This window comes from Poecilia mexicana, unplaced genomic scaffold (genome assembly GCF_051168715.1).
Source record: "Poecilia mexicana isolate PSO_F unplaced genomic scaffold, ASM5116871v1 scaffold_14, whole genome shotgun sequence".
In the NCBI taxonomy this organism is placed as follows: domain Eukaryota; kingdom Metazoa; phylum Chordata; class Actinopteri; order Cyprinodontiformes; family Poeciliidae; genus Poecilia; species Poecilia mexicana.
Window position 1 is genome coordinate 3,682,934 of NW_028263383.1, and position 72,089 is coordinate 3,755,022.

The 72,089-nt window shown below is 38.7% G+C and overlaps 1 protein-coding gene across 1 annotated transcript; it reads right to left on the minus strand.

Annotated features, from left to right (window-relative positions):
• Window positions 1–7,130: 7,130 nt before the first annotated feature.
• Window positions 7,131–44,278, minus strand: LOC106923478 (disks large homolog 4). Its single transcript, XM_088012593.1, has 19 exons — window positions 44,153–44,278; window positions 42,682–42,843; window positions 20,598–20,651; window positions 19,926–19,976; window positions 19,686–19,810; window positions 17,506–17,675; window positions 17,225–17,361; window positions 15,399–15,543; window positions 13,458–13,593; window positions 13,222–13,378; window positions 13,029–13,131; window positions 11,938–12,052; window positions 11,378–11,554; window positions 11,231–11,273; window positions 11,126–11,156; window positions 10,509–10,610; window positions 10,140–10,312; window positions 8,984–9,278; window positions 7,131–8,326 (listed from the first exon to the last, which is right to left on the minus strand). Exons 1-19 carry the CDS (start codon window positions 44,276–44,278, stop codon window positions 8,220–8,222), a joined length of 2,409 nt encoding a protein of 802 aa, XP_087868719.1. The 3' UTR covers window positions 7,131–8,219.
• Window positions 44,279–72,089: the final 27,811 nt, after the last annotated feature.

The window sequence follows — 72,089 nt, forward strand, 5'->3', positions numbered from 1 at the left end:
GCCACTGTTCTGCGATATAAACATGGGCAAGGGTTGAATGTCATTTTGATTAAGTAAAAAGTCCTATTAACTATCAATGATGTGTGATTAACCAGATGTGTCCTTGAACATAGTGACAGGTTCCACTGTAATAGTGACACTTTATAGTATATTCAATTGGCCATCTTGCTTGAATTAAACTCAGTCAAAAATATTCAAAGTGTTAAATGGATAAATAACCAATTACCATTGAATTTTTTTTTTTATAAATACGCATTATAAAAACTGTCATTGCCATCCCCCAAAACATCGGCACCAGTTGTGACAGCTCTGAAACATCCTGGACACCTAACGGTAGCTCTAGTGGAAGCCAGACTCAGCTGTTACAAAGGTGCCGAAACCAATGGCATCCCTACCTGCTGTGTATTTGATTAATACAAAGACGAAAGGAGTCGTCTGGATTATTCAGATGAACTTTAGTGAATAAATAGGATGAACGAATCATACATGATATACAAAACGTGTAGGAATTCAGCTAACATAAGTATTTCTGCGAAAAAAAACTCTTATTAAATTCTGTCTTCTTCGTCTGTCTTTAAGTTCTTCTTCTACTAGTAATAAAGCATCATGGGATATGTAGTCCATTTGCCTAAGTCAGCGGCAACTCTGGCAGCTAGACCCGAAAACAGTGGCACTTGTGGCAGGTGTCAGCGGAAGTGCCAGTACGAGGTGCCGAGGTCAGCCGAAGTCAGCCGAACGCAGTGGCAACTCTGGCAGCTAGTCCCGAAAGCAGTGGCACTTGTGGCAGGTGTCAGCGGAAGTGCCAGTACGAGGTCAGCCGAAGTCAGCCGAACGCAGTGGCAACTCTGGCAGCTAGTCCCGAAAGCAGTGGCACTTGTGGCAGGTGTCAGCGGAAGTGCCAGTAAGAGGTGCCGAGGTCAGCCGAAGTCAGCCGAACGCAGCGGCAGCACTGGCAGCTAGTCCCGAACGCAGTGGCACTTGTGGCAGGTGTCAGCGGAAGTGCCAGTAAGAGGTGCCGAGGTCAGCCGAAGTCAGCCGAACGCAGCGGCAGCACTGGCAGCTAGTCCCGAACGCAGTGGCACTTGTGGCAGGTGTCACACCTGCCACCGGAAGTGCCAGTAGTAGGTGCGGTGTCACGATTTGCGCTCGGCCCTGCTGACGGTCACTGGGACTAACTAGTATATATTCCATTGAGGGAATGTAACTTTAACATATTAATTTCTCATATGTTAACATAAAGGCTCGTTTTGAAGTATAAGTTGCTACTTACAGGCATCGCTTCGAAGAACTCGACCTGGAATGCGGCGTTCATAACAGACACCTGTGTTCATCTGCTCTACCGCTAGCAAACAACGTACTGATTAAATAACATAAAAGTCAAGCAGTTCCCTAAAAATCCAACAGATGGCAGCAATGCGCCCCACAGTTTACAGGACACACTTCCTGCTAAAGAGCCCCCTGGTGGTTGAAGAAAAATCCACATATAAACCGGAAAATACAATAAATCTGAATGCTCTCTGGTATTGTTCAGGGGGCCGGACCAAATGTGGAGGCGGGCCGCATCCGGCCCGCGGGGCGTAGTTTGGGGACCCCTGCTCTACAGGCTCAACATGCGCCTCTTTTGACCTTTTCAAAAACATCCTTTAGGATCAGCCCCTGTGCTTCTTGAAGCATTTTGTTAACTTGTCTGTTCAGAAATTGTAACGTTTTAATTGAGAAAATCAGAGAAACAACATAAAGTTAAAAGCAACACGCTTCCACCACCGTGCTTCAAAGTTGCTCCGCTTCTTTTCTTACCTCGACTCATCCAGACGTTCTGCTGATTGTTGTCAGAAGTTGTGAAATCTTCCAGCGCATAAACACACTGACGTCAAAACTGGGCTTGGGAAGGAAAAAGCTGGAGAAAATTAAGATTCCTGAATGGCTCTGGCCTAAACCTAATTAAAAAATTTAGGGAGTTTGCTCAGGAGCATCTGTGCCAGCAAACCAACCAATTTAAATCAGCTCTGCCAATTCTGCAAAGGAAGAGCAGCCAGGACTTCACCAGAAGCTTGTTAACGGCTCCAGAAATAAGATGATTATTCTTCAACAAGCTAAAGGATTTTTATCAAGACATCAGGGAACATATTAAATTCTGAATTGTGCAACCGATTCTCATCTTAAAAATCTCTGCAAGAGATTCACTTCCCGGTGAAAAAAACCCAAACATTCGTCTAAATGCCTCGTTAAAAACCCCGAATGACTGTTTACCTTTGAGTGAAACTGACTGACTGTGGAAGCAACGTGAACTATTTTAAACTAAATAAGTTTTATCTGCCAAGTTCTTCAAAGTCTTTAGAAACCAAGAAAAGTTCATTGGCATTATGAGTCGGTAACAAAGAGTTGGTTCTTCTCCTCTCTTCTTTCTCAGCTGAATGATTGATTTTGGCTGCAGGATCATGCATGCACAATCTTGAGTGTCTGAACATTCTCAAATATCCAGACATTGATGCCTTTCAGCAGAACATGTGATCAGATTGAGGGATGTTCATGAATATATGCTTCCCAGAGAGAAGTTTTTTTTTTTTTTTTTTTTTTTTTCCCAATGAGGGGAATGAGGTTGGGGTGGTAGCGAAGCCGTCATCCAAGAAAAACAGAAAAAACACACAAAGCAAGTCTGTGCAGATGCAGCGAGTGGCGCTTGTATAAGAGGCTAAACGTAGAGGACGAGCGCCCCCCTCTGGTTGTCCTGCTAATCTCCACCTGTGGAACTGCAAGGGACCATTTACACAAACCAGAAAGAACAAGAAGGCATCCGAGTCCGAGTGTTCAGAAAGCATTTTTAAATCCATTTTTATTATTTTATAGCTAATTTACAACAAGCGCTTCACTGAACTGGAACATTTTATTTTGCTTCATAATGTCATTATTGAATATATTCTTCTGCATCAGTTGTAACTTTGTAATCAGTCTTTTCTGTAAAAATTCATATACTTTATAAGGAATATCACACTATGATACGGATGGCTGAGAGAGAGAGAGAGAGAGAGAGTGAGAGAGAGAGAGAGAGAGAGAGAGTGAGAGAGAGAGAGAGAGAGAGAGATATTAAGAAATACATTGAAACCCTCAAAGAAAGAAACTGAAAACATATTATTCAATCAATGAGTGAGTGTTCTGTGAATGTAGTAAATGTAAATGCATGTGTGGACATGCTGAGATTGTGTGTGTGTGTGTGTGTGTGTGTGTGTGTGTGTGTGTGTGTGTGTGTGTGTGTGTGTGTGTGTGTGTGTGTATATAAATATGTGTGTTTTTTCCCACCCAGAGTGTGTAAATGCAGTTAAACTGGGCCCGTGGCTCCCATGGAGGGTTCTCGTACTTGGTCTCGTTTAGGATAGTGATCGCCGAGAGCCACGCGGAAAAACCAAACATTATTTGTATTTACAGCGTTTTGCATCCAAGACCCAAGAGCTTTCTCAATGTGGGGCTGGGGGAGACCAAAAAAAAAAATAAAAATAAGAAAGAAAAATACAAAAATATACAGACTCGATATGGAGCTTTAGTGACGGTTCTTAATAAATAAATCAGATGCATCTCAATAAACCAGAATATCATCGAAAAGTTGTTGTTTTTTTCTTTTCAGAAATTCAATTTAAAAACTTGAACCTCATTAAATAGTTGGCTTCTGAACACATTGATTTATTTCTATTTTTTTCTTCATTAATTCTGATGACTATGGCTTACAGCTAACAAATATGCAGAATTCAATTTCCCAGAGTTATAGTTAAGCTATTACATAAAACTAATAAAAGAACATTTTACATCCAGGAATGATAACATACTGAAAAGTAACTCCATGTAGGCCTGTCACAATAATCAATAAATCTATTAATCGCATGATAAATTAAAATAAAATAAACTCAATCATTTCCATTCACGTGATTTATCGTTTATTTCTTTTTTCTCTCTCTCTTTCTCAAAAACTGGATGATAAAAGTCTTCAGTTTGGTGCTTTGGTCTCAACCAGGACAATTTTGTTTACAAAGACTTCAAAATTAATTATATTTGTTGCTTTGTTTATTTATTTTGGATATTTAACATGTCTTCTAGTTCCAGTGTTAATGTGCTCTTGCATTATTATTTTGCCATTATATTGCTTAGAAATGGTCTCAAAACAATAATATTATCGTTTATCGCAATAACTTCTGGAACAATTTATTATCCAGCAAAATGTGTCGTTGTGACAGGCCTATTGTATAGTATATGTGCACTGAATACTTGATTTGGGCTTCTTTTGCATGAAGCTGCATCGTATCGATACGCTGCTGCATGGAAGCTCACAGATTATCTACTGGATTCAAATTTATAAACCTGTTTTTTTATACTGGTACTTTTAACAAACTGGGCAAAAAAAAAAAAAAAGAAAAAAAATCTGCACACCAAGGAAATATTCTGATACTGATATTGTTTCCATTGCAGGACAGGCTTGGCACGAGGAATGTGACATCTGCAGCTCGTCTCCTGGACTGGTCACTGTGAATACTGACTCCCTTCACTGTCACCGTGTGTTTCTTCCACCAAACTTTCCATTATTTTGCCTGTACTCTGTGAACACGCTTCTTCTTCCTCTTCTTCTTCTTCTTCTTCTTCTTCTTCATTAGTTAATGAATTCACTGGTTTGTAACAGTCAAATCTTTTGCAAGCCATAACCATAAGATTAATAGAAATAAAAGTTTGAAATATATCAGTGTGTGCAGCGAACCATGTTGATTACAGAAGTAAAGTGACTTTTGATTATAATTTTTTTTGTTTTTTCCAGATTTATTTACATGCACCTGTAAACCAAAACCCCCAAAACTGCCATTCATAATAATAAAAAAAAAAAACAACTCAGCAGATCCACTTTGTGCTGAGAGAAGCAGGTAAACAAACAAAAAAAAAAAACAATAAATATGAATGGTTATTTCCATCAATACTTCCATATTACCTCTTATAATTCAGAACATATAATACAAACACATGCTCTTAAAACTCTCCGTCTCGTTTCGTTTCTCCTCCAGTCACTGCTTCTGTCCTGCTGACATGTCCAGCGTTTAACAGCCATCAGTGCAAACTTCATAGACACTCTTGTTAATCTTACACACAGAACCGTCTTCATTGCATAACATCGTAGCAGTATTGCACTACATCTTCACGTGTGTGTCTCACCCTCTCACGCACGCACCCACAAGCTCACGCCACTCATTTATGTTTTATACATCACAACCACCATAGGCTGGATTCCTTTTATAGCATTATCTATATTGTATACATATAGATATGTATGTTCCTGCAACAAACACACACATTCAGTCACACAGAGACACACAGCTGCATTGCACATGTTTTTCAATTAGTTCTTTTTTGACATTTTCCGCCCCCTCCCCCAAATATTACCGTTTCATATTTATGTCAGGTTTGCTTTACATCAGCTTGAAATGGTTCATTTTTTATATATCAGTGTAGCTTTTTGCTTAACAACAATAAAATGAGAATATGGGGGCAAACCCAACAACCAAAATACTATTTTACCCAAAGAAATCGATGAAATACTATTTGGAAATGTTGATTATTCTTTACAGACTTAGTCCTGTTAGAAATTGTCATAAAAAAGATATATATTTATATATATATTTATATATAGAGGCCATTTCTTTTTTATAGTCTTTAAACATGACTTATAGTTAATTTGTATGGACTCGAGAAGGAGAAAGAAGCAGAGAAAAGTGGAAGAGAGAGAATAAAAGAAGACCTATTCCTCCTCACACACACACAGAGGAGTTTCCACACATGCACAGCTGTGCAGAGACGCTCACGGATACAGACTCACGCGCAATGGCTTACGCTGCGGCCACTGGAAACAGTGTGCGTGTCTGCGCGTTGAAAGGGGATCTCCTGGAAGAGTGACCGGCAAGGTGAAGCCGAGAGCTCTGCTGTTTGTGCCTGGAGAGATAACATTCATCCTGGATTCTGACTAGCAGGTCAGAACAGCTGCAGAGGGGTGTTGCCAGGTTCACAGCTGAGGGTCCAACTCCACGTGTGTGTGAGGGTCGCCGGATGGGGGTGCGAGGTTTGTACGTGTGTGTGTGTGTGTGTTTTGCGTGCGGGTGCGTGAGAAGCCAAACCGTGTCGGATTATCAGTTTCCGCTCAGGGCCAGCCTCTCGTCTCCTTACTCCTCTTCTTTTATAAGACATGCTAAAACCCTCCTTCGCAATAAAGAGGCAGAGAAGAAGAACATACAGTGCCTTGCAAAAGGATCCATTTATCTCAAGCTTTGCCAACGTTTTGTCATGCCGCAACCGCAAAACTTCAAACGCTGGAGTGTTACGAGCCAGACCAGCGGAAAGTGGGGCATATTTATTTCAAAAATATTTAATGACTAAAAATCTGAAAAAAGCGGTGCATCTTTATATTTAGACCCCTATTAAGAAGTGATAAGAATTCTTAGATAAAAAAGCTGAAATAACTTTGTGAAACTACACATCAGACTGAGAAGAGCGTCCACACACAGTCACAGAGTGGTGGCAGCATCATATTGTGGGGATGTTTTTCTTCAGCAGGGACACAAAAGCTGGTCAAATCTGATGGATAAATGGAGATAAGCGCAGGATTATCCTGGGAACAATCCACCAGGGGCGGGGGAGAGATTCGTCTCCGAGAAAAGACTTTAAACATATAGCCGGAGCTGCGGAGGAACAGCAGCGATCAAAGAATAATAATGTGCCTGAATGTCCCAGTCAAAGGCCAGAACTAAACCCAATAAGACACAGTATCCATCCAGAGTAAGATATAGTCGCTTACCCCCATCAGTGTGTGAATAGATGGGTAAAGCGCCTTGGACTCTCCCAGACTAGATAAAGCCCTTTTAGCTTTTGTATTTTTAAAGAGTTTCTACCAAGAACTGACTCCAGGGAGTTGAATGCAAAAGCAAAACAACATTTTTGTTGTCAAATTTGTAAAATTTGTTATTTTACAAATTATATTTGTAAAATAACTTTGGAAAGCATAAATCCTCATCCGTTCACTTAACAATTACGGACAATATTCTGTTCACTTATCACAGATCCTACAAGGCTGTGGCTTGAACATGACAAAACGTGAGAAAGCTCAAATATTTTCGCAAGATACTGTACCTTTTAGCCGTTCTTTTGTTTTTCCCTATTTTTTCTGAGATTTTTTTTTTCTTTCCTCTGTTTTTCTCTGATAACTCCATCAGTGAAGATGCATGCTTCAGCTTATAATGAGTTTTTAATCGAAATTAACTGCAACGCCTCGAAAATCTGCCTCACAATATTTAAAATGGGCAACAGAAGAAATGTTTGTCTTGGTTACAGAGATGTTGTTTCAAGTGTGCACCAAGAACCAAGAAGAGGTTGACAAAAAGTGCTGAGAAAAGACTCCTGGTCAAGGGAGCGGGCCTCGCTAGAATCTGAAGTATTCTCCAAAGACGCTAGGAGGTCGTTTAAAAAAAAAAAAAAGAGAGATGCTAAAAGGCTCTTTTGTCAGCATCTCCATCCCGGGGATCACCGTCACGTAGAAGTGCCTAGTGTGGGGCAGGAGACTTGAGATAGGCAGAGAAGTTGAGGTCTACCCTCTGCTTTACTCCAAAGTCTACTCAGACACATCTACACTCTTTTGAGATCCACAGAACATGGACCGCAGCTCACACACAGGATCAAAATGCAGTTAAAATCTGCCTGAAGTGGCCGTCTGCATGTGGATTTTCAATGGCCGAAACATTAAACTGGATTTTTTTGTTGAATGCGAGTTCATTTTTGGCCAATTTCGTCTGGTGAAGCCACTGTTTAAATCCAGCGCTCATTTTAATGCTAAATACCAACTGATCCTAAATGGTAAAGTAAAATTACACTAAAATCTTTTCTCCCGATCTCGTTCAGTTGAACTCACAACATAAGCTTGTTCGCCTTGTTTTTTTGTTTTGTTTTTTTTTTCTTAAAAAAAGTCTCCTTTTTGGTATCCTTACTTGCCTCGCGGTGTCGTTTTCCCGTGCTTTCCCGCTCGTTGCAGGCATTTAGTCTCTCTGTGTCGTTAAGCGGCGGTCGCCTAAGCACGGACTTCGCTGGAGGACGGGAGGACGGACGGGAAGGCAGGCGAGGCTGGCTCGGCTGTGACGGGTGAATGGCGGCGGCGGTCTGTGGCTGTGAGGGTCGGGAGGCGAGGGCGGGTCGGGTCGGTCGCAGCATCACAGCCTCTCCCGAGTGGGGATCCAGATGTAAGGCCCCGATTGCTCTTCGATCACTGTCTTTACTTTGTGATAAACCTCTTCAAAGCTCTCCCCTTCCACGACGGCTGCCACCGGAAAGCAGAGAGGAGGCGAGAAAATGTTGAAAACGAGACTTAATGCACAGGACGCTGTAAGAACTGCGTCGTATTTTAACCTAAAAAAACACACACATCCGGAAAATGACTCTCACTCTTTGTGATTGGTTGTAAATCACGGGTGGCACCAGATTTGAGAAGAAACCTGGCATCCGCGCTCCGACTACTGGGGAGATTTGCCCTAAATGTGTCTGTGAAATGTTAAAACGCTCTGAGCCCTCCCAAAAGGCACCAGGAGGGCTCAAAGCATTTAACTCACTCGGTTAAACAGAAGCAGCTTATCACTGTGAAGGCAGAGTACGTGGCCATTGCAATGTGTTGGCCTTTAAATGGTGAGGAAAAAATGTAGAAAAATCGATTAAAAACGGATAAGAGAATGTTTTACTAGCACATCCATCCATTTATTAGGCGAGGATAGATCACCATTTCATCCTAGGACAAACAACCGTGGACACAGTCACACCTGAGGGCAATTTAGAGAACCAATTAAAATAAAAACTGCATCTTTGGATTGTGGCAAAAAGCTGGAGCACTTGGCAGGAGCACGGGGAGAACATGGAGGAACTCAGGCTAATAATAAACTGAGACAAAAGGTATTTTTACCCAGCATATGTCTGCTGCGTTTACCTGAGAAGCACTCGATGAAGTCCTGTTCTAGTTTGAGGGCTCGGTCCATTGCTTTCCTGGCCTGCTCCTCCGTCAGCCGAGTGTTGATTTCTCTGGTGATGCCATATGCAGAAGCTTTCATCACACACCGTTTTCTGTTTGCGACGATAACTGCTAAAGGAATCTCTTTTAAAGATACGTACAAAACATTCTCCAGTGACTTGGGCCGGACAAAGATTGCGATGGGGTGAAGTTGAGCAGCTTGTAGTCTACGCACAGCGTTAGCCGAAACATCCAGGATGCAGTGCTTTCCCTGCTGCTCGGGGAAAAAATAAAACAATAAAAATAAAACAAACATTGACATGAACTGTTTTGGGCCATGAAAAGAAGGAATCTGCTAACTGGTTGGACGATAAGATGCTGGAGGCTGATTGTAGTTAGTGACGTATTTTTCTCGTGCAGTAAGGACGCCACGTCCCACAAAACAGCGCATTGCATATATAGAACAACTTAACTCAATTCACTGATGTACAGAGGAGAGAAATACGTGGTTTTCAAAAGGAGAATTTGGGGTTTTTGCATATTTTATAGAATCATTTAGTTGAAGTTTTAGTTCTGCCAGCTTCCAGAACTACAGGCTGAAGATTTTGACTGTTCCTTGCTAAACAGCTGCAGTGCCTGCAAAAGGTAATTTTCAAGTGCATTTGCGGATAGATAATTGGATCTATGTGTATGAATTACAGTATTATATTATATTGTATTGTTGTTGTATTATTTTCTCTGCACTCAATTATAGATTATTTTTAGATTAACATATTTGCATGTGCATGTTTATTTATTATTTATTTATATTCAGTCATATTGAATGACTTGCATCATTCTTACACACACACACACACACACACACACACACACACACACACACACACACACACACACACACACACACACACACACACACATATATAAATATTATAAACTTTATCTCTAATGGTTATATTTGTATTATTGATATTTAACACTTTAGATGGAGTAGCTTGTCAACAAATAAGCAATTGGGGATCAATAAAGTATATTCTAAGATTTTAGATCACTAAATCTGTCTAATTTAAAACATTTGCATAATAAGATGGTTATGAATTTTTTTTTTTGTAGAGAGGAAAAGATGGCTGCTCACTTGCTCGGCCACCTCGCGGACGCTCTGCACGCTGGTGCCGTACAGATGACTGTTGTACTGCCCGGCTTCGATGAACCGGTGGCTCTGGATGTCCTTTTCCATCTGTTCCCTGGAGGACACAAAATGATAGTCTCGCCCGTCCACCTCGTATTCCCTCTTAGGCCGCGTCGTGTCTGTCAAACGAAGGACAAGCAGAGACAAACGGATGCACACGAATATCCCGTTATGAATCAAGAAACAAGAAAACCAAGAAACAATCGCTTTTATCCGCACGTCATCCCAAAACCGCTGCTGGTGGCAGCGGCGGCGGCGTCCGAACAAAAAGCACGGAGCAGATTGGTCTCCGAGAGCGACGGCAAAATTACTCACGAGGGACACAGGAGCCGAACTTATCAGGGAACTCAGACAACAGGTCGTCATTTATCCTGTCCTTCACCGGACCCAGAATGATGATCGGCCTTGCGTAATGTACTTACAAGGAGACGGAGAGAGAGAGAGAGAGAGCAAACAGAGCGGCTTCAATCACAAAAGAGAAATAAAAACAAAAATGAAATGTCACATTAAAGACTTGGACAGCAGGCTCAAAACATGCCTTTGTGAGGTCTTACCTTCCACTTGAGTAACTGTCTCATAACTGTGTGGGGTTTTATCTCTCCCTAGTGACAGAACACAGCAGCAATCAGCCGCAGCTCTTTTCATTATTTCAAAATGAGATCTGGCTTTGTTTCTCCACGTGCGTCTCTAAATCTGAACACGTATTTATCTGTGACGAGCGCTCCTGCTTTAATTTAGAAGACATTCAGATATTTTCCCTAAATCCTGCTCATTGGAGGCTGAAGGAGACCTGTACTTTTCTGAATGATGAAACGCAGTAATTTTTCATCTATAAACAAAGACATTGAGTTCATATCAACAAACCCGTGTAGAGGGATTCAAGGCTAACTGATCTGAGCAATCACGCGAAAGCACATCTATATGTTAATCACCTTGGGTGCCCACGCTGTCCCGACCGTGGTCCTGCAACACAGAGGAGAACAAAGATCACAACATGTATGAAAAACTCAGATTTAAAGTGCAGCGAGTGAACTTACCCTCTCTTTGGTGTTAACACGAGACCACTCTTTTCTTTCCACCCTGTTGAAACGACAGATTCTACTGACGGCCTTTTGCCAAGCACAACACTGCTCACACATAGTTCCTACCAGCTGCTGGATCCCAAGGTGGGATCGTTCCCTGACCTGTGTTTGCTGGGGATGAAGCCGACCTCCTCGGCCTCGTTCTGCGGGCTGACCTTCCGGGCCTGCCACCACTCTTCATCGCCGCAGTCCAACACATGCAGGACGTCCCCAAACTTGAAGCCCAGGGCTTGACTGAGGAAACCGCAGTCCGCCGTCTTGTCGTAGTCAAAAAGAGCCCTGGGCGATGTAAGAGTCCAAAGCAAGCGTTTAATAAGGAGCTTCTCAACTTCGATTTGACCACAGCTTTTACCAAAATGTCCACTTTAAGGAGGATTGTAACTAAAGTCGCAGCTGTGACTCTTCTGAAGGAAAGAACATCGTTATACAGCATTATTAGCTCATAAAAAAACGCTATGTAGCATCATTTCACTTAAGATGATTTTATTTTCCATTTCCATACAGACAATTTAAAGATTCACTTAACTGCGACCACTTCAAGTGAGTCTTTAATCCTGAGTTACTTTGAGTAATAAATAATAATTTAGTTGAAGCTAGAATGCTGGCAACCTCATTTCTAAACCTTTTATTTTCTCGGCAGTTTGTGAGATCTCCTTCGGTACCTGATGTAGAAGCCTCTCTTTGGGTTACTCCTTAGTGTTGTGGTCCCAGAGCCCATACTGCTGTTCATCAGCTGTTCCCGCAAGTCATGGATTTTAGCTTCAAAACGGCTGTACTCTACAAGAGGAAAGAAATACACTTATTTAATGTTCAGCTGTTTAAAATTGTTACTTTAATGAGTCAAAGTCACCTGATTTTAGAGCCAAGAAACCTTAAATATTAGAATAAAGTAACAGCTGATGCCACTTTCTGGAGTTGTTGTGAGAAAATTGATCAAAGATTGAAATAAAGTTTGAGCTGCAGGACAGATTAGTCCCTGAGGCTAATCGATCTAAAGGATCGTGTAGAAAAGTGAGACTTTCTGCTGTTTCCATTTACTGTTGTTTTTGCTTTTGTTGTAAACATTTGAGTAAAAATGCTGGTCAGAACCAGAGCAAAAATGATCTGGATGCTGCACAAATTTAAATATTTATCTTCCTAATTGACATTTTTCCCCACAGAGAAACAGAAGAGCAGCAAACTGCAGGAAGACTCAGATTGTCATTGTGGGTTAGGAAGCAGCTTGCTAGTGCTGTTTCACTTTTCAAAAAGACAAACAAAAGAAAATATATTTCTTAACCTCAGACATGGAAATGAATGTCATTACAATAAAATGGAAAAGGAAAAGTTGTAAAAACTACAATATGTACCTTATAAAAGTGGCACAGAGATAATTGCATCAGGATTTTTTTTTTATCTTATAATGTGCTATAATTCTGATTCTCCCTGTGATTTGATCAGTGAGTTTTAGTCCTATAAAATGTTTTGGTGTCGCTGCTATCACTTTAGGATATATTGTGGCTGCCACAGTAAACAAATGAACACACTTCGCCAGCGGTAGCAAAGCAAAATCAAACTCATCTCTCCAATGGATGACACTAATCTAATGAAACCTCATAAAAAATTTAATCATCCCCCCCAAACACATCCTCAGATGTCCTCCATGTAGCCACTTTTATGCTAAAAGCTGCAAGTGTTACTGCTTGAGTAATCAGTCAGGCGATCTATGCAAATTATATGGAAAGCGGAGCGAAAACGTGTGCTGCGGTTTTACCTTCGGGCCTGTACTGAGCGATGATGGTTACGGTCTGGCCAGCGTTCTTCAGAGCCGCGGCAGCCTGCTCATGCGTGGCCATGCGCAAATCCACGCCGTTCACCTAAGAAATGTACACACAGCGAGAATGTTTACAGCCCCATCTGGCCGGCATATGCGCTTCAAATTTTCTGGTGACAGAAGATGTCATTACACTAAGGATCTGATCGCCCTTGTGAAGCTCCCCGCTGAGGTCGGCCGGCCCCCCTGCCAGGATGAAGGAGATAAATATGCCCTCTCCATCCTCTCCCCCTACAATGTTGAAGCCCAGACCCGTAGAGCCTCGGTGAATCAAGACTCTGCGAGGCTCTCTGCAACCAGAGTTCATCTAATTGGTTATACTGGTAAACGTTGTGGCTTAGCGATGCGACGCGGTGCTTCGAAAATCACCTGGGTATGTCGTCATCTCCCATCAGGCCGTGCAGGACAGGAGAAAAGCGACTCGGTGAGGTGGGGGTGAGGGCTTGTGGGTAATCTGATCCAAGATAGTTGGGGTGGCTAAGTTCAGTATCCATATGGGAATATGCTGGAAAAACACACGAGAAACCAAAAGAGGGATTATGCAGCAGAGCAGGCCTGGACATAAAGTATGACAGGTTTTTTTCTTTTTCTGTCACGCTGGACGTACCTGAATACGTCTGAATTGTAAACCACAAACTGTTTAATGCAACTTAGAAATGAAGCGTACTCAGGATTTCAGTATGCAACTTTTTTCCTCTACAGTTTGCTCCGGTAGAAGGAAAGTTACAGCAAATAGCTTTAGCATTATGCTAACACTCCTGATACCGGATACCCCCGCAAAAATGGAAATAAAAATAAAATTTATAAATGTAAACTTTCAGCCTCACAAATGACTCTTGAAAATGCGAAGCTGCATGCTGTGACATAAGTATTTGTCCATTAAATATTTCTTGTGTTTTTGCTTTTTTTTTTTTTTCCTTCACCTACATTTTCCAGAACATCAAACAAATTGTAACATCAGACGACCTGGGGTTTGTGGAAAAGTAACTGCCTCCCTTGTTAAACCACATTTTCAGTTTAGCTTCAAAAACCACAACCAGACCTGAAGAGTTGAGGAATCAGTGACCCTGTCTAACAACATAAAGTAGACTGAAAGATCTGGAAAGTCAAAACATGGTGAGATGATGATAAACAGAGTCGTGGAAATCCATCAGTCAGGGAAGGTTTACAAAACCATTACTGGAGCTTTGGGAGTCCAGCAAAGTGGAGGCCTTTATTCACAGAGGAGACTTCGAACTTTAGCTAAGCTTCTCGGGGCAGCCGGCCTGTCAAAATTACTTCAAGATGCCACAAAAGAGCGAAGAACAACATCTAAAGATCTGCATTTCTCACTTGAGTCAGGGTCAGTGTTCACGAACCAAATGTAAGAAAGACACCGAGCAAAAATAGCATCAATGGGAGAGTTTAAAGCGCAAAAACAGCTGTTGAGATAATAAAGCACAAAGGCTTGTCTCACATTTTCCAAAAAGCAAAACAACCTTCTAGGGGATTCAGGCAGGAAAAATATTCTGTGGATTGATGAGATAAAAGTATTAACTTTTAGAAAGTATGTGTGACATCTGGCCTCACACTGACAGCATTTCAGGAAAAGGAACATTATACAACAGTTAAACGTGGTGGTAGTGTGATAAGTTACAGCTGAAGGAACCATTAATTTACTTTCTAACGGAAAATCTTGAAGAACGTGCAGCCATAAGTTAATGAAGTACATGAGGTCAGTGATTCAAAGCACATCAGCAGAATAGCTCAACAAAAGCTGAAAAGCAGGCTCTGGAATGGCCTAGTTAAAGCCCAAATAGACTTAAATCCAACTTAAATCTCGTGTCACAGTCTTCAAATTAAAACTATTCTTTGAAGAGGAGGGGGCCAACATTTCTCCACAGTGATGGAAGAGATCATTTGTAAGTAAAAGTTAGAATGTTTAGGAAGCACAAACTTTTCCACATATTGCCAACTATTCAAATTTGAATAGATGTCCGCTAAATGAATACTGCTTGTATAAACTGATACAAATGCAGCATTAACATATTTTTCAATGTCAAAATATGTGTCCAAAGAAATCACCTTTATGTATCAAACTTAAACTCAGAAATAAAGATTTGCATCTTTTTTCTAAAACATAACAGTGCATATTCATCAAAAGGGGGAATGAGCTTCCACCTAAACTGATTCCTTGCTGTGTTTGCATTTCAGGTGGAAGAACTCGAACAGATTACTACGCTGTTGGTAGAAATACAAGATGACATTTAGTGTTTTCTCTCATAGATCCAGTTTCCCGGTGGACAAACAACAACATGAAGACGTGCTTACTGCTGGTGAGGTCTGGTGGGTTGTAGGAGTTTGTCAGAAAGAGGTTGTTTGGCTTGGCCACCCTGAGGTACACCACCTCAGCTGTGTTCTTCAAAGCTCCCACCGCGTCCTCATGCATCACATCCTCCAGACACACGTTGTTCACCTGGATTTTAAGAAAACACAGGTAAACATGAGCAGGATTACATTAAGATAAAAAAAATTATCCCATCTGCAGAAGACAACTGGTTTGATGTATTAATATGGCAAAAAATAAAAATAAAAAATCCATATTTGTTGGTCCTATAACTCTTGTTATGCAACAACTCTGATCTACAGTGGAGACAATTTGGAACATAGTTGCAAAATTAAATTCCAAAAAGTCCTTGATGTTAAAATCTGGGCCTCAAATGTGCATTTATTTCATACAGCTACATACTGTCCAGCGTAAATGTTTTTCTTTTTTTTTTTCTTTGCAGGATCACATGTTTCATTGTGGCTGCAGTTGTACAACATAATTCTGTTTACGCTGAGTGATATGGGAAAAATGTTGATTATTTTCATGGAAAACTGTAGCAGGAAGTAGAGACTTTCCTGGCATGACAAACAGTGACAACAGAATATATAAAGTATTCCTGGTAAAAGTAACTTCCTGATAGAGAAGTAAAGAGATGCAAAAAAAACAAACAAAAAAAAAAAAACCCTTTCTAGTTGTTTAAGTTAATGTCACAGTGGATAAGTGCTTATGCACAAGATAGATGGCTATGTTTGTCTCCGTAGGGAAATTTTTTCACAACATTGTCAGCATGCATTTACATGAAAAGACACCAACATACAAACACATACAGTGACGTTAACAGCAAAAGGAGACAAACAAAACGTCCAGAAATCATAATCAAAACATGTCTTATGTAAATAACCCCCTAATCAAAACAAGATGGCATTTTAAAGGTTAAATTTAAAATAATTTTAATTGTCTGAAGCAGTCTTAAGACAGTAGAATATGCAATTGCTTCAGTCTCAGACTCAAAATCAACCCACCAGGACAGCTACTATCTGCTGCAGTTAAGATAATTAGCTGCTCATAACTTTTAACAGAACCATCAAATCATTAAAAAAAATTCTCAACTATTCATTTAAGGTAATCATAAAGCTGTATATTTCTCACTCGTTCAAAACACAACACGAAACAAAGCGAAATGTATTTTTTAGAACTACAGTGCATTAGTTAAACATGGAATCTGCCATTCTATTGCTTATATCGACTTTTGTTGAACGAAAAACACATTTATCTCATTTTCTTCTTCCATCAGTCACCTATGACATTGTGTCTGTGCATCAGTATCTCTGTCACTATGATTTAAACAAAACATGTAGGCAGAAACACAGTTTGGTTTAAGGTAACTGCTTCTTGAGCATTACTTTAATCTGGACATGCACATTAGTGATGAAAATCTCTCAGAACAAAAAAAAAAATGCTGTGTTTAAAATTAAAGCCTTTGAACTGAGAATCATTTTGGAGTTTCTGGTGTGACTTTCTGTCTTGTCCAGCAGATGGCAGTAATGCTGCTTGAGAATCACTTTAGCTGCAATAGGAATAAATATTTACAGCTCTCAATCCTACACACATATTAAGATGGTAATGAAAGTATTGTCTGGCAGTAAAAATCACAGCTGTAATTATCTTGGCTCTGGGTCGTTACTGCTTCAGCACACAATATGTGAGTGTGTAAATGTGTGAATATGCATCCATGTGTTCAGAAGATGTGGGTCTCAGACAGTCTGTGACATGTGTTGTTTGTGTGTGGGCACGCTGGCACATTTTAATTCTTTTTTGAGTGACCGACCGCTAAGATTTTGTCCCCGATCTGCAGGCGGCCGTCTTTGTGAGCCGCCCCGCCTTCGATGATCTTGGTGACGTAGATGCTGTTATCTCCCGGTATGTGCTGGTTTCCCACCCCTCCGGCAATGCTGAAGCCTAATCCTGAGAAAAAGGAGAGGGGAGCAGAAAGTGTGGGTTAACACGCAGCAGATTTTGTAAAATCCTGAGGGCAGAGCTTACGCTGGGTGCACGGCATCTGAGTGCTCGCTCAAGAGGGTTGACGGTTTACACGCTGTAGTCGCTCACCTTTAGGCCCTTTGATTAGTTTGATTTCGGTGACTTTTTCTGCTGCTGGTTTTCTGCGGAGAACATAGAGGCGGACAATAGCACCTGCTTCCTTCAGGGCCTCTACAGCTTGGCTGTGTGTCACCTCCCTCACATCAACATCATTCACAAAGAGGATGCAGTCGTTCACGCTAAAAAAAACGGAGAGAGAGAGAGGCAGAGAGATGCAGAGATAGACTGTGGGTGGGAAATGTGAAATCACAGGATGAGTTGTTCAATAGTTGTTCAGAGGCTACGTTGGAGCAGATAGCATTTTCAACCCTTTAATTTAAAATAAAATAAATAATAATAAAATAAAAGTATGGTTGACTGCACAGCTCAACTGAAAATACATCATCAATGGGTCTGAAATAAAACAATTAGCTAAACTATCCAAATTAAATGATAGCTTGCAGAATTTTGAATAGGTGTAGATGAAGTTTTGACCATAGAAAACCATTGATCTCTTAGGCTGCGTTCACACTGCATCCTGAAGTGACCCAATTCCGATTTTTGTCAGATCGGATTTTCTTGCTGGGACCGTTCATACTCATGTCAATAAATGCTACCTGGATGTGGTCTGCAGTCTGAAAGGGAAAACGACCTGAAAGTGTCCCGCATGCGCAGTAGAGGGCGCAATAGCGTCAGCGTTCTCAGTGTTCTGCCAACCACCATAAAAAGAAGAAGGACTCAGTGTTTGCGGAAGTAAACATGGAGGCTAACGGTGGAGCTTAGCTTACACATTTGAAGTTGTCCGACCGGAGCAGCATTTAAAAACAACTTAATCCTCATTATAGTCCGTCATGGTTGTTGCTATTCTTCCTGCTTGCACGTATCAGGACAGTGAATAGTGAGATTTGTCCAGTATCAGTGACGTTCAGTTTGGATGAATGCGACCTGAACGTTAGGTCGCATTTGAATCGGATATGGGTCGAATATGGGTTGCATTCGAAAAGAACCCGACCTGTGTTGCTCAGACTGTCATGAAAAGATCAGATACAGGTCACGTTACGTCCAAAAAAAAAAAAAAAAATCGGAATTGGGTCACTTCAGGCTGCAGTGTGAACGCAGCCTTTGAAATCATCCTGCTGTCATTGACTTATTATGGTTTTACTCTGGAATGTAACACTGGAAGCACCTAGCTCTTAAACATTCATCCAACAGTGACCTAGCCGGCTGGATAAAATGTTCTCAAACGGCTCCAGAAAGCGCCACATGTCCCCTGTTTGCCACAATGTTAGATCAGTGATGCTGCAGGTCTTTTTCCCTTCCTAAGGCTCTGGAAACCATGCACATCACAAACTCTTTGGAAATACCACATTTTAAATGCAAAGTTAATTGACGACAGTGATCCATTGGGTATTTCGACATGATAACAAACATAAACGATGGTTTGTGGGAGTTTGCAACACTCCAAATATGTTATTGGAAGTGGGAGTTTCAGCCAGAGAAAGCTGTCCCTATTTCAGAAATAAACCAATCCCTGTTGACGCTGTGTGATTGTTTTTATAAAAGCTGTCAATTTTTATTTTTTTATTTTTTGCTCTTCGCTCAGAGTTTATGCATAAGTAATTTGGTATTGGTAAATAAAGCTGCATTTTCCTGCTTTACATAACAAGAACTGTAGTAATGTTTGAGAAATGTTTTCACTTTTATTATTGTGCATCTACTTGTGTTTGCTGTTGTCGAACTGCAAAGACTAATAAAAGACTTTCCTGCTTCAGTCACTTCAGACAGACATTTTTAGGTCAGTTGGAAATAGGAAGATGCATGTGCATATTTTGTCTATTGCAGCATAATCAGCAAAACAATCTATAACCACACGTACATAGTCTGAGAGGGAAACTCTGTTCCATTGTCTTTAAGAGGAAGACAACGCTTTTATTGTCTATAACGGGAAAATAAAACCTTTACTGTATTTGACTGTAATGACCTCCTGCTACCCTTTAATGCCTTAATTTTAATTAGACATTTAATTTTCCACAGCCCATTTGGTAAAAGCACAATATTTACATCTAAGATTTGCTGCCAGTAGTTTTTCCTCATCTTTTGTTATAAAAATCTAATTGTATTAAAATTATTTTATGGCTTCCAGCTTCAGGAACATCCATGCATCCCGGTTTCATTTCTGCGTCCTGGTGTCGTTTGAAGGAATATTCTACCTGAGTCGTCCGTCCTGAGCTGCGGCTCCTCCCGGTATAATTTTGGTGATGAAGATACTGGGGTCGTCCCCGACGTGAGGGTTGTCAGTACCCCCTGCTATGCTGAAGCCCAGGCCCGAGTTGCCCTGCAGAGGAAAAACACAAACTTCTATCTCGAAAATCTGATTTTAGATTTTTGTGAGGAATTACAAAGCAAAAATCTGAGGACAAAGATTTGAGATATGGAATTCCCAAACTCACTCTTTCCAATGTGATTTCCTCATACTCAATTTCTCCTTCTGTCCCATTTACCTGTCAGGAGAAACCGTCATCTTTAAGCGTTTTTTTTTTTTTTATCTTCTTCTATGGTTCCAGACACACAATATGTTTCAATAACACACAATCCATGATGACAAATCGGATCATTATGAAGGAATGAGATCAAGTGTTTGTGACTGATAAGGCAGCGCTTCTCTGTCAGGCTGATCTCACCTCTGAATGAACAACTTAACTAAAAATACCAACCTTCCTGCTGTAATTAAAAAAATCCCAGAGGTAACAGGAAACTTTCATAACAGCTGTTTTTAGGTTCTGACCCAGAAAAAGTTTTGAGTGCCGCCACTTTGTAAAAACCAACATTATTGTGGAAAGTCTCATCCTCTTTCCCGACAGCTGATAATAAAGTCGACTCTTAACTCCTGTCCATCCATCTATCCACAAAAAGTTCGCTAAAAGAACTGAAAATGTTTCTTTTTTTACCTGAAATTTCTGTGTTTCTACCAAAAACTGTCACACAGAGTGAAATACTCAGCGTCACCTTTGTTGCATTAAGGGTTAAGACATTGTACAACACATATAACACCAGTTATGAGGACAGCTATATAGCATGTCAAAGAAAGAAATAATTAAGAGAGTATTAAACTTTATCCTTACATATGGCGAGCCATCAAGTGTGTCAGTGTTCACCACCACTGGAGGAGTGTTTCCCTGGAGGCGGAGGGGAAGAAAAAAAGCTTTAATGACACAAAGGAATCACAGAAGCTCCAATATGACGCTGAAAGCTGCAAAAGCAGCCAAGAGTGGCGGCCATTCCAGCTCTTAGTCATCATAATACAGTTCTCACTCTGCTAAAAGACAAAAAGTACCACTCCACAACCATTTGTTGTTACACCGTCCATTACAGACACAAAAATAAACCTGGCTATCTGAAATGTTTGTTCAGACTCAGCTTCTCGGCGTTGGCTTTGTGCTGCAGCAGCTACTGGCCTAATTAGATTACAGCTTGTACGTACTGCTGTTGTAAATGGTGATTTCATGAATACGGAGGACAAAGATGTCCGCCCGCTGTCCAGCGGATCTTTTAAAAGCACAGAGTTAAATTATAATACGCAGCCGCAGTGACAGAACATGGGCGATGATCCAACATGCTCCAAGGATGAAGAGGACACAGCAGAGTTGGTAAAACGATGGTGTCAAGTCACACCGTTAGCCCAATTATCCTCTGTGAGGACAATGGCTGTCCCTCCCGGTTGCCTTTCATTTTCATGAGCTGCAATGTAACAGTCAATATCATTAGTGCAAAATTAATGGATGGACCAATTATCAAGGTTTATAATAGTTATTCATCAAGAACAAAGAGTGGAACAATACGTAGAGAGTCGGTGAGAGGACAGGGATTCGGGGCATTGTTTGGCTTCAGCCTTACAGGCGAAGCTTCTCTCTTCAGCTTGTTTGAGGTGTGAGTGTGCTTGTCTTTACAATAATATGTCTTCTTAGCTTCTTCCAATGAGAACTCGAGAGCAAAGTGTGAGAAAGGATAAAGAGTGTGAAGTTGGAGGGAAATGATATATGGTTTTCACAATGTTTCACCACTAAAAAAAAAAAAAAAAAACCGGAGTTAATGTGAGTTCAGCCTCCCTATATATCCTCAGTTACATCTAGAAACTGAACATTTTGCCCTTTTTTTTTTTTTTTTGCAAAATATCTACAAGGCAGTCGAACTGGTATCTGAATTATACCTAATGAATACGCTTCCTGTTGTTGATTTTAAGCTGTTGTCCTGGCAAAAGGGTGATAATCTTCTCAAACTTCAACCCTGTCTCAAGACTTCAGTAGCCTCGCTCTTCAAGGTTTTCTGAAGAAACCAACAGTATGATGCTGCCACCGCCATGTTTCACTGTTCTTGTCTCCTACATAGTAGTTCTCATGACTTTCTTTCAAAACCGACTTTCTTCTTCATCCCTCCCTAACAATTTGGTGACGATGTATCATATTCCTCCAAACACACAGCTCTACTCTTTGTTGGTTTATAACACAGGTGAGCAATCTTTACACTTCTATCCTTCTAAACATGATCTCTTTTTCTTTTTCTGAAAACCAACACAACCTTGAAAAAGAAAGAGAGCTCATGAATTTTTATTCAGGTCTAATACAAATTTAACTTTCTCAAAGGGATAACTACTTTCACTAAAATCCACACCTATTGAAGATGAGGACACAGAGCAGGTGGTGTCTGACCTAATAATTAAAGTAGATAAAACAATCCACAGTTAGAGTCATTATTTTGTGGACATTTTCAGCTGATATCGCCTAAGAACATTTACAATGCTATAATGTGGCTTTCGTATTAATTTATGTTTAAAAACTTTGCTCAGTTTTGAAGAACTACTGGACAGCCACCAGCCGAAAAAGCTCTACTAATCGCTGATTCCTGCACTATTCCACCAGGTCTTGGGGGCTTTAATGTAACAACGTCTAAACAACCTCAATACTTTTGTAAGACAGACACTATTCATAAAAGTCACTGCAGCATCCCTGATCTTAGCTCCTCCAGAAGCTTTTCTGGAAGGTGCAACAAAATCGAACTACAATATGCCAAGTCATATAAGAAAGCATAGGCTTGCATATTAAAAAGCAGAAACCTCTGACTCTGCTTAGCTACATTATTGTTCATTCATGTTTTTGTCCAGGACGCGTTCCGTCGTCAAGGTAATCCTGAAAGATGGAAACACACAGTGAGGCATTTGTTGGTTGGAAAGCACATCCTGTGCTTTACCAAACTGATTAACATGGAGAAGACAGTGTATCTAAAGTGCTTACAACAGCAAAGAGCAGTATGAAACCAGCCTGCTGACCTTCACAGACCTGACAGCTGCGACACACACAAACAACAAAACAGCCACACTCGATTCATTTCCCAGCTCTTAAGATAAACTGCCTGCCAGCAACGATCCCTACGCACAGAGAGACTGTATATCTATAACATGTTTTAATCAAAATGTTTTTTGTGCCAATTTTTTTGTGATGAGATGAGAGTGGCTATAGAGTTTAATTTAGCAGGAGTGACAAATGTTGGTATGAAGTCAAAGCAGCAGGAAACCAATAAAATATATCCAATATTTGTAAAAAAAAAAAAAGAAATGCATTTTTCAAACAGAAAGTGCATTAAAGTTGGAACAACACAGATCTGGCTTTTCAACAAGGCTGTGTACATTTTGTACTGCTAATGTAGACATACAAAATCAAATTATCTGCAAGCTTTTACATTATTTAAAGCACTGACTAAGGAAAGAAATAACTATTAGTTTTATATTTTTCATGATGCATGTGTTCGTTTATATATATATATATAAAAAAAGCATATAATAATGCTCTGTATCAATAACTATTCTGAGGTCCCTAATAACTAAAATAGCCATTTTGTTTGAAAAACCCAGTAGGAAAAAATTTGCTTCAGATATTCAAACTGATGATTTGTAAATTTATAGGTCAAGTCATCCAGGTTTTCTTTGACTATGAATCATGACTAATAAATACAAGGAAGATTGATCTGTTCTTGAACTGCTTCAAAACAAGCAAACATGAACTTCTTTAGACGTCTAAGTGCATCTTACTGTTGGAGCTCAGACCTTAACAAGGGATCAGCAACCTAAAACAAGATAAATTCTTCTTCAACGTGTCACACAGACCACCAGACGTCGTCTCTCTAGTCCTGCCAGAGTTTAGCGTCACTTTGTGATGTTTTAAATTGCCCCTGCAATCAGCGGCGGCTGACGCCATCAAAGCCTGCTCACCGTAACCTGATCGTCAGAAGGCAGAGCATCTCGTGGAAAGAGACGCAACCTGCCACATTAATGTGTCTGCTGGTGTGGGTAATGGTTCTCACCTGGTGCTCAAGTGCCTGCTATGAATGTTATTACATGGGTGAAGCTTTGAATCATCTTTTTGTGGGACTACGTCTTCTAAAGGACACTTTTTAATTTAGTCAGCCAAGTCTGTTTGTGAAAATGACTCAGAAAATATGCAACTTTCAACCATCAATGTGTGTTGTTAAGACAGACTGGTAGAGCGTAGAGCTGAGGAGGTCGATTATGTTATTTATATCGTTACATATTGCACTGCCTATCAATGTTGCAGCAGAGAAGATTAAGTCACAGCGCACTAACATTTACGCAGCACTAATAGAAATTTGCTTTACTTTGTGATTTCTCTGCAACAATCCATAGACGTGGTGACTTTTACACAATAAAAGGTTAAAGTGTAACTCGGTGAACATGTTACATCTAAGAGAGAACATAAAACTCCCCCCCCATGCTTTCCACAAATAGCTTTGGGTGTTTTATTGCTCTCTGTTCGATTGTAATGGTGCCTGTGTAAGGGCTTCATTGCGTTGCCTGGGTCTACTGCTGAACACTACGTCAAACACATCTTTATCTGGTGGGAGAGATAATAAGTATAGCCGGCAGAAACTAAGCCTACAGTGCAGACAATTTCCCTGCAGGGAATTTGACAGTGTCCTCTCTCCCACTCTGTCAAGTCTTTCAGCATCAGGGGCTGTGAGGATTTACAGGGCTTGGCTGCTCTTTCCCACCTATATTTCAGCACAAGCTATTCAGCCAAGCTCTCCTCTGGCATCTCTCTGCAGACGGCGTTGCTTTTCATCCTCCACAGAGGAAGCCTCTATATGCAGCAAGATTATTTCCTCAAATGAAATCTGGACAATGAACTCACACACTTGAAGCTGTGGACTTCACAGCAATGTTGTTCTTATAAAGCTTGTGCGCTTACAGGCTCCTCATTCAAGAGCAATTTAACATTAATAAAGCAGAACAAGGATGATCAGAACAAGGGATTTTTAATTATTCACATCTGAGACTCTGTTTAAACTCAAGTCTTTGTTCCATTTGTGATTATAAGATCATGAACAGTTTTCAGGGCAATATGCATTATTTGTATTGATTCAACCATTTTTTTTTTATCACTTGGAAATATCTTGACGGTGAAAGAGAGACTGTACTGGTTGGTGCAGAGCACTGCCTGTCTCTGCCTCCACACCTTGTAATCCTCAGACAGCCACACCATCCGCTTTGTTGCTATATTTAGAAAGTGTTCAGACTTCTCTATTGTTTGTTTCTAAAAAGGGATTAGCAACAAATCTTGCGAGTTTTGCTGGTGTACTGGAGACTTTTGCCGAAACACAAGTGAAAACATGTATTTTTCTCCTCAAAGCAAATCCACTGCCATTTGGCTCCACCCTGACTTACTGTCAGTAAAATGCTATTTTTCTTTAAAGTTTTTTTTCTTTTTGGTGTCTGGCCACCTTTACTGGCAGCAATCATACAGAAAATTGGCAAAGGGAAGAGGGTACGACATGTAGCGAAGGCCTCAAAGGGGCAAAGCCTCTGCAGATGAGACACCCGTTTTACCACTACGTCCCTTTCCATGCCAATAAAAATGTTCTTTGAAATAAATCACTGCACTACATAAATCCCTGAATGTGACTCACACATCTACTTATTCACCTCAACCACTATGCACCACTTTGTGATTTAACCGAGTGCAAAAAAAAAAAAAACATTAAATAAACGGTACGAGAATCTTTTCTTAATGTTACACTGTGACATTTTGGAGGCTTCGAACCCAAACCTAAGATGAATTAAACTGAATACCTCCCCTTGTAGGTTTTGTCTTTCAAATGAACTGGAACAACATTCACATTTGTTGCAACCTAAACTGCTAACAAGTCATATCAAAAAACAAAGAGGAAGAATGCTAGTATTAGCCCACAATTTGGCGTCAAGTTTAAACTACCCTGCATGAAAACATTGTGAGCAGACGCACGATGAGAGTTTATTAAATCCTGTAGCTGTGTGCATTGAGGCTTTTTGTGTGTTTGGGAATATAGAATTGTCCTGTGGAGACTCCTGTTAGAATATCAGCTGCTAAATTACTGTGCAGGAAACAGTATCCAGTTTCCTGCACATTTATCTTGGACATGCAGGACTGAGGATTTTCCTTCCAAAGATCTGCCAGTTTGGATCTTGAAATGAAAACCTGATTTGAACCAGTATATCCACTCTGTTTGTAGGTTAGCTTGCTAATAAGCTGCTGCAGCAAGATTTGGTTTAAACATCTACAGCTGTAACTATAGCTGTAGATGTTAGTAAATATTAATACATCAATGTTTATTAAAATACAGGGTTTTATAAGCCTGGCGGGCCTCCAGGCTTTACTTGTGCCCCCACCAGGCTTGGCATTGTTAATTTATCTTAGGGTTTTTTTTTAATTATTGCCTTTTTTTAAGACTTTATTGTTGGTGTTTAGGCATTACTCTTAGTATTCCAATAACGCTTAATTATCAAGTGATGTTTCCAAATTTCTAACAACTTTAAACATTTTTTAACTCAAAAACACGGCGGGCGGCTGGATGAATGACTGCCCGAGTGCCAGGCTGAGCAAATTTTCTGGTGGAAACCCTGAAATGTTTTTCACCATCGGTTTTAACTTGACTCAGTCTTGGTTGGTCCAGTTAAATACAATGCCAGTATGTGATTTTAATGCATACTGGACTGATTTTAATGAAGCATTAAACACTCATTACAATATTTGCTATGATAACATATGAATTCTCCGATTGAATGAAACAGTTATGATGACAGCTTTGCATTAAGCACCAAGTAAGTAACCTAGGTGTCTTTAAAACTTGCCTACCATCTTATGATGTCGATACTTCTTGGCTTTCCGTACATTACTGAGGAATCTGCTGCCCATCTTCTTTGCGTACCACACAGACATGAACATCACGCTGCTGTTTCAAAAAAGCAAACTGCTGGTAATCCACATCAAACTCTGCTGGGGGCCAAATAAGACCAATAGAGGTGGAATAAAGAAAGCTCTAGAATCTTTGGAGCCCTCTCAAAGTGCAACCAAAAAAATGAGAGCAAACTGATCCAGTGGGTTTTGGCCCTGCCATAATGAAGAAACCATGGAAAACCAGACTGCTTCAAATAAAAAATAAATAAATAAATAAAAATCTTTTCCAATCAACACAACCCCTTTGAGCTTACACTCGGTCTAAATAAAACATGATGCCAAAGTTAGGCTGCCTCAAGACACGGGATGCTGCTTTAAAACCATTTCAGATCCAGGATCACAGAGCAGAGCCCAATTAGTGGTTCCTTCTTCCTGAGTGTGCACTGGAGACTTCGGCAGAGAAGGCTCAGCTCCATCCACCAACTTCTGAGTTGTAAAAATCGCTTCTAGCCAGTGTGGTTCTTCGTTATCTCAGAGCGGCTCATCCGTCATCAGAAAACATAAAAACGAGACAAGAAAAAGTGGATCTCGCCGTCCTCCGGTCTCCTTGGCCGTGCACTGCGATGACGGCGGCTCTCTGCTGCTGCTGGTCTGTGCTCAGAAAGAGAGCAGTTCATTTTTATTGCTGCCACAGTTCGGCACCCCCCTCCCCTCCTCGCTGCTGAGGGAGAGCGCGGGGAAGTTTGATGCCAATTAATTAGCTGTCTCTCTGCGTAATGTCTGCTCTGGTGATGTGAGAGGGGGAGGATTTATTCTTTGACTGAACCTCGAAGGACAGGCAGCTCAAGCTGACCGGACTCCTCCACAGAACCACAAACTGAAGGAGACTGGACTGCGAACTTCATCCTATCAGCGCAAAAATATTTTAAACACAATGACACTGGTGTGAAGACACTCATCATTCACAGTCAATCACTTATGATCCGGTTTTTTTGGACTCAAGTCTCCAAGAAACCTGTTCCATTTTTAGTCTCCAAGTGTGCTGATATCATCAAATCAAAATTTAAGTATTTGTCACGTACTGTGTGACAACATAGACCGAATTTGAGGTGTTTGTGTAATCAATAAAAGCATAAATAAATTGATATCCATTACTGAGAAGAAAAGTTGGTTACTATGACCAATTATGCCTAAAGTCAATAATATGTTTTATATCTAAATTGCTAAGGTGTTGACATATTCGCAGAAGATCTCCAACAAATTTCCATCTGCACTGTAGTAAAAACACAATTTTTTAAATATGTAATAGTAAATTAATTTCGACTGTAAGGGGTCGAGATTATAAACTTTTCAAAATGTTTAACCAGTTTGAACTAAACAGAGCCCTCAGACTCTAACAAAGTCAAAAACTCAATCATTTTTAAAATAAAAACTGATTCTGAAAATTTTTCATAATGTTAAGAAAAACCTGCAATAAACTCTATACAGGACCTGAATACCTTCTCTTAATGCAACAATACATATGTATGAAAAATAAAACCATTATTTAAGCAGTGAACGTCACTTGGTAACTGATGCTGTGTCACAGAAAAGGGGAATCTTCAACCCCATGCTTGTCGTTATCGCCAACCGTTTTTACATTGCTTTGGTGTGGTGTGCGTTGGCTTAATCGTCTCATCTACATTTGTAAGTCACAAAAAAAATATGACAACTCCAGAAATGTTATTCCTAAATAATGACCAGCTGAAAACATCCAAAATAAAACGTATGCATATATCAGGTACCGTGTCACGACTTTGCTGAATTTATTTCCTAATTCCTAAAGATACTCTTTCTCTGCTTTTCCACTAATACTCCTCATGCTGCACAACATGCTGTCATGGTCAAGTACAAGACTGGAAAGAAATAACCGAATGTTGAATTTGGTTGGCGAATGTCGAAATGAAAACCCTAAACAATCTCCAGGAAGTCTGGAGAGCTACTTCAAAACCGAGAGCACTTCAGAAACTCCTTGAAGGTTTCTGCCTCTTCGGACCACACATAAAACTTCAGAGCAGTCCAGTGTATTTTTAGTTTTCATCTTTAAAACTTTGGAAAGTTGGGGACATTGACTGTCATGTTTAAAAGTCGAGCTTTTCTTTTTTTTTGCAAGCAAAAATCTATCACGGTTATGTAATGTATGTGGATCCTGCATCTAGAGGCTTGGCAGAACAAATACATTTATGTAAGGGCAGACTGATGGAGAAACCTTTCAGCTGGCGGTTTCCCTCTGTTAAATAAACTGTTTACCTTTACTCTATAACGTCTAATGCTCCTCGCTGCTCCGAATGCAGAAATATCTCCCCCCCATTCTCTTCTAACATGAACACTGTTCTCCTCCTTTCTCTGTGTGTGCATATTTTTTCCTCCTCCTCTTCCTCCTCCTCTCGCGCCTCTCCTTCCCAAGAGACCTGAGCTGCGGCTGCACAGTAATTACACTGAAGCTGCAGGGACATATTTAAACATTTATTAAAGAAAAGTCAGCAGGTTGGAGAAGATGAAGGTAAAAGCCAGATACCGACCGGACAGGAGTGCACAATAAACGAGGAAGGATCTCAGCAGAGGAACACCGATGGGTGAAAGCGGCGTAGAAAAGCAGCAGCTTTGTTAGTACAAAAAGCAGCTGCATTGGGACATTTTTAGCGGATGAATTTGCGTCAAACAAATCTCAGGAGTTGGCTGTTTTATCTAAAGCAGGTTTCCGAATCAGAGTCCTGCAGTAAAGGAATAAAACATATTAAAAGTTCCACTTTTTGATAGAAAAAGAGCACAAATAGTTATTCTTTATAGGAACTTTCCAGCATACATAGACTTTAAAAAGTTCATACTAAACTTTTTTTTTTTTTTTTTGTGAAATGCAAGTAAAAGACTGGCAACATTTTTCTCTGCCTGCCTGGTGCAAATAACCTTGCAGCTCAGCCCCTCCCCCACCCTTTGCTGATGGTCAGTTGGCTGAAAGAGAACTATTGCACTATTTCCTTTTCTAAACTCGACCAATTAGAACAAACTTCACTTTTAAAAGTGAAAAAAAGCACATTTTAGAGACTATAAAAATGCTGCCCATCATAACTTGGACTTGTTAAGAAGCCCACTACAGGCTGCTAAAACAATTAACCAGTTCATATCAGCAATTTTCTACAAAAAGCAAAATGACTAAATTCATAATATCCAGCACAAACATGGCAGGTGTTTATATTTTGCTTTTGTCTATTTACTTCATCCAGTTTGAAATAATAATACAGGACAAAAATATTATTACCACTCATTTGTTTGCCTTATTATTTTAGCTGAAGGAGAAATACTTGTTGCTTTTCTCTGTTGAATGGTATCCTTTCTATTGGGCCCTTCAACCGTTAGTTGAAAGAGCCACTTCCAACATGTTGTAGTCAAAGTTTCTAAGCAACTGTGAGCAAAGGAGAATAGAGAACTGTGGGAAGAAAATCTGCAATACATAAGATCAAACTGTTCACAAATGCTGCATCAGTTCACATAGACTGACCTTTAAAAGACATTAAGCACATTTTCCTTAACGAACCAAAACAGGGGAAAGTCTTTGATTAGCAAAGACTAATCAATATGACTGGCATTTTTATATATATATATAAAAAAATGAAATTCAGGCACAGTTAGAGAAAAATAAAATCCCCATAGCGATTCTCTGATGCAGCTTGCATGTGGGAAGAAGAGAAACTTCTCACAAGACGAGTTGGAAAGGTTCCTGGGTAAAGTAGAGGAACATTGAACATATTTTGTTTGGGACACCGTTTTCTGGCATTGAGGCCAATCGCTGGAGGAGTTAGTTGGACAGCGTGTCAATGTTGTGGCTTCACAGGCAGAAGAGAATAAAACATGGTGAAGATGGAGGTCAGAGAGAGGAATGTCTGGCAATAACCACAAAAAAAAAAGACCAAAACAGATTGGAGTAAAATGTGAGTCTGAGGCATTTCAGGTTTTACGCTTGCACTTTTTCCACCCAATTAACATTACAAATGTGGTAGAGCAGTCCAGAACTGTAATTCAACCAGCAAAAAAAAAAAACAACAGAAAACTGGATCTGGTCAAGAAGCCGCCCGTCCCATGCTGGACCAGCCTTTAGTCGGTTCTGTTGATTAGAATGAATGAATCCTGGATTGAACCAAACCCCCAAGCCACAGCGGTGTAAGTAGGACTTGCACATCAAATATAATTCCTACACTGAAAGAATGAAAATGCTTCATCTTTGTATTGTGATGGTGTTTCAGTCACAGTTGAGAAACTGGCTCTTGCAGTATGATTCAACTTAATCATATGGAAATTTGATAAACCCGGCTAATGTGCTCTATATGCCTCTGTGTCTTTAAATGCAGACCGCCTTTGCACTGCACCATTGGTTCTTACTTCTAATGAGGCTGGAGACGTTGTGCGGAAAGGTAATTTCTGCATCACTTTTCAGATGTTTTAATATTAGGTCGTGTAACTCGTATTTATTACTTTTTCATTGGGTGTCTCTGGTGTGTATAATAATTATTTTCACATCATCAACACCTTGCCAGCTCACCCTCTAAGTGTCGGCAGTGGGCCAGTAAATCTGGAAATATGCATAAGCAAGCTGTGAATATAACATGGAGCTGCTGAAGTTTCGCTTAACTTTCTTCTTCTTCTTCTTCTTCTGCCTTGTTTAAGTGATTGAGTTTGGCCAAACTACACGTTTTATCAACAGTCAAATTGTTTAAGTCACGCCGGTCTGTAGGCTATAATTATAACTGTAATAACTGTAACTGTAAGCACCAGTTTGTGCTTAACTTGGTAATCAGGTAAAACTTTGACTGCAGTGAACACATGAGCTGGTCGGATATGACCTGGGATTAGCAATTTCATTGTTAGAATGCCAACCAGTTCTTTGAGAGCGATGTGAAACGATGCTCCTTGTCCTGTTGCTTGGCATCTGCATCTAGCTTATGCAGCTTTATCAGATTAAGGAGTTTTTGCTATTTCTGCTTCCTGGCTGAGGAATTTGCCTGCATTTTGGTCTTTTGTCTTCATTTCCAAACTTCTGACAGCTGGAAATTGAATTCAACTTCTATGTTTGGTTCCCGATAATGATTTTAGAATCGTAAAACCAATTTGGTCGCGCAAATCCACTCTACTTCATCTTGGCCATGTCTTAATTTGATCATTTCTGTTGTGACGGCTCAACTACTGGTTTGTTCAGCGTCTTTTCCCACTGTGCATGTGTAATTTGATCTAATTAATTGTGAGCTGTGAAATTCTTCTTGCTGTTTTAATTTTCTGTTCATCTGCTGCTCCATGAGGGTTTTACAGACTGAAATTTGGGATTTTTGTTAGCAGACATTTGTAGATGAAACTGATAGATTTAGCAACAAGAGAAAACTTTGTCACAAACTCCTTCAGTCTCATCGGTATCCATTTAATTTAGATTTAGTCCAAAATATACCAAGGCAACCTAGGAAACTATATTGCCAGCTCATATAAGAGAACTCGGAAACAAAAGGGGAATGTTCACATTTTATCAACGACACAAAAACTTGAATTTTTTTTCATACCTGCAGGATTAGAGGATCTGTTAAGACGACACATGTTTGCTTTTACAGCAAGGATCTCCTCTTTTAAAGAACAACTTGTTCAACTTCTTATAATTTGAATTAATTAAATTCTCAACAGCATGACATTTAAATCTGAACTTTCTTCGTTTACATGAAACAAGAGGTGATATGACTCAGTGTTTGAGCATCTACATGAAACGCTTTTTGTTTTTTTGCAATGTGAGAATTGTGTCTAATTGCTTTACATACAATTTTTCAAATAACCGATGTCACTTCAATCTAAAGCACTTCTTTGCTAAATCATGCACACAACCCAAAGACCTCCCCCTTGTCTTGCCAAACCATTGCGGTGTTTCCAGAGACGATCTTACCCATAAATCAATGGGGTCCTGGACTGAAACTGGCAAACCCTACACCATTAAAGCAATAAAGAGACAGACTGACGACACCACCTACACATCAATGACAACCACATGGGCGCGATGCCACCAGCAAAGACTCAGACACACTCAAAGGCATTACTGCAATGCATCTTGAGGGCAGAACGCATTTTACCGAAGCAGCGAGGAAAATGTAATGCACTCGTCTGCAGAATGAAAGATTTCTGCATACCACTACGGAGACGCGTGTGTGCTTTTCTGATTGACGAGTTTATGCTGTACATGTTGTCCCTGACTGTTTAACAGTTTAATTACAAACATTCAGTATTAGAAGATTCCTATTCAGAGTCAGGCTGGGTATACAAAAACAAGATGAAAACAATAAAAAAACAAAGGGAATTTTGGAGAGTATTAGATATGCACCTTGGAAGATACAATATATTTAGTCAGTTTAAATTGTAACAAATTTTTAAAAAAAACTCCTTGCAAAGTATTTTAATTGATATTTAACTGGAACTAGCACTTTAATACTGAATGTGATGCAGACAAACAACTGTAAGACTGATTCAAACATAGACACATTAAAACCTGCAGTCTGAACACACAATATGTCCAGCATTTAAACTACTGTGCTCATATTGTGTATATATAGATATGCAGAAAGGCAAAAAGAATATTTTCTGCATACAAAAAATTGAGAAATATTCCCCAATCTAGAAGTGAAGTTTAGGCAAACACAAAGCAAATCAGTTATTACTATTTAATCAAATAAAAAGATTGAACTGTTTTGACAAAATGTTAGAAATTTTGCTTTTCCTAATATGATTTCTACTTATAAGGATTGATTAAAAATAACTTTAAAATTTGTGCTGTTTTACACCAAGTTTGTGTCCAGTTCTAATGCATACCACAACCCTGGAGAAAATAGGAAAAGTCTCAAAATAAATCAACCTTTTATTGCACGTGCAAAATTCCAGACTTTAATTTAATGGGACGGAAATTATGGTAAGATATGCGTATATCTAGAAAGGCATAAGAGGCAGCGTCTCAGTGTACCACTATTCCATAATGCACACGCTTTGCCCTGCAATAAAAAGTTACAGCACACGAGTCAAGTGCAACCTGTCTGATCATAAAACTGCTCCACCGGTGCAACATAAATGTCTTCTCAAGGTTATGAAAGTCAGTGGGTGCAGTCTAACACCGCCACCTGCAGGATCCAGTGTGTCCTGCAACAGATTACACGTTCTTAACCCCCCCTCCCATTTTACACCTTCAAGACTCGAGGCGTCGCTGAGTGTGTTTGTGGGTTTTTCTCGAGCCATAGCTGATTCTGTAGAAATGTCCTCATGCGCTGAAATACTGCAGTGCAAAGAAGCAGCATATTTCATGTCCAAAAGTAGACAGTGACCACCAGCAGAACGAATCTGCTCGACAGAGAAGATTCAAATGACACTGATAAAGAATGAATACACTGAAATGACACAGAAAATTCATGACCTCATAAATATAACAGCGAGCATTAAATACGGATGAACGGGCAGCCGACAGCCAGCCACACAAAACGTAAAACAGGAAGTGAGGGTTGAAAATAATAAAAAGAAAAAAACAGAGAAAAAAAAATTACAAAATCACGCTTTTGGATGATGACAGATGATGACACTGCTGATGTTACCGTTGACGGAGTATCACGGATCGCCGTGGTCTTACCAGTGTGGAAACTGCGGAGGTGTACATTGGAGTGTGTCCCGTGGACATCAACACAGGCTGTAAAACAACAGAAGGGACAGGGTAATTGTGCAGGACGTGCGGATGGGTAAAGGGAAGAACAGCGGGCACGACTTAGTTTCGCTTTACCTTATCATTTGTGAAATATGCCAAATAATTCTGAAGATTACTGAGAAACCTAGATTTAGTGTGAAGCACGCATCGTCTAGCGAGACGATACACACCATGAACTTTTTCACATTTTGCCACGTCACAAACACAAACTTGAATGTAATCTAGATTTTACATAGAGTGGAACATCATTGTGAAGTAGAATTAAAATAAAACATGGCTTTCTGTTTTGTTTTTTCACAAATACAGTACAGGTGTAGTACATTTTGGCTGCAGTGACACCTACGGCTCTTTTGCTGTGTGTCTTTACAGGTTTTGTGCAACTAGAGACAAAAATATTTCTATCTTCCACTATAAAAAAAAATAACCCAGGCTAAGTCAGATTGGATGGAAAGTATGTGTAAATTTCAATTTTAGGATTAATTAAATTTAGGCATGGACTTTGACTTGGCCACTCTAACTCTAGACATCTATAAGTCTGGGTGCTTGTTTAGCATTATTGTCTTTATTTCCATAATCCCCACATATTTATCATCTCTGTTCCTGCTGTGGAAATTACCTCCACAGCATTAAGCTGCCAACACCATGCCTCACATTGAGTGTGGTGGTTTTGACAGTGACATTTTCGAAAGCCATACATCGTCTTCTATTTATCTTGTAAAGGGAAACTTGTGGCTGCAGTGTGACAAAAGGTGAAAAATAGTCATGAAAACAGTCGCAAAGCATAAAGATACAATCATACTGTTGACTGTATGATTGGAAAAAAAAAACACTCTATGAAACTTGCAACAATCTTCTTGCAAATGTAACTTCATTTAGAGCAGTTAGAAAAATATTACCTCACTCTCCTACCCTTTCTATATTATGTTTGATGTATCAAAGCTTTGATTCTTTATAAATAAATTACAAATTTGAATCCTTAGCTAGAGTAGAGTCAGAATTGCGGAACACAGCATGGGGTCAGCGTTTGCTCATAAATAAGATAGTTAAAATATAAATAAAAAGCAGAATCAATTCAAACTGCACATCTGTTTATATGTTTGTGAAGCTCTGCACAGCTGAAACAGCCACTCTGAAAACTCGATTTTTACAATTAGCAGCAGTGCTGCGGCTGCTTTGCACTGGAAAGGTTTTAGCCATCAGCAGTGCACACTGAGGTCTTAGTATTTAGACAAGCTGTGTTGATCAAGAGGAAACCGTCCCACTTTTCTTTTCTTTAATTTTGCTCACTTTTTCTCAAAATCAACCTGTCCTTTATTTAATGGGCTCATTGGAAATGTTATAGGCTTTTCTCGCTCTGTTGCAAATGAAGAGCAGCGCAATTAGGCTGTGAGATATTGCTTATTTATTATTACTTCCCTGTAAGTTTCCTTTAAGCTGCAGGATTTCAAACACCAGAACTTGTTAATATATTTGAGCTTTAGTTAATTTTCTGCTGCCAGCGTCGGGTGATGAGCAAGGGAAGGAGGAAGAAGGTGAGCAGGATGAAAAGGGGGAGCAAAAGGCAAACACTCATTAGAAATGTGGTGGAAAAAAATCCCTTTTAAACTAGACTTGCCTTTTGGTAAAAAATAAAAAATGCAGAAACAAAGGGGTGAGCAACACAATGCAAAGACTAAACTACCTTTATGTTCGTCATGGCACTGTGAGGAGGAAATCCTTATGTGAAGAGCAACCACATGAACCACATGAATACAAAGCATCGTCATCATCATTGCCATCATCAATCACAACACCATCATTTCCTGTGCAACATTGCTTTATAAGTTATATTGGCATAAAAAGAAACTAAAACTGGAATCACAACTAAGTAAAATCATAATCTCTCACTAAACATTTTAGAAAAAGTGATTCTAGTGGTGAAATTGTTCATTCAGAGGCCAATCTGCCTAACAGTAAGGATTTGTGATGCTGTGGGTCTTTTTCTCATTCAAAAGTCTTGAGTGTCATGTTAGAGGCACTAGATCATTAATGCTTTTAAAATACCAGAATATCTTAATTGAAAACTGGGGATCTCTGACTGAAAACTGAAAAAAAAAAAATCTTCACTGCATAATTAGGATCATCTAAATCATATGACCAAATCAACAAGAAATGGTCTACCGCATACAAAATCGACCTGAACCCCTTTATGTGTGGGCTTATGTGAAGAGAAGAGAGCATAAAACATCACCCTGGAATCTGGATGATTTAGAGATTATGGAAAAACGAAAAGGCACATAGTTTGTTGCTCCAAGTGGTAAAACGGTAACAGAGGCTATTTCATTATCAGAATGACTTTGTACGAACAACAAGCAGCAGGGGTGCTAGTGAGCATGCCATTGGTGATTTTGTGTTCTGTTAGTGTTTTGAATTAATTTTAAAATTTTGCCACTGACTACTTTTTAAAGACCTATATTGATACTGAAGTGATTTTTAAAATGTGTTTTAATTGCAAGTCTCATCAAAAAAAAAACAGGCATCTTGTTTTGACTGACTAGTAATTGGAACTCAGCCATCATTATTGTATCTTTCATGCCCTTGAGTAACAGCAGCAGATTATAGCAAATACAGAGATGGACATAATTTCATAAAAAAACACAACGTTAGTAAGTTAGGTGTAGCTAATTTCAGAAGTAAACTTAATCTTAAATATAACACCTCAAACTCATCAGTTAAGCCTGCTTTTCAAAGAACATCCAAAGGATTTTGAGCTTTGCTTCTAAGCAGCATCCATGTGTTAATTATGTATTTTCAGTGTATTTTTCCTTTTCTGCCTTCCAGAGGATTCTCACACTTCCATAACATAATTCACACGGTTAATTTTGATCTAAATAAGTTCAAAACATTTTTTTTTCTTTTGCAGTGAATTCAGTTCTCCCAGAAGAGAAGAGTAGCACAAAGCTTAATAATAAATAATAGCAGTAACCTACAAATAGAAATGGAATTAGTCAGGTTTAGACAAACATTGCGAACAAGCTGACATGGTTCGCTCCCAGTGGATTTTTTTTAAGACTGCATTGTCACCTCATAACTTCCAGAGCTCCTAAGCTGCACATATATACATATATACATAATCAAGGTAGCTAAAAGAGAACAATATTGATTTGTTCAACTGTCAAAAACACTTTTCAGAAAGGCTTTTCATTTTAAACAGTACAAAAGGAAAATGGAGTTGGAAATTGAAACAGCCTGTCTGTCCTTTACTTCAAGGTAAAGCGGCCTCAACGGTTTAAAGCCAAGATCCCAATAATCTGCTGAAATTTGAAGTATGTGCAAACACTGCTGGTGGACTGATGCACAAAATTAAATGTTCCAGGGTCACTGGTTATGTAATGATGTGGAATTAACATAATTTAAGAGATCTTGCGTCCTCTGCATATATTAAACGCCTTTAGTTGTGTGACGGGACTTGACTAATGTCTTTGCAGCTGGTGGACACATTTTGGTACAGACTGCAATACAGATCACTTCAGAATGAGTAGGCAACACATCCTAAAAGGTAGCTCTGAAGTGTAATCTAATGTAGGCAATAAGATTGCATATAATATAAAATAACATGACAAAAAAGAGAGTACATGGTTTACTTTAGAGTCAGAAAAAGTTGTCATTTTAAAATGATTGAACTCAAAAGAAACGGTTCTTTTGGTGACACATTTACTCATGTAACCAAACTAAAATCTGCATTATAGACGCCCCATAAAATGTTATGTACAAAGTAAATCATAATTTCCTAGCTCTACTAATTAGAATTAGACAACTAGAACAGCTGCACGATTAGTTATATAAAAACTTTGAATGTTTGCTTTACATTTTGATGCCTTTACATATTTTAATGTGACCAGTTGTTGAAACAACACATGTGAGAAAATAACAGAGTGCATGTACAAGTTTCAATTGGCACGTCATTTCAAATGGACAGGGGCGCAGAGGGATTGAATTCAACTCTCCTGTAAAGATTTTTCACTTTAAATGAAAGATAAAAATCAATTCCAACTTTTGAATCTTGAAAAGTTAAAGTGTCACCAGATTTCATATGAATAATACACTTAAAACACAGAGATAACGTATATGATGCATAAACAATAGTTGTGCAAGGACACATCCTTGTGGAACACCTGTAGACATCCTTATAGCAAATGATTAAAGATTTCTGCTTTTAATCCTGGAGTATCTTAGTAATTCTTTGTGCTGCTTGTATTCCATTGTTTTACTACATTTTGATGTGTTGCAAACTTTGTGACTAACATTATGTTATTTATACAGCATAATTATTCATATAGTTATTCTGACTCTGTGAATCGGTGGAAAAAGACAAAGCGTAAACAACTGCAACAAAAAAACAAAATTTATTGCTGCATCCAGCTGGTTGTCAGAAGTAAATGTTTTTGATACAGCTCATATGCACTTGGTTTAACTTCCACAGCAAAATATTAGGACATTATCATAATATATTCGTACCATAACAACTAATACTGGGGGACAATGGGTATGCAAACTTGGCTAACCATGTTTATGGTAATGATGAGACGTGTTTAAGAAAAAAGACAACGTATAAAAAATACATAAATATGTTTTAAATGGATGTTGATTCATCATAGTATTGGTCATAAGTGAATAACTGCAGACTGTGGTTGAGCTCATTAAATTTGAACTTTTAATCAAAGTGGTACTAGTGATAGAAAAACACCACAAGCATCTGTAAGCTGATTGAACAAGTAATGATCTGAAGACACTGGAAGGCACTAATCATAATTTTTACTCTCACTTAAACAGAGTTGATTAACACATAATGGCAGATTTTAGAAGAGCAACTTAGAGGAATGAAGCCTCTCTCCGATCCCTTTAATTAAAGTATTTATCAGTTTTCGATAAATCAGACCATCCTCTTTGACGTACGAGTTGTTTGTTCTGTCCTACATTAACATTTGGATCATCTGTCACATTTTGGTCCAATCCACACAGGAACATGTTTTTCTAAAACAGCATGTTGTTTTTGAAAGCAACATGTTTCTGAAAACAACATGGGGCCATTTTCAGAAATGTTTTCATCCACGAGGAAATGGACGAAATACCAAGAACGGTTCAAAACACTATTTTTTACCTAGATCTCTTTCTATCTGAGTCTTTAACACAAAGATAAGAGGAAAAAGAAGCTAAACTAAATTAGGACAAAAAAATATAACATTTATTAAAGCTGCAGTATGTAACTTTTACAAAAACTTTTTTTTTTTTTACATTTGCAGAATCTGACTGTGGTATGAGACAGACTTCTCTGATATTTCCCAGTGCTCCCAGTGCCAACTAAAAACAACCAATCAGAACCTGGAGGCGGGTCTTAGACCTTGTCAATCACAATTTCGTGTGGCGATGCTCATCCCCTTCCTCTCTGCACCCTCCGATACCGCTACGCCTTTTTCTCGTCAGTGGATCTTGTTGTGAATGCTAAGGTTAGTTAGCTTAGCCGCCAATGATGGCGGACAAACGGTTCTTCTGTAACGGTCAGACAGCAGCGAGTACGCGAGGTTGAGTGACAGCGTCAACACCTTCCTCCTGGCTCCATCTGTCTATCGTGTGTATTTTTATATATAAGCTGTAACTAAAGTTACCTTTATGAGATCAGAATGGCCCTGTTCAGGGGAGTGTGTGTGTGTGTTTCGGTGTGTGTGGGTTGCCACACAAAAAGAGCAATCCATGTGAACCATGCAAATAATATCTATTAATGGTTCTGTATTCCCAGTAGCTTGTCTGATTACTGTTTTACTGTTTTTATGCAACTCCATTCCAGACCTCACTTTTCCAGTGTTATAACACCCAGTAAGCTTCTCAGCCACCTTAACGAGAAATCTCCATGGTTATCTCTCCTCACACCGAAGAGACAAGTGTATAATTTATATGACAGCAAGAAATCACAATAAGCCAGCCTTTCTTTGCTGCTTATTAAACGGCAGCATTTCATTTTGGCTCATCGAGGGACTTCACTTCTCTCCGCCTGTGGAAGATGGTCCCCCATCACAGAAAAACAAAAACAGGATCTTCTCACTCTCAGTTGGTAAGAAGGTTGTTGGATAACATATGTGGATACATGAGATGCGTCATGTTTAAGTGGCCGCCGCAGCTTACACCGGTACATTTGTAGTTACAGACGAATTGAGTTAGTGCACTTCAAAGCAAGCTGTTCGTGTTCCCACTGATGTCAGCTTGCTTTGCTAATGGTAGCTCTTACGATGTCCGTCTCAGTACAGACACACACCTAAGTGCATCATGAAGTCCATATTTGTAGGGGGGGAGGGGTTTAGCTTCCATGTAATTTAGCACATTTTATCCACACAAATAATGATGACAACTATGATTTAAAAAAATGCTGACTGGAATCACTTGTGCTCATTTCTCTAGTTTGACCACGCCTGGTTCATTTGATCATATTATCTGCCTATTGTCTGTCATTAAGGTATCTTGTGTCCAGACGCACTTTGAGTGTGTATATCAGATCACCTGATATTCATGTTCATACAAGCTCAAAGCTGATGCATGATGGCACGGCAGGCCATATTTAATTATCAAATAAGATTATTTTCCCATCAGTGCCCTTAGGTGGGCAATGTAGGACTCCAAACCAGCCAACATGTGGTGCTAAGTTAAATCAGATACTGCTTTGTGTCTGGGTGGTACGTAAGATGAACAAAAGCATAATGTCAGCCTGCTTACATCAGGATTTTCCAATGATAAAGAAATTTATAAGGACACCAACCATTGTAACTTAAACATTTTTAACTGGATAAAAATTTTAAAAAACTCACCCTGTCTCTAAATGTTGATTTTAGGACTTTAAATACTATATTTATTTTTATTTTATTCCCAACAACTTTGAGGATTTTTAGCAAAAACAATTGAAAACACTGGTTTGAATTTATTCAGGATAATAGAAAACATACATCAGGTTAGATAACAAATTTTGTTGGATGATAAATTGTCCCACTAATTGAGATGAATGATAATGTTGTTGTTTTGGGACCATTTTCAAGTAATACAATGGTATTACACTCTCAAAGATCAGTAAACTTTAAAAATTATAATGAACATTTTGCACTGGGACTGGAAGACATTTTAAATATCCAAAATAAACAAAACAGCAGGAACAACAAATCAAAGGAATTACGAAGTACCTCTAAACAGAATTGCCCTCCTAAAACAGAAGGGTTAGTTGAGACCAAAGTACCAGATTGAAGACCAACTTTGGGAGAAAGAAAATGATAAATCATCCAACTGGAGATTTCTGATATTGCGATTAATTGATTTATTGTTTATTGTGACAGGCCTACCAATGGTATTTGCATAGTTTGGCTAAAATGTTCCTTTTCAAGTCATGCCTTGACAACAGGCTTTTATGGTGTTTTTAAATCTAAATAAAAATTCTTAATCCCACTGAGGGATTTTCTCAACATGGAGATGTAAAGCATATATGCCAGCCGTGGACTCAGATGACCCTTCTGGATGCCGTGGATGAGGCGTGTGATGACTTCACAGCTGGATAAGACACTGACTCTAAAAGTTTCTTTCCACGCTGCGTCGCCAAAGAAGATCATCTTTGCGGTGTGGGTGAGAATTTGTGGCCCAGCAGCCGAAGCCACAGTTTATTTCAAAGTATCCCTCCGGAGTACACTGCTATATTCACAACTCAACAAAGCAATTTGACTGTGTTATCCATACACAATGACTCAAGGACTTGTCATTCTGACGGCACTGACATGTTCATTGACACAGATATTTATTTTTCGAGGATTTTGTTTTGTTTTTAGGTGATCAATGGTGCGTTGCTGTTTGTGTGAATCGTTTTGAGAAATGCACTTACTGTTTTGGCAAATGTCAAGGACGATTTGACGTCCATGTAGACGTCTAAATGGATCTGTCCATTAATCATTTTTCACAATATAAACATTTGTGAAGACTTTATCATCTTAGCTGTTTTAATTTTGACATCAAAGTTGCTGCACACAATGTGCTTCGGATTTTTGAAAGAGGAGGTTAATCACTTTGTCAATGCTGCATTGAATATTAAGCATAGTTGAAAAATTACTGGGAACCACAAGCAAAGAAATAATGAATTGCTCTTGAAACGTACTGCATTTGCAAATTGGAGTCCATTGCACTGCATATTGCAACCTATTCATCCACAATGTCTAAGTAAATGTGTGCAATTAATACCTTGACAGGAGAGATATGCGTGTGTGGCGTGTAGCCGTGTATGGCCTCCATGGCAGCGAGGTTCTTGTCACTCATGTGAAGCATCTCTGCACTTTTCCCTGGAGCCAGATGTGCTGGGCTGTGCTCCAAGGGGGGCGTCTCCTCATCCTGGTACCTGTACTTCTGCAAGACGACACACACACAAACAAGGAGGCACAGAAAAGATTATCCAACTAAGAAGATCTCAGGTCCTGGGGTAGTGATTTAATCAGTTAATGTGATCAAAATTATCATAAATTGAGATTTATTTATAGGAAATACAACTCTGAAATAGAAAAGTAAATTCGGCTGACGACCAGAGCAGTATTCCTGTCAGATTGCCTCTGTTAACCAAATGTTGGCAGTCTATAAGCACAGCTTGTGCATCGCATAACATGTGTGACGCCTACAAGTGAAAAGTGGAGACATAATAGGAACAAAGGCCTCGAAAGCGTTCTGGCATTTTACTTTGAATAGTTATCGTCCCCCACAGCCACCTGGAGCTACTAGAGCATTGATTCATGAGTGCTTTATGAGGTAGCAGTTCATGCAGCTTCTTCGTGGCAACCTCACTCCCCTACCAATATCCCACACCTGGGCAACCTGCCAGCAGCCCACTGTTTCAGCCACACATGGTAGGCTTCATCCTAGGCGCGATGACACAGAATCTGCACACTGCGATTTCCATCACAAACACACGAGAAGGTGGGCAGCGCAGTCACAGTGGAGATCTGTCACACTGTTCGGTGCCTCGAAGCCCGTATTCAACAAATCCGCACACGCAACCTCCAAAGCCCCCAGGATCACAATGCTCTACTGTGCTGCACTGCAGATGTGAAGCGGCGCTCTCTAAAAAAGATAAATCCTCAGAAATACATTTTGGTTTGTTGGCTATTCCTGACAATTTCCCACCTCGCTCTTTTTATTTTATTTTATTTTTTGGGGGGATGGGGAGGGGCGCAAAGCAGACAGAGAGAAGGAGGTGCATCACTGAGCCCTGTCTAAGACGGGCTGCCTAGCAACCGGAGCAGAGCAGAGATTGCAGTGCCACAGTTGGGGCTGGCAGCATCGGTCCTCGATCACATTACACTGAGACAGCAAGAAAGTGAGGGAGAGAAACAGATAAAGATAGAGGAGAAAGCAAATGAGGTATGGGTAAAATGAAAAAGTGAGACCATCAGCACTGCCACAAAGTGAGGTGTGGGGGGGGGGGAATCAAGATGGAGTAGGACAAATAAAAAGGAGTAATTGTTGAATGCTTATAGAACAAGCTTTTTCTGCACTGTCAGTTATTGCCATATTAATGCAAACACTGTATTATATAGCCAAATATCCCTCACTCCCATTTTCTTGCCCCCAGCTCTAACACTAACTGATTATGATTTTAAATTATTAAAAAAAAACCTTGCAGAGTTTGGTAGCATTATTAATGTTCATGGTCAAAACAGCCCACAGCTCCACTGATCTCTGTTTCCTGCATGACCGACATCCATGGTGCCACTCTGCCTTCTGTCCTGCTGGTGGGGGATGTGACTTTCAGTTCATGGAGCAGGATAGAAGTGCCCTTCTGGAGAGGCATGTTAGAAACAGGATTCACAGACATGGAAATTGGATAGGAGGCTCTGAAATAAATGAGCTTTATATATGTGAAGTGGTAGCAGTTTTTTTAAAATGTTGACTAAAAGGCAACTAATTGAATAAATAATAAATCTGAGTGAAGGGTTTTCTTTTCGTTTTGCAGGTGGCCTGAGCGCTTGAGCTTCAGCTCTGTTGTAGAGATAGACAAAAATATGTGTAGGGGTGAAAAATGTTTTCTTTTTGTTCATCAACTGCAGTACAGCCAGAGTCTAAAGGAAGTTAGAAACGCAGCCATTTAAATCTCGAAGGATGTTAGTTCAATCCTGTTGAGTACAAGTAGAAATTAGTGGCTAATGTTTTCATTGTGCATCGTCCCTGACGAGATAAATATCTGTCTATTTATCTAAACTAAATCGAAACTTCAACATGAAATCAACTAATGTGGCTTTTTGATGTTTTTGTGGCCCTAGTGTTTTTTTTCCCCCCTCACACTGATCAGTGAGGAAGGAGGGCAGAGAGAAAAGAGAGAAGATAATCAGAAAAAGTCCTGATTTCAAGAGTTTAAAAACCTAAACTAGATATGTAATAAACTTAGTTGCTGAAAGTTCAGTAAGATTTAGCTCACAAGAAAAAAACTAAGACAGGCCAAATAAACTAAAATATGCTCTGAAAATTTTTCATCGTTATTAAATTCTATTTCCCTATAAACTATGACATGCTTCCCTGCCTTGCTGAAGAAATAAATCCCCACAGCATGACGCTGCCAACACTATGTTTCACAGTGGGGATCAGGGTAAAAAAGTGCAGTGTTTTGCTTCCACCACACAGTTTTTTTGCAGGTTTCCCTAAAAACATTTAATTTAATAATTTGCACCTCATTTTGCGTTGATCCATCACATAAGATTCCAACAATATAAACTGAAGTTTATTATAAATTTTAAAAAGTGGGACTATAAAGATGGCATTTCCTAAGAATCTAAGCAGTAGAGAGTAATCTGTTTACACTTGCTTTCAAAAATAAACGCATTTCTCATTTGAGAAGTTTTATATGGGCTTGTTTCAAGCATACTTTGTGGAGGATATATGTTAGCTAATGTGTTTAAAATTCTCCAAGACCTAAAGCATGTTGGAATATAAGATCATTCAGTGTTCGCTTCCTGCGCTCACCTGTTTTATCAGTGGCCTAGGCTTTAGAAATAGGTCTATCATCTGAGCAGCAGAAACTAATCTCCCTACACATAAAATATGTAGGCCAGAACACCTGCTGGATGCCAGTTAAGAAAGCTTCACACCGCCCCACTCGAAGGTATATAAACCAGCCACAAATTAAGCTTATGGCTTTCGATCTTTAAACTTAAAACATACAGAGAACGACAGCCGCTTCCAAAGAGCCGTTTGTCTGTCATGGTTATCTGAATTTCTTCCCCCCCCACCCACCACAGTCCATCAAAAATACAAACCTTCTCAGTTTATTTTCGCTCACAAGTGTCTTTTCAAGTGCTAAACCTCAAACACAGCTTTCATCTCATTTACAGTATCGCGATTGCTGCTGCCAGCCGACACCTACCAGTGAAACTGTTTATTTCATGTATATGTAGCAATCAGAAGATGCAGATATCCTGCCAAATGTTACCTTCAGGCGTTTACTCCAGGGCATCTCAGCACAGCACTTTGACAAGTGTTCACGTCCTTTACGGTACGCGCTTCAACAACAGACTTAACATTCACCATGGGGCAGAGTGCCTAGAGCTGCATGCATCAGGATGCTAGTGTGTGAATCCAGACAACCTAAATAAAAAACGGGGAACTATAGCAAAGGAGAGCTTCTTTATTTCCCCCACGGAGACGCTCTAGATTCACCGTCTTCACACAAATATAACTCGTCTATTGGGTGGAGTCATTAATCTCATTGCAGTGCAAAACGGAAGCTCCTATTTAAGTAGTTTTTCCAGCATTCTTCATACCATAATGAAGAAATTAACAAAGTTGCTTTCACTGATAGCAAAAATGGTTTCCAAGTAAAGGTGATTTAAATTGGATAAAGAGTAAAGAATAATGCAGCCACATCAAGTAACGTGGAAAAATCTCAGTTGTGTCTTCGTAGGGTTAAATTGTAAGTGGTAACTTCTATTAAATATATATTTTTTCCATATTTGTTAAAACCATCACTATGTTCTCACAGCAGAATATGAGACAGATAATCTGTGAAAAAGTCTTGCTGCCCTGCCTCCTTTCTGTGGTCCTGCTGCCATCTCCAGAAATATGCTGCTCGGTCAGAAATAACCAACCAGAGCCAAGAAAAAGGTCTTAGCACTGTCAATCACGCTCATGTACGCAAGCAGCGACTACAACCTCAAGATTGCTGTTTTGCTGCAGCCGGAGAAGCAACTTAATGTTACAAGAATACTGTTTATCCGCTATCATTGGTAGAAATGCTAACTAGCCTGCGAATTCAGTCAGCTCCTCCGTGGAGAAGGAGCTGTAGTGAACCAGGGACCAAGGGGTGCAGCAGCAGCAAATACACTAGTATGATTGACAGTGCTAATGCCCTCCTCCTGGCTCTGACTGGTTGTTCCGAGTTTAGCATTTCTGCAGGTGGCAGTAGGATCACATGGAGGAGACACTGATTTTTCACAGATCATCTCTCTCATATCATACAGTCTGGACATAGTGACAGTTTCAATAAACACAAAACAGTTTTACACAATACAATATATTTTATTACATGGTAATTTATGTTCTTCTTACTGCAATGATTTTCTGATCATGCTTTTTGTGAATAAGAAATCCACACAAATAATAATCCTCGACTGCCATTTCGGAGCACTTATAGCTTATACCACAATATTTAAAAAGTGTGAATTGGACATTTGTTAAAGTAAGTGGGGCCTATAGTGTGACTATCTTTCTATCTATCAGATCTTAACTGCAAGCTTGGCTTCATTAACCAAAGAATGGTTCTCTTCACATCAACCTGAGTGAATGAAAGGACTCACAGTTCAGGTTAGACCTCAGGCAAAGCTCCGTAACTGTGAATCCATCCCATCCCCCCCTCTGTCTGCTGAAGCATGTGCACACCATTTTTATGCTGAGTGCATGCATTCTGACGTTTGTAGCACTCACAGTGAGGGATTGTTAGTGTTAATTCCCACCAGTTGTCCGCAAACATATTCAAGCCGGTGGACATCGTTTTACCTCAGCTGATGAGGTTCAGGGAAATTAACATGCAGTAAAAGGAGCAAATGATCATAAGGTTTGCTCTTAAAATGAGCCTTTTAAGCACAGAGGGGTAATGGGTTGGACTAAGTGGGTAAACAGCAGCTTGGTATTGGATTCCTAGGTAACAAAGAGGGAAATCTAAATGTTCCTTTAAGTTGATTCAGGCCAGTTGAAATACAACAGAAAAAGATTGAATAACGGCTCCTTTTGTTGCTGATCTTATGATTAATATTGATGTTTTCCTTTCACTGGCACTTGTCCATTTGCTCTTGTTGTGGAAAATGCTGTATTAAAGGCTTATTTGTGTATTTTGCTGTTTAAGAATATTTGAAACCCGATGGGCAAGTAACTGTGACTCTGTTTGGACTTCAATGAAGCTCAAAATTGATCACATTTTACAGCTTGCTGATGCATGTCTGTGCACCAAATGCTTAGTGAGGTGTATCGCTGAAACATAATGATCTTTTTCTGTCAACACAATTAATTCAGTTTATTCTGCATTAACTTCCAGCCCACCACTGGTTACTGTAAAGCTTTGACTGGTAGTTTTTAAGACAGGTATTCCATGTTACAGCAGTGTAATACAGGCCGATGCAAAAAATTTAACTTTGGTCTCTAAATGTGTTGCACATTATGTCACAACTCTCAAAATAAACCGACAAAATATACAAGTTAAAGTCAACAAAGCATGAAGATGGGGGTTTTATCGTTCAATGTAGCTATTTTTGTGATTTTAAGCTTTTTTGTTGGACAATTATTAAAAAATAAATAAAAAAAAGTTAGTTTGTATGATTCCTGTTTTTTAATTGATGTAAATGTAAAATGTACTTATAATCAACTTTTGACACCTTTAGACAGCAGCCTGTATAATGATTCCTAAACTATGGATTTAAAATATGAGCTTTATCTCAATAATAGCTAAGTATTTTCATAAATTGCAGCCATGTTTTTTAAAGTTGTCAAATCTCATGTATTTTTGTCTGAAGTGTGCGACACTCTCTTCTCATTCATCTTTGTTCTGATGACTGCTTGTGTCATATTTATAAAATATGACAGATTATGACCCCTGATCCAATCAAAATAACTTCAAGGGATCTCCTGCTGGTAAAGATATTTTGTTGGAAAAACATGACCGCAGACAATAAGTAGAGTACGACACACTGCTTCAAATCAACGGTTGCTAAAACGGGTATGGACTGGTTCATTTTGTGGAACACTAACTTTTAAAAAACACTAACTTTTGTGCTGCCATGTTTATTGCTTACTGCAAGTGGACCAGCTTTGCATGGATAATTTTCCATCCATCCATCCGTTATCTAAACATGTTTGTCCTTGCAGGATGGAGACGGTGGAGGGGGGTGGGGGGGGAGTGTTGCCTATCTCAAGCAGTGATTGGGCGAGAGGCAGGGTACACCCTGGACAGGACGCCATCTCATCGCAGGGCAAGATGTCATTCTCATTAGACTCTAATGTGGAAGAGCTAATTGGTTTAATTTAAAACATAATATCAATAATTATTTCATCTATTGATACATTATGCATAACATAAAATATGCAGAGGTGGAGGAAGGGAATGGCTGCATTTCAATTCAGTTTAGTTCAGTTTATTTGTATAACAGTGTTACGCTTTGCGCCACGCAGCCAGAGGAGACTCTGGTCACGTCAGCTCTCTCTCTGGGATCTTATTTAAATTAAATAAAAATACTTTTGTGACTATGTTGTGATAGCATAGTATAAGGCAGATAATCAGTAGCATAGCACAAATCAAAGTGGACGGAGTGAGCAGCACGTACATGAGAATGATTGACAGTGCTAAGACCCTTCTCTTGGCTCTGATTGGTTGTTTCTGACCATGCTGTGTATTTCTGCAGATGGCAGTAGGACCACATGGAAGAGATAAAGGAGCTTGATTTTGTTTTTGTTTTTTCCCCACAGATTATCTTTCTCTTATACTCTCATGACAGTTTTAACAAAAAATATGAAAGAATCAAAGCAACACTCCAGTTATGTTTTAGATTGCTGAGGGATAGATGAGGGAGTAACTTTATAAAATTATATAAAACTCAGACTTGATTTCAGATAATATCTCTCATTTTCTCTCTCTCTCACTCATTCTCTTCTATCCATATTTACAGTTTAAGATTGTGTGATATTGTATGTGCGCCTCTGGATTTATCAGCGCCAAACTGTTAGAAGCGCAAATAATTGTCATCTTAGTTCAAACTTTCATGTTTTAAATTTGTGGCAGCTGTGTTAAGTTTGATCTTCATTAAATCTCATGGAATGTTTTTCTGGCTTGCAAGGGCAAACTGAATGCAACATTATATTGTCAGTGTTCTTGTACTACTTGAACATTTGCTTGCTTCAGGGACATCATTTCCCTGTAAAGTCACACACACAAAACAGAACAAGGTTCCAAGGCAGATGCGAGCTTCAATGTTTCTGTATCAGAAACATGAGTTAAATAAATAAAATCAACAAATGAAATGGGTCAAAAACATAGTGAAAAAAAACCAAACATTTTGCATACAGTGAAGACCAGACAACACAGAGAAGCAAAGTCCTTCCTTTTTCGTTTTGTGCATCGTCTGATTGGCTGCCCGGAAGTGAGTGGCAGCAGATCATTTTCATTTCTGTTTCCCAGTAAAGATATCACTGAATCAATTCCCCCAATGAGATAATTATCGATCCAGAAACCGAGATGAAGGCGCCCTGGTCCCTGAGTTGTAAATCATTCATCACATGAACACTCTGTTCCCATCAAAACTCGATCCTGTGTCTATTGCTCCCTCTCCCAGGGCCCTGCACTGTGAGCATGCCGCTGAATCATCGCCTGAAGACAAACTCCAGTGAGGCCAGCTGTTTTTGATTAAATGCTGCGAGGCCGCTGATGAGCGTTAAGCATAAAAAGCATATTAAAGCACTGATGAATGCTAGCAAAAAAAAAAAAAAAAAGCAAAAACCTTCCTTAATTAAAGCATAAAATCAGAATTTGTGCCAGGTTTTGTTTAAGAACAAGAGGTTATGCAAATATATTCCTTGGACCATCACCTTGGGAAAGTTCTCCTATGGAAGAAGTTTTGCAAATACAGTCCTCTTGTGAATAATAAAAACAAGAGCATAAAACATAAAATATTGATAGCTGCAGCCCATAGATGAGCGTTCCAACACATTGTTGTACATTGCAGCAATATGCTGTACATCTCCAAGATCCAAATTAATTCGCACCTATATCAACTTCCCAGGAGACTGCGACAAAGTAAACAAATGCTGTTAGGGTTACTGAACCTGCACACAAATATTGGCCTTGAAAGAAGAATGCAGGTGGCAGTCATGAACCCTTTTCATTATTAACAGCAACAAAATGGAAACAACGGCTCAGAGATAAACGTCTCAGTGTCATCGCAAAACGTCCGCTAGCCGCCTACAAACAGGGACATTAGTGGCATGTCAACTCGTCATTAAACATGATCATACACTTATTAACTATTTATTGTTAAATGCATGATTCTAGAAGAAAATGAACAATATTTAGAAGTATTTTTCACACGTTCTCACACGTACATTAGTTATAGTAACCGCGCTCAAAAGCACTTAATATTGTGAAGATAAAAGTCAGTTTATGAATATGAAAGCTAACATGGTGGATGCAGATGAAAATCCCAAGTAATGTTATTCACTTCCAAGCAAATGCAAACCCTTCCTTTAGGATGGAGAACAAATTCAGACTTATAGGCTTAATCATTTTGGGAAGTATTAACACTATATTGTAAATAATTCTTTGCTAATTTGCATATTGATAGGCAGTCATTAATTTTTATTACTTCTGTAGGAATTAAATGTTTGAAACACTATTAGAGACCAAATCAAAGCACAATATACTTATAGAAATGTATTTCTTAAATACATCTGTGATGCAGAGAGAAAATGAACAGAGAAATTAGCTGCCAATTGTCCACTTGAATAATCCAAAAAGCAGAACCATTTTATTCTTATATTACTCCTTTGAACTGGACATATTGAGCAGAGATAATTGAGATCAGAATCAAAAAAGTGACATAATACGTTTGATCACCAGCAGAAAGTTCGTTTAGTTAATTTAGTTCTATTTCCTTTACAATTAAGTAATTTCCAGTAAGCAGTTTTGGAAATCTCGTGGTTTCCCTGCATTCTCTAACTAATAAACACAGACTCTACTCGTTTGTAACACAAGCATTAAGCACGATTATTACAGTTAATCACTAATAAAAGATGCTGAAGACAGTTTACAATCGTGGAGTTGTGGTATCGCTGGATGGATGATTGCAGCCTAAACCCGGGGTAAAAAATAATTATACCGAGTCTTCTCCTTAACGAAGACGGAAGAGGTAGACATGGAAGCAGGCGTAAGGTGTGTTCAAGAACACAAGGGAATATCTGTACTTGTAATACACTGAGAACAGCAGGACCACCTTCTCAGCAAACATCCACAAACCGGCAGCATCTTTCAAATATGGAAATTCAACTCGACAATAAACCATATCAATGATGTATGCTATGTAGCTAGCTCATATTAAGCATAAATCAAAAGCAGGCAGCAAACAAGGATGAGGGAACAATGAAAAAAGACTGTAAAATGAATAGCTCCTGTGGTAAAGTTGGGAAAAAAGGTTGAAAACAAATTCAGTTTTCATGAAGCAGCACAATGCCACAATGAAGTTTGTGATCTCTGAGGAATAAAATGTGCATGCTACAACATATGTGTTTCCAACAAAAGTAACTGTCAGTGTACATGTTACTATTGGCAGAACATCGTACAACCCACTTTTTGCCCCATAGGTTCTTTATAAGATCTACTGGAAGTTCTGGAGCGCTGAGATTTGTGGGCTGACTGAAAGGCATCATTTTTAAACATCCAGGTATTTCAAAACGTTTTGATGTGATGCACTCAAACAACATTTAGAGTCTTTGGAGGAAAAACATGCCCATCACAGATAATCCACCATACTTAACAATAGTCACAATATGCTTTTCCATATATCCAATCTTTGTTTTACACCAAGTCCACCAGTTTAGGTTCTCACAGTTTCACTTAAAATCCAAGCAGAGTTTAGGAAACAACACATAATTGTGCTTGGGAGTATTACGATGAGAAACATTTTCTGTCCTGCCATCACAATCTGTCTAATATTTTCTATGGAAACCCAAACATGCCAATCCTTGCTACAGTTCTCTAACAAAAATGTGCGGACATTTTTTAATCACACAATCGCAAATTAAAGGTTACATGTTTTGTTTTTAAATCTTGAATAAAATATTCAAATATGCTTACCAGTAGCATGTCCCACAAATATATATCTTTTAAAACTTTGTAGTGCTAACAGACAAACAGTCATATAGAGGGAAAGTCTCAACTCTACCCGCTTTGCAATTACTTTCACCTGGAAGAGAGGCAAAATCTGCGATAGAATGAAAAAACATAAAATCTTTGCAACAAACTCAAAACATCTAAAAAAAAAAAAAAAAAAAAAAAAAAAAACGCAAACAACTTAACAAGAAAGGCTGTTTTCTCTGATAAGCAGCAGGCAACCACTGCTCAGTTCTGATTAGGAACACAACAGGGATGGAAGAGAACAGCGGGGGCACAGTTCATGTTCCCTGGTTTGCAGATGGGATTATGCCTCTGTGTCAGTGTATGGTTTCCCTGATGATGAATGATATCTAAGTGGCCCTGAGCATTAAAGTGCATCTCCCAAGGTCAAAATCCTATCATGCAATTTGCTCTGCTGGGCTGCAAAGAAGAAATGTGAACCTAAAGGCTTTATTTTTAGCCCTGCTGCGAGCAGAGCTCTGAAAATGAACGATACCTCGTTTATTTATTAGAAGTAAACATTATTATTATTATTATTATTATTATTATTGCTAATACCAAGGAATAGCTTTTAGTAATACCATCCTGCTACAGCCTGCTGTGTGTAAATGGGAACCGGTCATTTGTGAGAATAAAACGCTCGGCCGCCCGGTGCTTATAACGTAAAACCGGGGTCGTGTGTGGGAGACTCAGTAATGAAGAAATAATAGATAAGCTAATCAACTCGACAGACAAAAGGATCAGCCGCGGAAACAGACCAGAACGGCGTTTCCCCCCTCTCCAGAGGCCTCGTTTCTTTGAATACAGATTTGCATGTTGGCTCACCTTACACCCGAACATAAGAGAGAGGGTCCGGTTGCTGCAGATGACCTTACACTGGCACATGACCGGTGAGAGACACTTTAAATTCCTGACAGGCAGAGACATCAGTCCGGAGCCTCACAGACTCACTCATGCACAACACCGCACGATCAGAGAAGCCAGAGCTCAGCCGAGGCTGAGGAATGTGGGGATGGATGGAAGGGTCGCTGATGCCCCGGTAAAAAAAAAAAAAGAAAGAAAAAAAAGGCCCGCCTGCCCCGCTGCGACCGCAATACCGTCGCTTTTCTCAGTGTCCGATATTAGCGCTCGCATGTAACTTAGAGAAAAAAATAAAAATCATTCATTTTGGTCTCGACGATGAACGCGTGAGTCCACACATTTTGCCTAAAGGTTTGGAGCAGCAGGAGCATCATTCACAGTTTGTCTCCTTCTCTCTTTTACCCCGCTCTCTGCTTGATTACCCGTAAAGTTTGTACACAAAGCGCAGCTGGATTCTGAACAGCGAGCCGCACAGAGTCCAAATGCTGATGAACCGCCTACCATCCTATAAAACGGAATTTTAAAAAAGTAAATCTCGAACAAAATTATATATATATATATATATATATATATATATATATATATATATATATATATATATATATATATATATATATATATATATACACACACACACACTACATGTAACAGCGTGATCGCTGCGCCCCCTGTTGGCAGGAGACAGAATGAAGCAACTGGAGCTCTCCGAGGTGCTAAACCCTAAAAGTTGTGGATGCAAAAACGTTATTTATTCGTGGGACTGACACAATGGCTGCTCGTGTCTGTCATCACTCGCACGTGGCAACATACATGAATCCACGTGCAGACTTGTGTCCCTACTCTTTAAAAAAGGCAGAACTCATTCATATCTAGAAGGTTGATGATCTTTATGTTCACAACAAAAACAGTGATGATTTTTTTTACGAATGATTGGATTCACACAGCAGACACCACAGAGAAAAAAAACATTTCTTTGCTTTTTTGATACACCTACATGTTTTACATTAACAACTACTTCTAATATTGGACCAAGAGAACCTGAGCAATTACAAAGAGCAATTTTAAAATCAGGGAAACCTATTGTTTTTGTGTTTATGTTTTTACATATGCCAGACAGGTTTTATCCAAAGTGACTTACAAATGTGGGTGTAACAATGCAGTTGGAATCAAAACTACTAATAAGCCACTTAAAAGGACGACCACTATCAGGTTCTGACAGGAGTGACAGTGTAGAAATACAGTAAAGGCACAGAGGGAATTGCAGAAAGAGAAAGTCGATACAGGGAATATGAAAGTACAGTGTGTGTGTGCTGGGACAGGAGATACTCTGGAAAACTAGATCTTCAAGAGTTTCTTGAAGATAGACAAGAATATTCCTGTTCTGGTTACACTTGGTAGGTCACTCCATCTTGGAACGACACAGGAAACGAGCCTGGATTGTCTTGAGCGTGGAGTTGCACTGAAAGCTCACAATTCCTTGATTGAAACTGTTTTTTTTTTAACCTAACAATTTCTGGGGACAACAACTGTCAAGAGGTTTTTTTTTTTTTTGCATCATTTTGGAGGACTGCTAGTCCACACATCTACAAAAACAGTTTCCAAAACCTTTGCTTTCTTGAGGACTTCAGAGATGGACTTGCCTGAATGTTTTTGACCATTGTGCTGGTATATAACCCAAATGCACTTGAGCTTAAGATCACCAAACTATAACTGTTCGTTCTCTTGCAGAATTGTTGCCATCGACTATAAGTCATAGTTGCAACTATGGTGGCAAGAATTCAAGCTCCTGAGCAAGACACCAATGAATATCAAGCTACCACCATATTCCCTTTTCTTTTCTTTTGAAATGCTGTGTCAGTTTATGCCCAGATGTAATGGCACACACCTTCCAAATCATCAAATTTTATCTCATTTTAATCTCAGGTCTTGATTATTCAGTTGTATGTATCCAAGGTAATATTTTTGAAAAATGTGAGATAACTTTTTGGTCAGTATTGATTTACACTTTGGAGCTCTGTCACCAGTGCCATATTTGCCCTTCTTATTCCTGAATCAAGAACAGATAGCCTTAACTTTAAAAAGTGAGATTAGATGTTGTTCAAGGTTATTGTGCGACCTCCTGGATGAGTCATAAATGCAGTCTTGAAATAACTTTAGTAGGTCAACCACTCCTAGGAGGGGGTCCACAATTTTTCCATGTTTTCTGTGTTTGTGGAAAATATCTCCCACTGTGGTCCAGTGGAGTTTCAAACCTAAGAAATTGTTCGTAACCCTATTTTAACTGATAGCTGATTTAAAAAAAAAAAAAAAAAATCTTAAATTATTTGAGATCAGGGCATAATGCGTTGGTTTTAAAAATTTCTCTGAATACTTAATATTGTCATTGTTGGATTTATGAGAATCCCTTCATTCTACAGGTCCATTGTAAATATTGATGATGTAACTGAACTTAGTTTTTTTTTTCTTTTTAAACTTTATTCACAATTTAAAAAGGCAAGGCAATTACAGTTGAACATAGGAACAGGTTGATTTGGATAGATTTCCAACCTTAATCATCATTTAAAACAGCATTATAAATTTACCCAGGTTACCCTTGGCTGATATTAAAATTAGCTTAAAGATCTGAAACGATGCAAATATGACAGAAAAAAACCCCCCCAGAAGATCTCTAGTGTGAAAAATGTTTTTATTTCTTCGCTGCACCATTCCTCTAGTCAGAGTATTTATTTCCTGTAAATGTAATAGTAGCTGTGCAGAGAGAAGGCAGGCCACTTTTCAAAGCAGACCTACTGAATGAGGTTAGAGTCAGACTAAGTGTTTAAAAGCCCACTAAATAAAAAATACGTTGTAAAAAAAAAAAAAAAATCAATGTAACTGGTGCTAGCTGTGGCAACAGTTTTTGCTGAATCTGCACTTGTTCTGTTGAAGGCTATTGTTTCAGCCAGAGGCCTCATACAGCTGCCCCATACTAAAAAGAGATCACACTGTTCCTCAACCTTCATCCAATAAATGATCTGAATTGGAAATTCAGGAAAGTTTATTTGTTACTGTAAAAGGTTTTGCTTCGAAGAACCCTAATTTTCCTGTCATATATTTTTGGTTTCCTCCAATGCCCACTTACACCCAGTCTTACTGAAATGTCTTTCAATAAGACTGTTGGACTTTAGATGCTTTTTCCCTCTTTTTCTGTTTTGTTCACAGAATTGGCATCATGTTGTCCAATGTGGTCTTTTAGAAGTTGAGGAAAATAAACATATAAAAAAAAAAAGAAAAAAGAAAAACGATTGATATCTTTATTGTGAAAATGTGGACGAAAACTAGAGAAGTTCAAATAAATACTTTAAAAAAATTTAAAAGGAAGGTTTTAATTAGCGAAGCAAAGTACAAAGAAACAATAAATGGCTTTCAAACTTGGCTAGATAAAGAAAGATAACAGATTCATTTTCTTTTCCTCACTGTGTTTTAACCCCTCTTAATTATATTATTAATATGAACACCTTTGGCAAAGAATCGTTCATGCTTTAGAGCTGCAGAAAGTAACTTTTATAAAGAATATGTTTTTTGCATATTTGTTAAAACTGTCACCATGTTGTGGCATTGTTAAAAGACAAATAATCTGTGAAAAGATCGATCTCCTCTATGTCCTCCATGTCCTACTGTTGCCATCTGAAGAAATGCACGACTCCTGACCAAAAACACATCAATCAGAGCCAGAAGGAGGGTTTTAGCGCTGTCACTCAACCTCATGTACTCGCTGCTAAATGTGCTAATGATGGAGAAACAACTTACAATAAAAGAAAATCATTTATCTGCCTTGATTGGTGGCCATGCTAACCAGATTAAGCATTCATAACAGGCTATGCTAGCTGCAGTGTAACATAGAGCAGCTAGCTCTGTGGGTGAGTGGCGTCACATGAGATTGTGATTGACAGCGCTAAGACCCGCCTCCTGGCACTGGGAGAAAGCAGAGAAGCTCAGTGTTTTCACAGATTGACTGTCCCATACCACACTGTCAGGACATAATGACAGTTCAACAAATATGTAAAAAAAAAAAAAAAAAAAAAGAATAATTAAAAAATACATATACATATATATATATATATATAATTTTTTTTATTTTTTTAATAAAAGTTACATCATGCAGGTTTAAACATATTTTTATACAATACTAGCCAAAAATAACATCAGATTTCTATCCTGTACTTGTGATGTGAATAGCAGTTACACTCACACTACCAATGCATTTGTATATGTAAATGTTGAAATACAAGGTAGTCAAAAAAATGTCCTATGCTCCTTACAGCAATTTATGACAGGAATGTAACAAAACATATAGATTTTGGGACGAGTTTGAACAAGAGACAGTGAATATGCTTGGAGTAATTCACCCTTCTCTAGCAGACTGGTAATACTGCGTGCCGACATCTCTAAATATCTGTAATAAAGCAGAAGAATAATCACACTCAACACTTTCCACAGGAATGAACAATACGTTATCCACTATCCTCCTAGATGCCCTCTGCATTTCTTTGTGCTGCCCTGTTGAGTCCACAGGGTGGAGTGAGAGAACCAGGTAGGCTGGATTTAAATATTGTGCATTCATCTCAGAACCGACTGCGGCGCAGGGCTCAAGGCTCCCAGGGTGATGTCAGCGTTAAATCGAATACAGAGACCAATCTCTATACATCGGTGTCCTGCTGGTGGTTCTTTTAATGTTATCCTCCCCCCAGAGCGTGGGGGGATTTCCTGGGAAATCTGCAATGTGCTAAACTCATTAGCAACTTCACCACGTCCGCACACAGGCAAGTGATAACCTCCAACACCGATTAAAGGGTTGGTTTCAGCTTAGTAGATTCCTCTCTTTTAAAGGTACAAATAGTGTCAAAAAAAGCAAGACATTGAAAGCCAGTATTTTTATCATTTTAACAGAATATACAACAGGGCAACAACACAATTTTTGAAAAATCTGTATATCTACATACATTAAAAAAAAATTAAATCAGCAAACAAGCAGCATGGGAATGAATAAACATCTATACTGTAAACTATTGATATCATTTATCAAAAAGTGGCTTTTCCTCTCCAGTTCAGTATTATGTAAGAGCGGGAGTCACATGGAAACCTGAAGCGTGGTGTGCTGAGCATAGCATTATCATCCTAATGCTGCATTGTATGAAAGAGAGAGAAGAGAGAGAGAAGCAGGGAGAGAGAGAGATAGAGAGAGAGAAAGACATCCCCAAAAGAGTGTTACCATGACAACATCTGCAGGGGGTGGTAGATACCTAAAAATGGTCCACCACTCTCCATTTGATTTGATTTTCCCTTTGTTACTGTGTCTGTAACTGTACGACTTTAGCAACGTCGTGTGTTAAATCGCAACTATAGTGTTATCTTTGAGATTTTTTTTTTTTTTTTTGGCCAAAACGATAGAAATAAGTGAGCACTGTCGATTTAAGGTTGGCTCTCTGTGACTGCAAGTAAAAAAAATACTGTGCTGATTCAGTCATGGGTTCAGAGCCAGATGTGATGCATCTCATTCACACAAATTTCTGAAAAAATTATTTACTTCAATACACAAAGTAAGACGTACACGATTAGATTATACAGTAAATGAATTAAAAAGTGTGAAAAAATAAGTATTTGTCTACTAACCAATGTAGGGCTTTGTGCTTTTTTCCCCTCACATTTAAAGAATTGAGGTCATCCCAAAAATTACAATCAGACAAAGATAATACAAAAAAGCAAATGACATTTTAATCCCAAACGGGTGAAAAACTATCTAAATTAGCCTCAGCAAGTGGGAAAACTTAATTGCTCCCTAAACCTAATAACTGGTTGCGCCACTTACAGGACAGCAGCAGTAGCAGTCACACTATTTGTGATGATGCCTATCTTCCATAAACAAACAGCATATTAACAGTGTTATGTCCATTTATTTTGCCCTGGGAAAAATCAAATTCCAGGGGAAAATTTGTGACAGTATCATCATAGATTGGAGCTGAAACAAAGACTTAAATGCTCAAATGCTCCAGAATATATGCGGGAACATCCTAGAAGTCTCTTTCTGGTCTTGTGCCTTTTGTGACGTCATCCTTAACCAAAAATAAATTGTGACAATCACTAAAAACTTTAACTACCATTTTCACTTACAATCTTAAAGCGGCATTTTCTGTTTAGTTGACATGAAGGAAGTACTGAACAAATTTAAAGGTGGCAGACTGAAGACTGTAAAATTATGGCTGACTGAAAATTGTATCGTGTCAATTAAACAGTGTTTGCTTATTTAAAAAGATCACGATTGAAGATACTATTTTACAGTTCAGCAACTCTGTGTCATCTGCCACACAAATAAAGCAGCAAATCCAATCTTCAGCCTACACCAGTGTCCACCTTTCAGCAGATTTAACTCTGAACTGGAGGAGTTGGAGACACTTGGGAACCTCCTGAGGATATATCAGCTCTTGAAAAACGACAAACGTGAGAATTACAGAATTCACACACAAAACCTGCGGTATCAGATTTCTGGAGTGTTGTATTTCAATTTCCTTCAGAAATGGTCACATTCACCTAGACTATTGGAATTAGCTTGGATTTCTGTAGACAAATTCTAAGAAATGGACAATAAGATGGATGATGTGCATTGAAGTGTTTTCCATCAAAACGCCCTTGCTGTTTTTTCTTCCTGTAATGTTTCATGTTTCATATTTCTGGTTTTAATGCGGAATCAGCCAGCTGTGTAAATTTCACGTGTCCGTATGGAATCCTTCCAAACAGCCATGAGTGCGAGCAATCCATTATGTATAAAGTATGTTGTGCACGATGGAAGTCAACATGCTAAAAATTAATAATTTATGATTTCAGAAGTGCACTTATTTCTCTTCTTATGTTGGTGGCAACCAAAGGCTCAGAGACAGAGATAGAATGGTCACATGAAGCTGGTGGGGAGTAATTATCCAAACCGCCCTTCAATCGGGTGAGAACATCATTCACACTGTAATTATGAAAACAGAGCTTATTTTCTTCCTCTGACGTTCAGAGGATGTCTCACAGCAGCTATTCATCTCATTCTTTGTATCCATCCTCTCACTTCTCCAACATGGCCCGGTCTACACGATAGCTGACACTAGTGGTGCCGATCTCTGGGAAGCTTCATCCGGCTCTATCTCAGTCCACCCATGTACATACAATGCAAAAAAGATTTATTAATAAAGCCTGTAACTAGGGTCTTTCGAACAGCAGCATTTAGTGCTTTACACCCAGTGATTGTTTACATTTAAACCCCTTGACTTTGATACCCCTAAATAAAATTAACACCAACCAACTGCCTTCTGAAGCAGTGAAACATCTCAGCATAAATCTGAGGTCTACTCAGTGAAGGCCTCAGAAGTCTCTCAGAGAAGATTGGTGAACAATCAGGATCGTGAAGATCAAGGAATACAACAGACAGGTCATGGCTAAAGATGAAGTCTAAAGCGGGATCATCTTAAAAAACAGTATCTCAAGCTTCAAGCAGACCTCAAAGATTATTCAGAAATAAAACCATGGCGCCTGCCAGTCTGCTAATGTGATCAAAGATGCACTAAAAAGGCTTGTGGAGGCACAGCAGTTCAAATGAGAGACTTTAGTGACAAGAAAACTGTTAGGACTGCCCCTCACATAGCTGGTCAGAGTGGCAAGAAACCAATGTTCAAAATAAAGCATAAGAAGTTAAAATCTTAACACCCATTTAGAAAAGACAACAAACGTGGAGGAAGGCCAACTGAGACTGAAAATTGGTTTCATGCATAATACTATGACTAAACATAAACCATGAACATACCATCCACACCAAGAAACGTGGGTTTTGGCAGCATAACGCTATCAGCATTCTTTCTCAACAGCAAGGACAGGTAAAAAAAAAAAGTCAGAGTTGATGGGAAGATGGCTGCTAGACCACATACATGAAAATTCTGGAAGAAAACCTGTTTGGAGGCTGCAAAAGACTTGAATAGAGGTACAGGATCTAGTAAGACAGGACAACAACCGGAAACATACTGCCAGAGCTGCAATACAAGGGCTTGAGCTCATTCAGTGATCTGACCTAAATCCAACTGAAAACCTTTGGCGCAACTCAGAACAACTCAGATTCAGCTAATGTACAAAGACAAATGGGCAAAAATATCCATATTTAAATGTATATTGCAGTGAGAGGTTGTTCTACAAGGATTGACTCCGAGAGATGGATACAATTGAAAGCTACATTTTTCATCATTTTATTTGGCATAAAAATGAAAATAATGTAATAATTTCCTTTCACTTCAAGTGCAAACTTATGATGATGAAACACATAAAATCACAATACAATACATTGAAGCTGTTGGTTTAACCTAGCAAAATGTGAAACTGGTTGTACTTTTGTGGCACTGTATTAAACTGAAAAAAGATCAGAATAAGTCAAGAATGACCTTTTTCTATGAACTCTGTGAGAGTGCTGCAGTGTATGAGTACTGTACTAAACTTCAATGTTAAAAGCCTTAAGTTTGTGATTTTTCCTTACATTGCATTTTTTGCAGGCTCCTTAGAAGTTACAGTTAACATTTAAACTGTAGATGTTTCATTTCAGATAAACAGTGAAGTTTTTAAGGCTAGGAGTGAAATTCATTTTACGGTGTATCAATTTATTTCTCCTACAAATAATAATATTACAAAGAAATACTATAATAAATGCAATTTCTTTCACAGCAATGAGAGTAGAGAACCTTTGTGTTGATAAAAATAGAATTCATTACAGAGTTACTTTTTTATCATAAGATGAGAATTAGATTTTAAATTCACATTTATGCATTTATAAAGATACTATAAAAAGCAAAGCAGGAGAGCTGCCTCTGCTGTTTCACGTTGAGGGTTTTCACAGAGTTGAGTTGCTAAGCCTTGACTTAGTTTCTGTGGCAACTGAAGCACTCAAGTTCCCAATTCACTCTGTGTACTATTCTGGTAACAGGAGATGGTCACAAGACTGCAGCGTAGTTGGGACCAGTTTGCTTCAGTAACTGGCTGATGTTTATTCTAAAGTGAGATCTGCAAACTGATTTAATCCCCAGGAAGTTTAGCTTTAACAATACCTTTCATTAGAATAAAATAAGCAACCACATTTGTCTTTTAGTGAACCATGTAAAAAACTCATTTTTATTCCTGACGTTATCCCAGAGATGTCTCACGTCCACACAGACTGTGCTGCAGCAGAAGTGTCTCAGAAATGTTATTTTTTTCACCACAGAAATGTTCGAATTAATGACAGGTTCAGTAAACATGGACAATCAACCACAGTCACAGGTTCTGGCACCAAACTTTCATTTAATCTCACATCTACTATAAAGTATCTCTCAAAGAAATGTTCGAACTGGAGAAACTTTTACGTTGACCGCTGTATTTCCAACATCTCGAATGTTTCTTGATAACTGGGCAGAAGACTCCTCATAATCTTCTATGCAAATTCAAGTTTTTGTTTTGTTTTTTATTATTATTGATTTGACAATACAATGCAATATACCACTCTAATCCTTAGCATTTACATGGTAAAGGGGTACACACTTAAAATTATTGTAAATTTTCTTATATGGGAGAAAATTGAACATGCAGGCTCAAAACATACAGGTCCTCAGTAATATTGTCCTTCAGTAAAACTGTGGAAAGAACACACACATTTTACAGCCATCAACAAGCTCCTGGGATAATTTCAGCTGAATATTTAAAATAGTCCTACAATCAAAAATGATTAAGTTTCTGTAAACTGGCTGATGTGTGTTTAGGATCGTTGACGTCTTGGAACAACAAATTCTCTCCAAGTTTCTCTCGTCTACATGTTGATTTCATGTGAAGTTGAAATATTTGTAGATACTCCTCTGCCTTCACTTTTCCATTCACCAGGGATGCAGTAGTTCCACTGGCAGCAAACCAGATTCTAAGCACGATGCCATCATCCACCATGCTTCATAGAAACCTTCAGCTTGATCCTCCAAACAAATCCAGATGAAAGAAATTGGTTGGGATGTTCAAGAACAGCTCAGGAACCACTAAGGCTCAAGCCTATCATAAAGCAGATGCAGTAGGAACACCAGCATGGTCCAGAATCTCAGTTCGTAGCTCCCAACAGAACAAACCAAATTTCTTGTGGAGAAAAGTTTAATAGTCAAAGACTGAGATATGTGAATGATGAGAGGAGTCAAAAGTTTGAAACATGGACAAAGTTATGTCTTCCAACAGGTTCATGTGTTGAAAAGGATAAAGCAGTTTGAAATTGAGATTTTAGAATGAATCTATCTACCTGTCGATAATCTATGGACAATTTCTTTAGTGAGTCTCTGAAAATTGTATTTATCAAAATATTAGTAGATAATTTTGACCCTCTGCTATATAGAGAACATCTGTAACACACTTGTGCACCTAACTTAGTTTTTTATTTTTATCTGGTGCACAAGAAAGTTACTTGCTACCCAGAAAAAAGAACAAATAAAATAAACCATCAAAAGCCCCCAATCAGTTTGACGATCATCCTCAAGGCGAGCTAAAAAGAATATCAATTCATTACAAACTGTTTTACATTTTTATAAGACTATCAAAGTCTAGGTAGTTCTATTTTTAACCAACTCTGATAAACTGCAACAAAGAGGCTCAGGCCCCCACTTATGGCTGAGGCTTGGTAAGAAGGAAACCCAACAGGGTGTTAGTCCAACCAGCAAAGCCTCCTGCCAAGATGCTGAGAGTCGGGTAAATGTGGCAGGATGTATTTTTCCACTGTTTACAAGGGTTAGCTAAAAAGTGGAGAACAAGTTTGGAGTAATTCACTTGAAAACTGGAAGCAAAACAGTTTCACAATGTACTAAAAAAATATAGATTGTTATCAAAATTACAGGACTCTTGATTTAATGGCACTCATGCGTTTTCTTAAAATGCAACCCGACTTTACTTCACCTAAAGCACCCTGAAACTAATTTTGAAGATCAATTCACATTAACAAAAATTTGGTGTGATATTGCAGTTACCCTAAACTTATTTTAGAGGTTAAAGAAAAGAAATAAACTGTCCTGAAAAATATTCAGTCACAAAACAGTGCAATAACATCCTCAGAAAGAACAAATTCCTTCAGGTTTCCCTCTAAATCTTATCTGGAGGTGAAACTGTATAGGTTTTCATGCTAAATAAAGAAAGGGGGGGAATTATTTTATCTGCTCCAAGAAAGCTGCTAATCAACTTTACGTTGAAAATACTTTCACGGCGTTTGCATATGGATTTGCATTATGACACATCAGAAAGAAAAGAGGCCCAATGTTGTACTGTGACCCGGTTTTACTGCCCACTTAAAGTTGAGCTCATTGCAGCATCAAAAACATCTCTTTTAAATTTCACATGCTTGACCTCTCAGGTCAATAATTAAATTACCAATGTAACATTAAATTATGAGTGTTACCATAAATATTAGCAATTGAGATTTTCTTTTTTGTAATGCACAGTGAACAGTCAGTTTTGAACATTTGATATGGCATCCAGTTTCAACTCATTTTGGCTCTGATCACTGACTATAAACATAACGTGTTCATAATCACAACAATGTGACTGTGAACACATTTCCTTACTGCAGACTGTGTGGATATTGTAGAAAATTACTTTACATCACACCAAGTATGACACATTCCCAAGTCAAGTTCAATCTGACACAAGGTTGGCGCAACATAGCGCAGGCCTTTAGTATGAGCCCTGTGGCTCCCGCCCATCATGGCAGGAACGAGAAAGCACATTCAGAAAGAAAGTCATCTGTCAGTTTCCAGATCAATTTTCTACAACTTTTTTGAAAACTAGTAAATGAGGAGTTCATTGGTTACCCACCAATGAACTCCTCATCTGTCTAAATACAGACATGAAAACGAAAGAAAAAAAGCAAGAAAAACTTTTTTTTTTTTAAATCCAAATCTCAATAACTTCCATGGAAACAAAAACCTATTTAAGTCAAGCACAAAAAGGTCAAACTTCAAAATTACAAACTGGTAAAGGAACAAAACAATGAGCACTTACTTTTTCAACCTCATATAGCTTCTCATTTTTATCATCGTTGTAGTTTTTTTGGGTCAAATGATATGCAAATTATAATGTTTTAAAATTAGCATTGTATTAAAATCATCATGAGCATTATGGTGTTTTTAAACCTCATTAACTCTGTTAATATTTGAAACTTAAGACTGAATAGTCAGTTGTCACCAATGCTTTTGCATTAAGACCAATGCAAAAGCATTGATTGAGGGCTAATCAACAAATGAAACGGAAATTACAGCAGTAAACAATGAGCATACTGAGATGTTACTGCCTCTTTTCAGCTCAATGGGGGACAGAAAAAAAAATCTCCAATCAGAGGACCATTCATGGTAATAAAAGAAACAATAATGTGCAATAAAATGACATGATGTCCAAAGATCAGTTTAAGCCTCCATCTGATAAGAGAAACAACAAACTGGAGAAAATACTCATTTTATTGTCATTATAATGTAACAGCAAGATAAGGATCATCAGCTTATTGTTGCATCTAGAAGCCAAATAGTGATGTTAGCTGCCAACCATCACTGTTTACAAAATGACTAAAGCAAGAAAATGAAGGTAGAGTAGTAGTTGAAAGCAATTTAGCTTTTTGAAATGAATTTCAAGCTAATATTAGATTATTAAATGGCTTACATTTTATCCAAAAACCATGTGGATGTTGAATCTCGTTTTTGTTCTGCCAATTCTAATCACGGTTGAGAGTTGTTTGAAAGCAAATCAAGTTGACCCTGATGTTGTTGCAATGCTTTCTGTAGTTCTGCATAATAATGCGGCAAAGTGAGGCCTAACAAACAGAGAGGCAAAATCCAGAACATTGAGATCAGAATTGGGCAATTAGGTTTTGATCAGAGGTTCTGATGGGGGATCAGCAGGTCAAACACTTAAAAATCAATTTTTTTAAACAATAAAAGCATAAAATCTAAAAAACTCCTACCGTTTGAAGTCTATATATACAAATTTTGGGGGAATTTGAATTGAAAGAAGATGTATGCAGATAAAAAGCTAGGAACGTCTGATTTGATGCAGCAGAATCTGCAGCACCTTTCTTTTTATGTGTCTTAAAAAATATGATCGTGCAATATCAACACCAGAAATCAGTGTTGACCAATAGAAAATTGACTGTTGCGTCTCAGCTACAATCATATCTGCTGTGATCATTTGTGCTTGAGAATCCTTTAGAGCACGTGTCAAACTCAAGGCCCGCGGGCCACATGTGGCCCCCCATGTCATTTTATGTGGCCCGCCCCAGCATTTTATAGGCCGACACTGACTTAAAATAGGTTTTGAGCACGAATTGACTACAAACTACATCTCCCACAATGCATTCCGATTGTTACCAGCCAACATTACGGCTTCTCGCCACTAGAGAGCAGCAGAGTCACCTCAAGCTGCTTATTGATTTTCCCAGCAATTAAAACTGAGACATTGAAAATCTAACATCAAAACGTCCAAGAAAAGAAAAATCGATTTACAAGTAAGACTGTGAATAAAGATGTGTGTGAGTTGGTGTCAGGGCGGCAGGTCGCGCTAGACTTATTTTGTTATCTGTTATCTTGACCGACAACATAAAAAAATCGGTCATGTACTATTTTTATCCGTGGAATTACAATCATATTAACATCGGCTATTTAGTCGCATTTTATGCGGTTTAGTTAATATTCACCGTGAATCCAGATCCCATCACATCACAAATTAAGCAGATAAATGTATCCACATCTAAGCAACTTCACGTTTCTAAGTCTTCAGCGGCTGAGCCTCGTCCGCAGTGGTTGAGCAGCGCACTGCGCATGTTACAGTCTAATTAACTTTTGCATCGTCATTTATTTCCTCAAGATAAACTGCCGGTTCCTCAAATGGATTAACACAACGTTTCACTCTCTAGTTTTCTCTGGTCTGTAATGGAGACTTGACTTTAATGCGCCATTTCAACCAAAGGTTTGTAATGCGCTTCCTAACCATTTTTTATTTGTAAGTATTGATTTTATTTTTTAGCCATTTAGCCAAGACTCTGTAGAACCATTTGTCTCTGCTAATGACATCTTCAATACATTTTTTGATCCCAGGCTTAATTTATGGACTGAACAGACAGAAACAGTTACCATTATACATTTTGAACTGTTGATTTTATTTTTGAACCATTTTTAATTTTAAAGTGTTGATTTTATTTTTAAAACATTTATTGTAAAGTGTTGATTTTATTTTTGAAACCTTATTTATTTTGAAGTGTTGATTTTATTTTTGAACCCTTATTTATTGTAAAGTGTTGATTTTATTTTTGAAACCTTATTTATTTTGAAGTGTTGATTTTATTTTTGAACCCTTATTTATTGTAAAGTGTTGATTTTATTTTTGAAACCTTATTTATTTTGAAGTATTGATTGTCTGAAAGACCTTACACATGAATTGCCCCATATGGGGTTTGAACCGATGACCTCAGGATTACCAGCACCATGCTCTAACCTGCTGAGCTAACTCACCTACCTTACAAACTGTTGAGTTTCCATGGATTTAAGAAGAACTTACATGATCCTACCACAATGACGATTTGATAAAAGTGCTTATATTCTAATGTTTTTCAAAACAACATACATATTTTATTTTCCAGAGATTTTGTATTTTGAAGTGTTGATTGTATTTCAGAGATATTTTTTATTTTAATGTGTTAATTTTATTTTTGAACCATTTTTTATTTGTAAATATTGATTTTATTTTATAGCCATTTAGCCAATTTTCTTTAGAACCATTTGTCTCTGCTAATGACATCTTCAATACAATTTTTTGATCGGAGGCTTAGTTTATGGACTGTAATGTGAAATTAGGCACAAGTATAAGTTTGACAGTTTGTTCACCAAGTTACTGTGCTCTCTGAGAGGATCTGTGGTATAAGTATTTGACATTGTTCCATGCCCATTGTCGATGTTAGTCTCTAACAAAATGTGGATCAGCTACCAGGAACACTACAAAGACCATGCGTTTCTGTAGTGTAATGGTTATCATGTTTGCTTCACATGCAAAAGGTCACTGGTTTGAAACCAGACATAAACAGATTTAGTATGTTCTATTCATCACAGGAGTTTACTCTGTGGTGTCATGGTCTGTACTCTGAATCCAGGCATCTGAGTGCAAACCTCAGTTGAAATTTTCATGCGGTGCATGTCACATCATCAACTTTAGAACCTCAAACTGAAACAGAGCAGAGAAGTTCAGTTCCTGTAGTGTAGTGGTTATCACGTTTGCTTTACATGCAATAAGTCTCTGGTTCAAAACCAGACAGAAATGTTTTTTTGTAGGTTATGCATCTCTTGGGGTGCAGTGAGACAACAAGAGCCTTGCTCTTTCATGATGGTTCATTGGCCGATCGACTTCAATGTAGACTTCTTTGAAATCGAAGATACTTTACTTTAATTACCAATTGGCAGTTCAATGGTGTAATGCACATGTGTCTACATCTACATTTTTCTTGTAGTGAAAAAAACCACCCCAATAACTTTTAATAAATTAAATTAAGCGACTTCACTTAAATTAGCATCACTTCACCCGCTGGGGTCTGAACACACTTCCTCCTGGTTCCCATCTGTAGAAAAATCTGCGCTAATTCATCAGTCAGTTGGATCTGTCTGATCCAAACAGATCAAATGAACTCTGAGTGTTTTACCCTGCGCGGTCCAGTGTGCGCTTTTACCAGGATTTTTATTTTTTTGTTTTGCGTGTTTTCGCTTCTCCAAAACGGACAGATGTTACGTCTGCAGCTCCTCCAGAATGCCGCTCTCCTGGGTAACGTGAACCCAGGAGGCTCCATTTGTTAAATCCGCTGGATGAGTTACTTCCAGCGGTTTCTAAGTCTTCGCAGTCCGCAGTGGTTGAGCAGCGGACTGCGCATGTTACAGTCTAATTAACTTCTGCATCGTCATTTATTTCCTCAAGATAAACTGCTGGCTCCTCAAATGGATTAACACAACGTTGCATTCTCTTTAGTTTTCTCTGGTCTGGAATGGAGACTTGAATTTAACACGCCATTTCAACCAAAGGTTTGTAATGCGCTTCCTAACCAGACGCTCCAAAGTGTCCGGTCCATAACTCTTCAACACGCTGTCAGCTCCCGGTCAGAAAGACACATTTAGTTCAGAGACCATGAGATGATATTCAGAAAGGATTTTTTTTTTTATTAATTGATTTCAGTTGCCTCTGAGACTAAATTGTTGCGGAAAGTCTATAATGTCTGCCCATGTGACTTGTTTTTATTATTTGTTTGCTTACCTTTAAACACTGATTTAAATATTGTAATTTTTAAACTGAGCAGTAATTTTACATCCATGGAAACTCAAATGTAATATTTAAAACTTCAATACATAAAATCAGTTAAACAATATGAGGTGGTGTTTAATTTATTTTTAACATTGTATTTTTATACATTTATGCTAGGGGTGCCCAAGTCTAGTTTTCCAGAGCTACCATCTGCAACTTTAGATGCGCTCCTTCTCTAACACACCCGGACCATTGACTCATTATAAGCATCTACAGAACTGAATGAGGGAAGTCAACCTTTTGTCTGGGTGTGTTTTAGCAGGGATGCACTCCTGATTTGTACCGTCAATGTGGCCCGTTGAGGGTGGCCAATATGCTGAAGTGGCCCTCGGTGAAATTGAGTTCGACACCCCTGCTTTAGAGCCTATGATTGACTCCTATTATTCCACTAAGAGCCCTAAAATCCAAAACAGAATATATTTCATAAATCTTTGCATAACTGATTTAAAGGATCTTTGTTCACTGTCTAGTGTACTTCTAGTATTCTCTATGCCATGCCACCAATGGCAGTGAGCCATATTGGCCAACTCAAAAGCCCTCTCTGAAACTAACACATGTAAAATTGCTTATTTTAATATGAAAATGGAAGTCAAAAAGTACTACATGATCCATTTGTTTTATGATTTTAAAAAGATACCAAAAACATGTTTAATGAAATTCTTAACAGTGGTGATCTTAGCTACATTAAGTGGTTAAAGCAACACAAGTTTACCTATTTCTTTGATTAAGTCAGCGTAGCATAATAAAGGTGTCCAAAAGTCTGAAGGACCCTCAGAAATCTAATCAAATCTATATAAAATAGTTGCTACTACAGTGGTTGCTAATGCTCTCTTGCCATTACATTCTTATTTAACCAATTTATCAGCATAGCCTGGGCCATCAAAAATGTGCTTCTTAAATCTCTGAGCCTTGTTTTTCTAGTTTATGAGCTGAAAAGTTTTTAAAAGCTGTTTTAAGTCAAGGTGTGTTTTCACACTCTGCCATTCAGTTTTCAAACTAATGCAGGTCAATCATTTCCTGCAGCTGACAGAGGATTGTTGGGTCAGGTGAGGCTTCTCAAGGCAAGTAATCAGAATATCTCCATGCTTTCATATTCCTGCTTCTTGTTTCTCTGAGATATAAACAGCTTCATGTAATCTCACACCATTACGTAACACAATGTTCAAGGTGTCAAATGTCACATAAAGAAATGTTTTCGATAATAAGTCATATTTATTTTTCTCGATTAAATCTCTGGATCAGTCCGACAAAGCTCAGTGTTTAGTTTCTCATGCTCACAACAACCCATTTGAAACCCTAAAAGCTTCCTGGAGTTGCACTGAGGTTTGTGGTGAACCATGTTAGATGATAATGCAACATTGCTATGTTAGTCAGATCTAGAATGATTTGCCTGACAGAACTTGAGGTTTTAAAGTGCCCTCCAATTTTTTTTCATTATCCCACTTGTTCATATATATAAAAAGCTTAGTTATATATCGATTTTTTTATTTTTTTGCAGAAGTACACTGAAAAATAAGTATTTCTCTTGTCTTTTTCATGTTAAAGATAGGTAAGAAAAATTGGCCTCTATGTCACGTAATATTTGTACCCCAATGAATCTAGAACGAATTAAAAGTTCCAAGAACTCAAAAAAAATGTGGTGCAACTAATTGTGCCACAATTTTTTCTCACTGAATAATGCAGCCATCCACATATTTCTTAGGGATCTGGTGCCTAAATCCAGTTTCACAGGGCAAGAGGAGCATACAGCGGGGACAGGTTGCCAGTATGTCAAAGGGCAACACAAAGACACTTGAGACAAACAACTACACTACACACATTCATACCTAAAGGCAATTAAGAAAACAATTAACCTGGTAGTCATGCTTTTGGATAATGGGAGAAAGCCAGAATATTCAGAGCGAAACCACGCATGCATGGGAAGAACATGCAAACTTGACGCGGAAATCCTTCAGGTCAGGATCTGAACCCCGGACCTTCGTGCTGCAAGAAAACTGCTACCAGCTGCTCC

Coding starts and splice junctions, on each gene's coding strand:
- LOC106923478 (XM_088012593.1), bottom strand. CDS start 44,278: ATGCCTCTCCAGAAGGGCACTTCTATCCTGCTCCATGAACTGAAAGTC. Junction 13,379..13,457: donor GGAGATGACGACATACCCAG/GTGATTTTCGAA, acceptor CTCTGGTTGCAG/AGAGCCTCGCAGAGTCTTGA. Junction 8,327..8,983: donor CTTCATCGAGTGCTTCTCAG/GTAAACGCAGCA, acceptor TTCCGGTGGCAG/CCGTCGTGGAAGGGGAGAGC.